Source organism: Zeus faber, assembly GCF_960531495.2.
Source record: "Zeus faber genome assembly, chromosome: 1".
NCBI lineage: Eukaryota > Metazoa > Chordata > Actinopteri > Zeiformes > Zeidae > Zeus > Zeus faber.
In genome coordinates, this window is record NC_137193.1 from 18,931,565 (window position 1) to 19,003,653 (window position 72,089).

At 41.7% G+C, this 72,089-nt stretch overlaps 3 protein-coding genes across 8 annotated transcripts in view; 2 read left to right on the forward strand and 1 right to left on the reverse strand.

Annotated features, from left to right (window-relative positions):
• Positions 1-896, forward strand: part of LOC307242054 (uncharacterized protein) — a 3,163-nt gene extending 2,267 nt beyond the window's left edge. For both annotated transcript variants that reach the window (XM_080016390.1, XM_080016391.1), the window contains one exon: positions 1-896. This exon is cut by the window's left edge and continues 1,108 nt beyond it. In XM_080016390.1, coding sequence (XP_079872516.1) covers positions 1-364 — 364 coding nt within the window. In that variant the 3' untranslated portion in view covers positions 365-896.
• Positions 897-5,910: 5,014 nt separating this feature from the next.
• On the forward strand, positions 5,911-8,503 carry tmem79a (transmembrane protein 79a; the record flags this gene model as incomplete). Its single annotated transcript, XM_080013110.1, has 4 exons — positions 5,911-6,523; positions 6,907-7,101; positions 7,464-7,686; positions 8,314-8,503. 4 exons carry the CDS (start codon positions 5,911-5,913, stop codon positions 8,501-8,503), a joined length of 1,221 nt encoding a protein of 406 aa, XP_079869236.1.
• A 1,758-nt stretch (positions 8,504-10,261) lies between these two features.
• Positions 10,262-39,137, reverse strand: LOC307234314 (myocyte-specific enhancer factor 2D homolog). 5 transcript variants are annotated; one of them, XM_080005979.1, is made up of 13 exons: positions 38,968-39,137; positions 31,274-31,569; positions 23,607-23,810; positions 23,046-23,183; positions 22,728-22,941; positions 21,578-21,634; positions 20,911-21,092; positions 20,274-20,303; positions 18,693-18,822; positions 17,360-17,507; positions 16,084-16,152; positions 14,447-14,497; positions 10,262-13,973 (listed from the first exon to the last, which is right to left on the reverse strand). In XM_080005979.1, exons 2-13 carry the CDS (start codon positions 31,325-31,327, stop codon positions 13,538-13,540), a joined length of 1,713 nt encoding a protein of 570 aa, XP_079862105.1. In that variant the 5' UTR covers positions 31,328-31,569; positions 38,968-39,137; the 3' UTR covers positions 10,262-13,537. The 5 variants fall into 5 exon arrangements, with proteins under 5 accessions (XP_079862105.1, XP_079862104.1, XP_079862107.1 ...); XM_080005978.1 differs by having other exon boundaries at positions 22,728-22,944; XM_080005981.1 differs by lacking the exon at positions 20,274-20,303.
• Positions 39,138-72,089: the final 32,952 nt, after the last annotated feature.

The following is a 72,089-nucleotide window of genomic DNA, read 5'->3' on the forward strand; positions in this document are numbered from 1 at the left end:
CCACAGAAGCAGAGGCCGCCCCCGAAAGTCTGAGTCAAAGAAAGGGGCTCACTTGCTGAAGGGTGTACCAGTGTCACAGAGCAGACCCCCTAGAAAGGCTGGGCGTCCCCCGGGTGGAGACGCCGCCCCACGAAAAAGGGGACGCCCAAAAAGTTCTCCGACTCAGATGGAGGTCACTCTCCCAACAAAGCATCACCTGGAAGGAGAAGACGCAGAGACGCAAGATGAGGACATTTACGAAGAGGAATCAGAGAAGCAAGATGAGGACATTCACGAAGGGGAAGGTGTGGATTCTGAAGAAATGGTCAATTATCAGGATGGAGCCTTTGTGCCGCTTGATGACATTTCTGGGGGAATAAATTAAAGTTGTTTCAGTAATAATGGTTGGTCAGTAGGCCCACAAGGCATGGCATGGAGTCAGGTTCAACCATAGAAGTTGCAGTAACATGAAATACATCAGGTTGGTTGCTGTAAAAAAACACATAGAAAACAATAGAGTTAATGAAAGAGGCATATTTTTAACGTTTTGTCACTTGCTGAGGGTAGATATGCTGCAGTTCTTAGTTGTTTTTTCCTGACTAACTCGATAATATTGTTTAAATGTGCTTTTATGTGCTTTTTATGTGTTAAATTCCATCACTGAAACTGGCATTGCATTTATTTTGGAATCATCTGTACTTACTGTCATCCTAACAATGCCAATGTAAAATAATAGTAATAGATACTAGGGATACCGAACAAGCATGCTTACATTATTGCCAATTCCTTCAGTTTCAATTCAGTTATTTCAACTGTAATGCAGTTTAGTGTTGAGTCATGTCAGCTGTCTTCGGGTCAGGGTTTTTGGAGTGGGTCAAATCGAATACATAGATAGGTAAAAAATAAAAGACATTAAAAAGTGGTTGTACGTGTTGAGACGTCATTGTTGGGTGTGTGTGTGTGTGTGGGGGGGGGGGGGGTGTAACATAATATGATCAATGTCATTCATTGTCGTCTTTATTTTGCCTTAATTGCCAAAGCTTTGAATGTACTTTTGAAAACCATTCCTCTGGTTGATGACGTACCATACATGCAGATCGATTTCTCACCTTATTGCATTCCTTGGCAGAACCAAGTGCCAACGTGAGTCTGCTTCACTCTGTTGACCCACAGTCACACATGGGCCTCGAGGCCGCCTCAATGTACTTTTTAGATTTGTCGTCTTTTAAATCTGAAGTACTCATTTCAGTTTCACTTGTTTCTGTGTAGCTGTGAAGATTCATTTTTTATAACTTGGACGGTCATGACTTTTAATTTTGATTGGTTTGATCTCACAAAACGAATTTACTTTCTTTTGAATGCCCTGCGTAATTTTTTTTTATTGAGTTCTACGCATAATTGGTGATAGATATATATTTTTTTGTATATGCTAATATGTAAATTCTGAAAACTAACAATTCATCTGTTGAACTGCTGTTTTTTGATCAGTTCCAAAAGAGAGGCACCATAATATACCACCGTTTTGCTCATTTGATGGAAGCAATGTTTAGCATTTTACCAACCTGCTGTTGTTTGCCTGGATATGAGGCCATCATTTTACCGTTGAAATCCAATTTGGCTTTGTGAAGTCAAACCACTTCAGGTTATGGAAGCATACGTGTTACTTTGTTTAAATAGTAATTAAAAAGATTCTACACTTACATTTTGATTTCCAACACTTTTAGCTACAATATGACAATTTAAACAATACTCATTTCAAGTTTCATATTGTGCTTGCAAGAGTTGGAGATGAAATTGCAGCTTTGGAATTCAAATGAAATTTCCCGATTTGAATTACCATTTGAGTAAAGCTACATCTAGGCTTCCATATCGGGTGGAATTACTTTGGTCTTGTGTATTTTGAACCAGGGAGCCAAGCGTTTGAGTATTATGCTCTTGAAATAAAATGTTAGTCTTGCTGTTTTATATTTCGTGGTGTGATGTGTTGCTTTTTAAAGTATTTTAATAAGTTAACTATACCTCATTGGGTTGTGCCGTTTATCAGAATGGGAATTGTCTTTATTGCCAAGTAATTTTACACGTACAAGGAATTTGTCTTGGTGTTCGGTGCATACATGAAACAAAGGTAAAGTAGAGCAATAGGAAAACTAAGTGGAATATGTAAAATAAGGCTGTTCTTGTTTTTTAAATAAAGCTGTACAGTTTGTGCTGGAATGTGCAAATGTTCAGTATAAAGTAACAGTCTGCAATGTTCACGGATAATAGTCCTAATGTGTGTTAATGTAACGCATTGATAAACGCATTCAATCGAAGGCGTACAGGTCCATGTCGTGTCTATGGGATGGGGGGGGTCCCGGGCCTTGTTGATGAGGCCAGTTGCAGACGGGAAGAAACTGTTGTAGCGAGAGGTTCTGACCTTGTTGGACCGCAGCCTCCTGCCAGACGGAAGTGTTTGAAACTTTGTGTCCAGGGCGGGTGGGGTCAGTCACAATCTTATCTACTGCAGCCAATCACCTTCTCAGCAGAGCGAATGACAGGCCGCAGTCTGCCCTTTTCCTCGGCGGTTGCAGCGTGTGGGTACCAGATGCTGTTGGAGGAGGAGAGGATGGACTCAATGGTGGAGGTGTAGCAGTGCACCATCGTCGTCTCTGGCAGGTTGAACTTACTCAGCTGCCGAGGGAAGTACGTCCTCTGCTGGGGCTTTCTCTGCTGGCGCTTTCCATCAAGTGGGAGCTTAACATCAGCTCCCAGGAAATGTGTAATGCCGAGAGGGAGGGGAGACATTTCCATGTTGTGTGTTTTTGCAAATGCCTTTGACACAACATTTTGTTGGAGGCATTCAGTTCCTTCAGGTCCCTGTACAAGACTAGTTCCATCTTATTTGGAGTGAGTTCAGTTTTGGTTTATTACAGGTGTTTATGCAACGTTGCGGCAGCATGTCTCACCTTTGGCTTTTACTATCGCACCTGAAGTGATGATTGAGGTATTTCAGGAGTGGGCTGGTGATGGAGAGCAAGGGTGCACGATGGCTTTCAAAAATTGAAGCTATGTGAAGTGCCTCCGGTGGCTGTTGCCAGAACAACTTTTAACCCTGTCCACGTCCATGCCGCTGAACGGAGGACAGGCCAAACTAAAAATTCTAAATACAAATTACAACTGCGAACCGAGTTCACTCCGTTAATAACGCGTCGTCTTTATTTCAGAAAAGGAATTCTTTATCCACCTGGTATCAAAAGGGGGTCGTTGTCAGGACCGAGGGGGGGCGGGTTCATTGTGCGTTACCGTGGAAACACCCGGCCTCCCGTCTGTACTGCGCAGGCTCTGTTTCCGATGAAAAGACTTGCAAAAGAAGGGAGAGGGCCACCTGATATATTGCCCCCAAGCCAATATGAACGGGGTTTATACACCCGCAAATGTAGCAGGTGTTGATGTGTGGCCGCTTCTTATCCCAACAAGTGATCCCACACCGGATGCTGTATATTATTGTGTGTAACCAGCTTAACATTGACACATGAACGTCCTCTGGTCGTCGCTGGGTCGCCGAGACCCCGCCAGCTCTGCGGGGCGCGGTGGTTTTCGTCACCACCGCGCCCCCCCCGTCCCCTCGTCCCCTCGTCCCCCCGTCCCCTCGTCCCCCCTTTTCCCCTCGTCCCCTCGTCCCCCCTTTTCCCCTCGTCCCCCCTTTTCCCCTTTTCCCCTCGTCCCCTCGTCCCCTCGCGGAACTGAGGCTGGGAAGCGCTTCCGCCTTGGCGCGCGATCTGGTCGCGTGGACCCTCCGCCGACGCTCCGCCCACAGCAGCCCGGTCACGTGGCCACAGAGCGACGCACCTGGACGCTCGGGACGAGAGGCGCCGCCGCTTGGACGGACCCGGTTCCCCGAGAGCCCCCCTCCGCTGAGAGAGAGTCGTTCGGTCCCCCCCCGACTCTCCGTCCGTCCGCTCGCTCGCTTCGCGGAGGACTTTACGGCGAACGAGGGGCCAGAGTCCGAGGCGGCCGCCGGCTCTGGGTTCTCACAGCGAATCGTTTCCTTCTGTCAAAGTTCCTCGTTTTGGCGGAAGGAAGCAGAGCGTGGATCCCAAACACCGTTTAAGCCCAGTTCTCCCACAAGGTTCTTTTTTTTTTTTTTTAGCAGAGAAATACGACATGTGAATCCATTGCCTATTCCATATACATAAGCATATTCCCTCTATCCCATTTGATTTCATTTTATTTTTATTGTTTTTCATTTTATTCTCTATATTTTTATTTTATTCTATAAGTATTCGACTTACTGTATTACGTTTTTTAGTTGGGCTATTAGAAAAAAATTTCCTGGGACATATTGTGTGTTATCACCGGGTGCGTTGCATTACATTTCACTGCATATATGTATGAAAGTATGTACATGTATGTGACGAATAAAAATCTTCAATCTTGAATCAGAAACGATTGATTTGAGCTGGGAGGTGGAAGTGTAATTAAGTCACATTCAATATGAATTGCGCCGAGTCGTTTTGAATCGCCCGAACGGTTTTGAACCCGCTACGAACGGATCGTCCTGGAGTCTGGCGTCACACCTGGACTCACCTGAAAATCACCGGACGCAGGAGCCTCCCGACGCCCGAGCTGCCGTGGACATTCGTTTTAAACTCGTTTTGTTTTTTTTATCGGATCCGCCGGTTGGAGAACGCCGGCGGTGGCGGGTAAGTACCGTCTCCCTGCAGTTATAGAAGTAAAAAAAAAAAGGACCGAAAGTTTGACCGTCGGTAAACAACTCGGACTCGGCGTGTTTCCTCACTGCGGCTCGTTCAACAGGTTTTATTCCGGAGCTGCATTCCTGACCTCCCGCACCCCAGCGCGCCCGGGCCCGCGGAGTAGACGTCCCAACTCCCTAAATACAACAGCACGCTACAGTAAATGCTTCGCGTGTTGGTGTCGCCATAGGTGTATCGAAGGTGTGCGTGGCCGCGTTTACGTACGGCGCGGCGGCGGCTGCGTGATACTGTGTTAGCGTGGGGTGCAGCAGGTGGCTGAGCTTATCTAATTACAAAGCTAATGTCGCGTTGTCTCGCGTTCGCCGTTGAACTTCTGTTCGCACGGTTCCGGCCATGGGGAGGCAAAGTCCATGTTATTCAGTTTAAAGATAAGAATTCCTCATGTGCTGCTATTGCTGCGCTGTTTCTCCCCCCCCCCACACACTCGTTAACTGCGATGTCGGTTTGGTAGAAGCTGTGGTTTTGTTATATGTCCGCCCTACATTGAAATTGCTACAACAATCTTAAACTCTGACAGTTTTTTTTTTTTTTTTGGTGAAACGCAAAGCACTTCTGCACTTGGACTGAATGGGGGGGGGATCTCTGTAAGAGTAGTATCGCCGGCAAAGTTGTTTGTCTGAATAGTTTTTTTGGGGGGGGGGGGGGGAGCTGGAATCGAACGTGGCCGAAACTGACAATTCTCAAATCCTAGATTTATTTATTTATTCTCTCATCCCATCTTTCAGAAAGTATGAAAATATAGCAACGGCATATGGGGGTAAAATCTCCTCGAAATACTCCCCAAATGTAACTTTGTAGGTATAACTCACGGCCAGTGTTCATCTCGTGGTATAGTCAACACTCAAACACACTCAACAAATCAAGATCACCGGACCGATCGCATCATTTTTAAAACGGGGTCCGCAGATATTGAAGTGTAGCGAGTCAAAGGACAACATAGCGTCGGTAATAAAACCTGAAACACGCCCGTATGAGTAATGAACTTTCCTTTCCTTTCCTTTCCTTTTGTCTTAGCATTAACTTTTTGAACATTTGCTGTTTTTTGTTTTTTTTTCCCAGAACGAACAGGCTCCCGTGTGACCGTCCTCTAAATCAGAAACAATGAACCTGGGTCGCAGAAGAATAACTTACTGACGAAAAGAGAAAATCATTATAATAATACAATTATATTGTAGCTATGCCTGAAAAACGTCCCTCGACCACAGAATTGAAGGAAGCAGCAGTTCCTTCCAGTGCTATAACCAATGACCCCACAGCTGGACCTGGAATGCCGGGACGAGGTGAGGACAACACGAGTGGCGAACGGGAGCGACGGGAAGATGGGGGAGAATACATGGATGGGGACGAGGAGGGACCTGGATCGGCTCTGCTGGAGCCCAGTACTCTGCCGTGGCCTGGAGACAAGGGTGGGGGTGGGGGAGCTGAAGATGAGGAGGAGAAACTGGTGAACAGAAGTCCAGTCGTCCTGGAGGACACATGGAGGAAGGACAAATGGAGGGAGAGCATGCCAGAGGGGGAGAGGTGGAGGGAGGATGAGCCAGTGAATGGGGGGTCGTTGGCAGATGATGATGATGTAAAGAAGGGAGACTGCGGCTCGGTCAGTTGGCTCACAGAGAAACCAGGCTTGGTTTTTACACCCAAAGTCAACATCCGGAATCCATTGCTCAAGGACGTTTCCAGGGAGAGTCCACACCACGCAGAGAGGATCCCTGACAAGGAACCAGAGCCGGAACCTGCCTGGGGCCCACAGTACGAGTCCAAGTGGACCGAGGAGGATGACCAGTACATATGTGAGTATCAAACATAGAATACTGGGAAACAAAATGACTCTGTGCTGCCACTGTGTCCAAAATATTTGATCATGTCAAACCAGTTATACTACGGTCTTTGTTTAATCAGGATTCATAGTCACCTTGCTGCCATTTTTGTTGAAATATCGTAATCTAAATACACTGGAATGAAAATATTACATTGGGGTCATTCGTTCTACTTAAAAAATAAATAAATAAAAAACACGCTTCTCTCACAATCTCTCAATTTCTTTGAAGCCTTTTATTTTTGGCTGATCCATTATAAGGAGGTAAACATCGTATATCTATCATTTCACTAATCCATACCAGAAAATATACAATTCTATTTGTAAATAGAAATGTACTTTTCCTTGTTCCTTCAGATGTGTGTGAGAACGTGTGCAGTGAGAAGCTGAAGGTGGCTTTGGGGATAGCTGCTGCTCTTCTCCTCTTCCCCTTCCTGCTCTGGGGCGGCTACTCCCTCCTGCCCTTTGATGCTCCGCTGCTCGAGGGCGCCCCGCTCAGGGTGGTCTACACACTGCACTGCGCATTCTTTGCCATTGTGCCCATCTTGCTTGGTAAGTGGCTGAAATTGACAATGATAATTTATTGTAATTGAAATTTGTTCTAAGCCTACCCCAGTCTTTAACAATATGATTGAATTTGTATCAATAGGATTATTCTTTGTGGTGATAATGTTAATAAAAACCTTGTATTTTTATTGCGTCTTTCCGACACAACATTCGACTCAGTGCTTTTTCTTAATAGAACACAATCAAATAGTAACAATATTAGCAAACGAACAAAATGCATTTAAGAGGTAAATGTTATATTCAATTTCAGATTTGCTCTTGAACTACTCCAATGCAATTTTCAAATAATTCGCAAAATAATCCCCACAATTCCACCCGTCCCTCTCTCCCCACCTCCTCCCTGTCAGGCGTGGTGGTGCAGGGTGTGGCCAGGCTGCGTTTCGGGCAGCTGAGTCCGCTCTACCAGGGCAAACTGGAGAGCAGGGAGGTGGCGGTGCACTGGCACTATGTCAACGACTCCCTGCTCCTCTTCCTCCTCTTCTTCCTGCAGCTGACGGTTACGGCCACGTACATCGACCAGGATCTGCTGAAGCTCGTCCCCCTGCTCAGCATCGTCTTCTCCTTAGGACGGTGCGTGTTCACAAGCTCACACAGCTCTGTTTTTGTCTTTCTGCTGATCTGTCGGGACAATTTACTTTTGCATCCGGTCCCAGTTTGTAGTTATAATGTGTTTCTACATACAGACAGCTCTGAGATTCACTTAAAATTGCTCTTTTTATTTTTGTCATGAGTTTGTCATTTGCTCATCACCCCAGGCAAGGTGTACAGAAAGTGGAGGCGAACTTAGTGAGCTATAAATAGGAGTGACGAGCTCGAATGCCGCCATTTGGATAGAAGAGTAGAGTCCAACAGGTGGATGCAGGAGAGGTGGAGAGGGTGCAGCAAAGCAGGTTGAGCAGGAGGGAATAGCTACTGAAATCAGCCGGCACACAAGGGCGTGGAAGTGTCGGGGGGGGGGAGAAGTAACTTTGCCCAGGGGTTCTCCTGGTGTTCCAGTTGGAGGGACTGGATCATGGCTGACGTGGACGTTTTGTTCCACTGTCAAACTCTTTGCTCATTTGGACCATTACAACAAATTGAACTTTAGGAGTGTGTGTGTGGGATGCCACATATTCCTAATCTTGTTCAACAGTTCAGTGTAATTCTGTAACGCAGTGTTACAGTATTAGAGTGACTGGTGTGTTTTTCTGTGCTCAGGCTCATCTACTGGGTGTGTTTGTCTCTGGGCAGTAGCCTGAGGGGACTGGGCTTCGGCCTCTCCTTCTTCCCCATACTGGTAATGCTGGGAGCCAACCTGTACTACGTCTGCTCGTCCGTGGGACAAGGAGCCGTCTTTGACGTGGAGCCGCCCACCACGCCACCGCCCATGCCCAGGTGGTTTGGCTGAGGAGCTTAAACTAACATCTAATTTAATCTGTGATGCAGCCCTTCGACATTGTACGGCTCTGTCTCTGTCTCTCTGTCTGTCTGTCTGTCTGTCTCTGTCTGTCTCTCTCTCTCCCCCCCCCCCCCCCCTCAACTAAGTCAGTCCATTGACAGACATCCGGCGGCCACAGGCTGTTCTGCAGGTTTGTCCTGGAAATCCAGTCTTCCAGAGCTTGCAGATGCCAATATGGGAAAAATGTTTTACACAAACCCTCTGCTCTGTATTGAAAACAGTAAAGCTGGAGATGTGACCTGGTCAAATATTCTTATTATGGTTCATGGTCTTGTGGACACTGAAAGGTTTGTTTACACCTTTCTGTATTTTGCTCTGACAATAAGAGGATGAGTTGCAGCAGGGTTCAGGAACGCTGCTGCAAAAGTAAAGGAAGAAATGTGATGTTTACCAGGAAGCTGGATCGAAGGTTCACATGAAACCAAAGGTGACTCATGAACTGGAAGAGTTTGCCAACGACTGCTCGTCCTGAGCTAAGATATTTTGTAGTAATGTTTTGATATTGAATGCCATAAAGAGGATTTTATTGTAATGAAATGCTGATATTGCACATGTTAATTTGAAACATTCCATTCTTCTTTGAAGACTTGACACCCTACAATGGTTTGTAATAATCAGGAGCTCTTATTCTTTTCATTTTTTTTACTTGTACAACAGCCTTAATTGCTGTGCTGCCTCTAAATATTCTCTGGTGTTTCTTGAAGGATCAATCAAGTATGTTAATGTGGGAAGTCATTTCTATGAGTTTGACCCTTTACAGACTTAATAAAACCAGATTACCACAATCTGCAGCAGTTACTGGATTTGTTTCTTGCCACTGTGTAGCATAAATGTTCCATTTAATCCAATTAACCCCCAAATTGAACAAAATAAGTAGGAATATGAATCCACTCCAAACATAAAAGACAGGATGGCAAATAATTCAAATGTCAAGCTGTGTTCCTAATGCAATGTACTGTAAATGCAACTTATTTCTTTATCTGAATTTGCCAAAAGTTCAGAATGATATACAGTCAGGAGGTCCCAACAATTAGAAAAAAAAAACAGACAGGGACATGGTGGACGAGGAGACACTTGTAGTGATAAAACGTTCTGCTCTTTTGAGAGATTCAGATCTTCACGTGACTGGAATTCGGACAGGCCGCGGTGCTGGCGACTCACAAATTAATTGTATTTTATTTCCGTGCCGACAAGGCAACAGGCCAAATATACATATGTCGTCTGAATTCATGGCATCGAATAGATCAAACATGTAAAAAAGCAAAAGTATCAAACTTGTTATGCAGACCTACAAGGATCATAATTATAAAACCTTGTCTGATAAATGTCATGATTATACCATTCAATATGGGGGATTTCTGCTAAATGGGGCGTTATGAAATGTTATTGCTTAATTGCTGTAGGAAAGCCCTTGTTAGCGTTGCTGCTGTTTCCTGCCACGTCACACCCTTTATTTGCATTTGGTTGAATTCAGTCAGGCATGGACTACATTTTAAAAATCTGTGGGAATTCCATTCCAAGGGAAAAAAATATATATAAAGAAGTTGACTGTTGAATGAACCTAGATCTTTGTCTAAAACATGGAGTTCCACATGTGTAGTTTGGCTAAATAAATTGTGATTTGTGTTCAGACGAAGAGAGAATTGATTCAGCCCACACCTCACTTTGTGATTTCATGGTGTAAAATAAAACACAGATTTAAATCCATTTCACTCAGTTTGTCTATTTAATATATAAAATACGGTAAAACATACGCAAAAAGGATAAGGTTTCAAGGGACTTGGATACTTTGGTACAACAAACACTTTTTTGTAAAAGCGGTATAGAATTTTAATAACATCAGTGCATACTTTGTATATGAAAATATACACAAATTGTATATCATTCTCAAAAAACAACAAAAAGAAATATTCCTTTACAACAAACCCAAAGCAGACTAGCTCAACACAATATATTAGCTATCAATTTCATCTTTAGTATTTCATATGCTACATTTTTCTGAGCTGTTTCTAGCTCACTTGTGATGCATGTTTATCATTACATTATGTAATATAACGTGGTGTTACTTTTATCCCATGCATGCACCTTTTTCAAATTTCTTGAATTATAAATTTGTCCGTTTCCCCCTTTTTATAAATATATTCTGTATCTTAATTAAAATTGCAGCATTTAAATGGTATTTCCTTCATTGCATTTGATAATACCACAATAACTGATCGTGCAATTTTCAGCAAGTTGTTTCAAAAAAGGAAACCAGTACTTTGTGTATGATAAAGTAGGTAAAAAAAAAAAAAAATAAGTTGGCTATCCTACACAAAATAGCGATAAAATAAAAGCTCCATAATATTATTAGAATAATAGACAATGGAACTGGTCACCAGCACAAATTAACAATCCAAAAATAGTGAGATTTTTAAAAACATTGAACACAACAAGAAACAGGGGTGCAGGTTTTCATTTCTCATATAGATTGTCTTGAGACTAAATTGCTAGATTGGACAGAGAACCTTCTGTACATAGTCCCGCAGGAAGCAGGACGCTGAAGCCAATTTGTTGTGGTGTCACATATTTTAGCCGATCACCGGCTCCGACGAAGGAAACGTGTTCAGATGGAAGTGCATTTTGTCAAGATGAAATGAATTTAATCCCACTTAGATGGGTGCGTGAAGAGTCCGCTTTCATCCGCTCCGTCTGCAGGAACACCTGCTTACGCTACCGATCGGCCGAGGATCCAAACGTTCTCTGACGTCAGCATCGGTGGAAACTCAGATTTTGTCAAATGGACTGAATGGAAAAACTGAAATCCTCCCGCTGTGTGACGATATGAGTAACGATAAAAACGGCCCGATTACAGAGAACGAAACTGCGACAAGCCGTGGTTTGGATCTACTGCCGTGCCGTGATTTTTATCTCTGCTACATTTTAAACTGAACTGGACCATTTTAGGGCTTTTCTTACACTGCAAACCATGCCAACACCAGCGTCTATTCTGGCTTCTTCCTTTACACGGACGGAAAGCGCTCACTTTGAATATTTCCACTACACCACACAACCAACAATATGTACAATATTATGAACTCGTGTGTGTGTGTGTGCGTGTTTCTGCATTTACACAAACATCTACATCCACAGTTGCAGTCAAAACAAATGTGTGGGACACGATACAAGACTCGGCAGAGTGAAGTTCATGCTGTTTCTGGGGGAGTCCAAGTGTCTGATACAAAAATGTTTTCAAATGTTGTCATGATCATAATTTCACATGGCTGCAAAGTTCTGTTTTGTTTCCTACACTTCTATCTTTAAACGGGAGATGCCAGCCTCGCACCACATTTCCATCAAATTCACGGCGGCCGTAAAGAAAATGGGAGTTTTAACTTCAGGGCGTGGCAGCAGAATATGATGACACCACAACGAAGGCCTCTGTGAGTGGCCGACAAAGTGCACACACCACCACGAGCGTCAAAGAGGTTTTTACTGAAACGACGCTGGATTCACTGGCCCGACCTGCTGTGGCGTGACCCCTGCCACACAGAGCCAACACATGGGAAAGTCACACTCATATATGCAAACAGATCCACTGAGAATCAACACATTGCTTGTTTTAGGGATATCTAGCAAAATCTATGCAAATATATTCATATGTACATACACATCGTCCAAGCTGAAAAGCTATTTCACTTTTTGCTGCCAACTGAAGCTGTAGAAATATAGAAAACATGTTTTCCTTCCTCTTTTCGAAACACAGCAAAGAGCCAAGGAGAGCTAGAGAGAGCTAAAGAGGACATCAAAGCTTTTTTTTTTTTTGTTTTGTTTTTTGTTTTTGTCGTATAAGGAGTGATTTTTATAGTCATTAAATTCCTACTTCTTGACAACTAACAGACCTTCAAAACAGATTTAAAATACCAACAGAACAAGAACACTTGGACTGAGAGGAGCAAACACTTCCCTACCGAGCGATCGGCGCACGCCGGGCGTCGACCTGGATGGACTCTACTGGTGGCGCGCCGAGGGACGGGTTGGACGTCTGGAGGCACGACCCTCCCAGAGTGTTGAGCTGAGAGGAGCGGAGTAGGACGAGGAGGGCGGTGCGAAGAGAGCTTCCTTTACAGTTGTGTATCGTGGTTTTAAGTCATCGCTGTGAGAGTGACAGAGTGATATTCTTCAGTGTCCCCGCACTGCACGAGAGGCATTTGGCATTTCAAAAAAGGTTGATATTGGCACTCTGGCGAGATACTCGACTCCCGGGCCGGGAGCACAGGTTGGTCATAAAGTGCCACCCGAGGGCGGGGCTTGGAGCAGGAGTGCTAAATGTGGCAGCGGAGGGATCCGTTCGGGGAAAAACATCTTTACCGAGCGGCCCTTGCTCAGGCGTCGCTCTCGGCCGAACCGAGCAAAGTAACTTCCAGAAGTGCATTTTGAAAAGGGAACGATGGAAGAAGAGCAAATGACAACGAATATTGAAGTGCAGGGCTTTGATAATAAATATGGCGGACGCTCCCCCTCGGTATGTGTCAGCGATATCGCTGTGAGCTCTGCAGCGGAGCGGGCCGTGGATCCACGAGGGAGATTCCACGTCCGGGGATCTGAGGACGCAGTTTTCAAATGGAACAAACTGGTTTCCAATCAATGTAAGAGAAGAAATTGGTTTCCCAACTGGTTCCCCAGTTTGCGGGAAGTCTTTAAAGTAAGTCTCAGTTCCACTGAGGCGGTTTGCAGTTTGAAGTGATTTTACCGTCCCTATGTTCAATGCCCTTCCTCCCCTCCGTCGAACCCGCTCCCCCACGGGTTCAGAGCCTGGTACGTCTGGGTGGAGCCACGGAGGGGATCGGTGTGATGCTAGTGTCACATGGCAGTGAGGAACCAGAACAGGATGTGAGGGTACGTGGGGCTGTGTGTCATGAGGGTTAGGTGTGGTGGGGTACGGGTGGGGTGGGATGGGGGGGATGGGGTGGTTGGGGGGGTCAAACCATAACCGTGGGGCCTCTATGTGACCCAGGCGTCCAGCCTCATGCGTTTCACGTTCCCTCCTTCCTGCTCCGGCTCGCTCTGCACCCTCAGGAGCTCAGCCGAGGGGCTGAAGTCGGGCGGGAGGGACCGGCCGCCGGAGTTCCCAGTGGCGCCCGATGCCCCGCCCCCTCCTCCCGCCGCTCCAGAGTCGTCGCGGTCACTGCCTTCGTAGGAGCTGGCGTTGCTGCTGATGCTGTCGGCCGGGGAGCGGCCGGTTGGAGGCTCCAGGCACAGCAGGGAGCCTGGGTAATGCGGCGGCGCCGTCAGGATGGCCCCGCCCGAGGGGGTGGAGGAGGGCGGAGGGCACGGGGTGCTGCGGTCCCGACCCGGCGACACGGGCTCCGACTTGATGCTCACGTTGGAGTTTGTGTTGACCGCCAGCATCGCTCCTTGAGGTATGTGGGTGATGGGCCTGGAGATGACCAGTGAGCGGGAGGGAAAAGACCAGGCAGAAATTTGAGGATGGAGGAGAGAAAAAGGAGTTATGAGTAATTAATCATCACTTAAAAATGCATTTAAACCAAACAAAAAAACTCCACATCACATGGCAGAGCACCAACAAGGAAAAGCCACATGACCCGGTTCAACAACCCAATCCATTCCAAGCAGTTTCCAAGCACAGGTCCTGCAACAACCCAAAACTCCTCAAAGAAATCCATGAAAACAGCCCAGAGAGCATGAAATGGTTTGAATGACAGTGTGGTTTGCTATGACGCGTAAAACAAACAAAAAAAAAAAAAAAGAAGGTATATCCTAGGTTAGGGAACATGGTGGAAACCGGAACTTTGTCTCTTTCCTGTTTGACTGCAGATACAAGTGGACATGCTGAGGAAAGGCAGCCAAAAGCACACAGACACACGGGAAACAGCGAGTGTGATACAGTACCGGCCCAACCACTCATCTCTACCCAACAGCAGGTTGGACGGAGAGCCAACGCTGTGGGGAGGAAAAGATAAGGTTGGAGCCCAAAACAAAAGAAAGGTGAATTCAAAAGGCATGTGTGGAAAAGGGGGATAAAAACATCATTGCCAGCAAAGTCCTTCGCAACAATGTTTTTATTTTTCCCCAAAAGTAACTTTGGTCAAATCAGACACATATACAATAATCTGCACAGTAAGATAAACAATGCTGAGAGCAGGTGAAGAACTAAATACCAAGGAACTACAATTATATAATACAATATAATCTGAATTCCGCAGTTTTGCTTTATGTCGCAGCCATGGGGTAAAAGGAAACAGAATGGTAGATTTTAAATATCCGAACGTAAACATCTTTTCAAATAAAGCACATGCAAATGTTTCCCTGTTCTTAATTAGAGCTGTAATTTCTGCCCAGTGTGATAAAATCCAGTCTGTGCGTTTGTTTACGTGGGTGTGTTGTTACGCTTGCATATGACGAGTTCCTGTGAGAAACATGCTAAGAGGCGCGCCGATGTCTTTGTGTAGAAACTTGAGAGGGAGCAGACACACCCCTCCCCAAGGTCGAAACTTCACGTTAAACGCTCAATGTATGAGCAGGTGAGGAGATCTGGCACCAAGAGCTGGAAAGACGGAACTAGAGCAAACCATAACCCTAACACCAGAACGCCACAGAAAAGGAGAAGCTCAACGACTGACTTGCAGATAAGGTTTGTTGGTAGAAACATCTGTGCGATCCCTCCTCAAAGTGACATATAAACAGACTGGATTCTTGTTCTGTATATTCTGGGTTGGTAAATGGTGACGATGGCCTCTGCTGCACACCTTAACATTCCTCCACGTATGGTGGAGTGCACCGACGTGCCTGACACCCGCACATGTACGTGGAATCCCGAATGCAGAAGGGTGTTGAAGGCTTTAGAAACTCTGAAGGTAAATCAAAGGCAAAACTTACAAGCAACGAAAGGAAATATTGGCGCACCCCAAAGACTTTGAGTACAAAGACTTTGCGAACTCAAAAAGGTTTTTGGGTTTGCCTGAACCGGTCACTCCCCTTGTCCGGCGCTGTGCTGTGACTGGCTGTTCAACAGCGTGGATGCAAAAAGCAAGAGTAGCCCTCAAGAGACTTTGCAGGTGTAGAAGGGCCTGTCATATTAAGAAACCAATCAATTTATTAATATGACCAAAAATAGAATAACTGATCAATATATGAATAAATAAATATCGGGCCAAAAAATAGGAATATTTTAATATATGCATAAACAATAACGTATTTTCAACAAAAGGCCCACATCTTTGGCCCACGGCCAAATAGAAAAAAGGAAAATAATAAGTGAGAGAGGTGGCGCACAATGACTTTTCGGTTTTTTGGTGCTCACAAGCACTGGTGTTGTGCGGAGAACAAAGTCGATTTCTTTGCTTGCAAGTGCTGTCGATGTGCAGCAAGATTATTTTTTTCACTTGTGAGTTTTGCCAGTGATTTGCCTTCATTCTGCCGCCCAAACCCTAACACCCTGAGAGGGAATACCCTGTAGCAGAAGGTGGACTCTGGATCCTGTTCACACAAGCTTTTGACATCACACACACACGCTATTGGCTGTTCACCTCAGATTGGCAGCCAGACTGGATACCTGGCTGGACAGCTCACTGTTCTGTTTGTCCACACCCCACATGCTGTGGACAAGAGGAAAGAACACACTTCAAGAGTCTGGTGTTCACACTCCCGTAGCACTCAGGGACAGCCGCTTCTCGCTCACACACTCGGCTCCGCCGGAGAGTGTGTGAGCTCGGTCTGGGTACTCTCACTGGGAGTCTCGCCTTTTTGAGATGAAGATGGTGTACGTTGAGCTGCGGGCATATGCTTGTGTACACACCCTTGTGTGCAAATGTGTGCAATTAATAAGCTCTGAGAGGACCTGGACAGGAACAAATACTCTTCATCTCCGTTTATATCCCAAAGATACTCTTTCATTAAAGAGGTGACAGCTGACACTTTGTGCTCCCTCGTTGCGTGTTTACATTGTATTTTTGTACTTTTTCCCAACTTGTTCTGTCAACTTCTGCTGCTGAAACATCTTCATTCCAGGTGTTATCGTGTCTTATGACATACAAAATAACAGCAGTAGAAGTCACTACTAGTTATATTTGAAGTTATATTTGAATGGTGTGATGTTTTTTATGATGTAGTTATTATTCCACATCCAAGACATTTACACTCGCTCAGCAAAATGTGCGACTTGGCATCCGGGGTTGTCGTGTGTAAGCAAGAAAATACAACAAGCAATCAAATCCTTTCATTTAAGGGGAATTAGATCGTATTGTTGTGAAAGGTTAAGATGAGAAGAAAGAAATAACTACGCAGAAATTTGTGGGGGGTTTTTTGTAAAGAAATGTAACGCAACAGAGGCTGTTCCTAGTCCTACTGCGCTGGACAATTTATACAGTAGGATTCAATACTGGGGGTCAAAGAATCTGTCAAATTCTAATGATACTTATACCTGGTTTCACCTGAAAACCCTTTCACTGCCACGGCTAAATCAAATATCTGCAGGAGCAGGAACCATCGGCTAAATACTGTTAAAGGTGGAGTTATGGAGAAACTGAGAAGGTGGAGATGCTGGTGAGAGACTAATTTACTGGTTAGGGAATGTGAATTGCTGGAATAAAAATAGAGTCATGGTATGAGACGCGATGCACACTGACTCGGGGGAGGGTCAGCGGTTCAGCCCAGAAAGCCGTTCAGTGGCATAAACGCTGTCGTTCCAAATGTTGAAAGTTTTTCCTGGGTACAGGCGACCATGGATGACTGGGGGCATTAAAATAAAACAAAAACAAAAAAATAAAACGCTCCCTGCCCAGAGAATTAACACAGTGAACTCACACCAAGTTGCTGAGTGACGCCAGTTGCTGCTGCTGTTGCTGCTGGGAGACCTGCTGCTGCTGCCATGTGGTCACATTGGTCGGCAACAGGCCGCCAGGTGAGGCCAGGGCATGTAAAGCTGTGATGTCAGCGCTCGTCAGCTGGTATTCTGAGAGACCAAAATGGAATGCGGAGTTAAATCCATGATGAAATGTTGATGACACAATGACGAGACATTGCAGTCATTTCAAAGAGTACGCAAATGACAGCTAATAGGAACGCCTCCACTCCATTGTATAACTCAAGCTCAAAAATGTATCCAAGTATTCACTGATATTACAATACCTAATAATAATACAATTACACAAAACAAAAAACAAGGGATCTAATTCTGTGCATGCATCTCCAATAATAAATACATATAAATTAAATGAATACTTTAATACAATTAAATTATATTGTTTCAATTTCTGGCTTTGATTTGATTAACAATTTGCTTGGAAGTTATGCAACCATTTTCTAGGGCTGCCCCCTGAAAGTGGAAGAGTCTAATAATCTGTCAGACTGAGATTCTTCAGGTTGAGCAATGTTTTGTTTTTTTTGTTATTGTTTTTGTCAGTTAGTGTACATTACAATAACAGGATAAGGCAGATAAAAGCTTACAAAATGCAGATTGATAACATTTCAATGAGGAATTATAAATAAGGGGAATCATAAAAATATTTTTATATTTGTGAATCATCCACGTGCCCTGATTGCTGTGCCCCATTCTTCCAAATAAAACAACTTAAAACACACTGTTTTTAGTTGTTTTAATTTGAGGAAGAGGGACTGAACCAGCCCCGCCCTCCTTGCGCATATCTCCATTCCGGTGGAGAGAGAGAGAGAGAGAGAGAGAGAGAGAGAGAGCGAGGAGAGATGTCTGTGCTGATAATAGCTAAAATGCTTCTTAGAGGAATATTTTAATCTTATTGCAAGTAAGAAATGGATTATATAGGCTAAATAAATAGAAAATATTTTTTCTTCATTTCTCCAATATCGTTAACAGTACTGGTAACATACAAGTTTATCAATACTACTGTCTTTAATAGTTTAGCCCCAGATCCGTTTAATACCGGGCGCTACCTAACCCTAGGTACAAGCAACTGCTCGTGCCCTGTTCCTCCATGCTCCCCCCGCAATATTTGCATTGAACAGCCAAATCCGATTAGACTGACAACATTCGATATAGAATTTAATAATAAACCATCTCATCAACATCAAAATTAATCCATATTGAATTCAATTGTGACCCTGTACATTGAAAATTGAATGGAATTGTGAGATCCTGAGATCCAATGTCCTCTCAGGTCACCTGTGTTGTAGGCTGTGGGCATGGCGGAGAAGGGCAGCCCCTGTGCCAGGAGGCTCGGCGTGGCCACGGACACCACGGGCGTGGTGAGGGTCTGAGTCACTTGGGCCCCGGCTGCCAGCCGCTGGGCGTTCTGCCAGAGAGGCACAGCAAGAAAAACAGCATCACAAAGTGGAATATTAAACTGAACAAGAGGGAAAGCTCTCCTTGTCTCAGTGAGTTGAATTTCTGGTCATGCTTGGGGTTGTAAAGTGCAAATGTTTTGAGTAGACAATGACACACCTGTTGAAATAGATCTGAGAAATTAAGTGGATACAGTGCAAGTGTTGATGTAGAAATCCTTTTGTGACATGCATTCGTAAAAACAACCACATATTTTCTGCCTATTTTAGAAGCATATAACATTAAGGGCAATTTACTGTATGTCCTTCACCACTTATAACTACCAAGATATGATATAAATTAAAGTGATTATATTTCTTTATCCTGGTTGCACAGAATATATAGTGCCTTTATTTAAATGTAATTTACACTTAATAGTATATTTATGACTGAATGTCAAAGGTGCCTGTAAAGGTTTATAACAGCAAGACGTCCTTCAAGTTCAAAATAAAACATCAACATCCACCCTCCCCCACATCACCTCCCTGCGGTTCCACCACCCTCTATCAAATATCACTGTTCCAGTATAGAGTGGAGGTGCTAGGGTGTTTAAACCATCAGGGAGGAAGGCTAAGTATCTTAGAAAGGGCGAAATATCGACAAACCACCTATCTATGTTAATTTTCACCTAAAAGATGAATTAAAAAGACCCTTATGAATCAGTCGAACTTCTTCCATAAGCTCTCAGAATCCCATGTCAGTCATGAATACTATTGCTAGAAGTCTTTCTTAAGGAAACATGGGTATTCACACTGACAACAAAAACAAATGTGTAGTGGAAAGCATACTAAGCACACTACCCTTATGCGGCAAATGCGTCCCACATTCTGACTGTAATTCCTAATTAACAACTAATAGGATTAGTTGAAGAGCAAGATCAGAGCAGAAATAGTACCAAAAAGATGAAACACATACAGCAAAATGCCTTTAATGTAATGATATCTATTTTTCTTTTTAAACACTTCTTATTAGGTGAAAGCTAGAATCAGTGTGGTGATGTTGGTGAACAAGTGACATGCTCTGCACCATTCCACATGAAAAGGCTTTCCATGCTTTCAAATAATGCCAAATACAAGTTCCAAATTCAAGACAACAAGACATTTGGGCACAGTGTAATTAGCCAGTGGTGCAGAGTCCTGCCAAAACTTAGAGTGGGTTTGTAGACAGACAGCTCTATTTCCTTCACTGAGATCATACACTTATGATCCTAGGACTTTCAATGACATGCTAGGACCATACAACCATGAGTCTTGAACCACATGCAGTCAGGCAATGACCTGCAGACCATCCCAAAATATGTCAGTGGACTAATGGAGCCAATGTTTCTCAGGCACTCATGAGGGGGCGTTGACACCATGCTCACGTGTGTGGTTGTGTTTGATGGCTACAGAGTCATGCGAGAGTCAACATTGAGAAATTCACCTCGTTTACCAATTCCAGCTCATCCTCTGTCTGCAAAGGCCAGTAATGAAGATGGTTACAACTCTGAACCAGGTATATATGATACTCTAATACTACATAAAGGCATGGATAAATTACTAAAAAAATCGGGGGATAAGGTCACTTCAGGTATAACTCTGCCTGTATCCTGTCAGAAATCGTTTGACAAGTTCCATCTGATCAGCATGTGATTGTCAGCTGATCGTTGAAGATTGCCCCCTAAGGCCCGATTCGAATAAAGGAAGGAAAAGCGAAAGAAAACTGAAGCCACTTCAGAATCGAAACACTGACAGGCTTCCTTTATTCCGATGCTTGGTCTTTCATTTTGTCATTGTTTTTCTTTTACCTTACTAATAGGCCACTGGTGGGATATTTTCTGGAGGACAGAACGTTATTTTCTCCCTCCGAGTTTCTTTAAACTTGCTCTAGGATGATTAAAAAATAAATAAATAAGCAAGTCTTGACTACTTTATTTGCCTAGTTATTCTAGTGCAACTCTAATGGTGAGGTTGCAAGTTTTAACCCTAACCATAACCCTAACCCTAGCCCTAACCCTAACCCTAACCCTGTTGAATAAAAGTATATAAAATATATATAAAAGAATCCTGTTTGGGCTCACCATCTGCATGAGGCTCTTCCCACCCTGTGAGGTGATGACCCGTAGGTCTGGCTTGCGGCTGTTGACCATCTGGGGGCTGGGGGGTGGCGGTGGAGACTTGGCTGGAACTACTTTCCCTAGACTGTTGCCGTTGGAGACTGTGAGGAGGCCTGGGGAGGCCCTGGCACTGGTGTATCCATTTGCTGGAGGAACATGGGGTAGAAAAAAAAAAAAAACAAGGAAGTGAGCATAAAAGAAAAATCACTCACAAATTCAAATTGATGACTAAGGATGGAGTGGAAAATATTCGGCTTCTTATATGTAATCACATTTGGGAAAAAGAGGAAGTTTAGAATTTACTACAGCTGAGACATTGAACACAAGAGGCTTTAATATAGAACTTTCTCTTTCTATGGACTATGTAATATTTTTAATGAAAAAAATAATGCATTACTTAATGAAGTTGCATATTGACAATATTCTTGTCCATATTTGGAAATTGCAATTGCCATGACTTTAAAAGCACTTTAAATATGTTAGTTTGAATTGAGTAGAATGTATAACCACAATATGATAATTATCAATAATTACTATTGAAAAGTGTTAGTATAGCTAGTATGCCTGGAATATACTATATAGCATTCCAGGCATCATTTATGTACCTTTAAACAACTAGAATAGTACTTACGGACTGGACTTGGGCATCCTCCATTTGAATTATTGAGATCGCCCCCTAGAAGAGCTCCTGGTAAATAGTTGAAAAGTTACAATACAAAAAGCAGAATTATTTGACAGTGCAGTCAAAATACAAGTGCACTTGTTAAGAGCAATTTAAGGCTTATGGGCATTCGCCAGGCTAAACAACAGTAAAAGCCATCAAAAGTTTGTAAGGCATTTCTGAAAGAAATGAACACTTTTTAAGTAATCAAGCATTGGTAATTGATACAACACTGCATTCACGGTTCAAAAAATAATAATAAACACATATTTTACTCATTACACTGAGCTAAAGTAGTGAAACCGGGCTGGTAGTAAAAACATGGGTGACGATAACGTTTATTTATAGTTAGTTATTATATGATATCTGTAGTATATAATTATTTTATATATTTATAATATCCATTGATTTTATAATTAGCAATAATTTCATCGGCTGCTAGTTTTCCTGCAGTCCACAGACAGTAGTTTGACTGTAGCCTGTTTTTTTGTATTCTAAATTGCTTCCATTATTACAAACTGCATCATGAGAAAGCAATTAGATAATTAACCAGCTCATTGGGCACAAATTCTAAGCCTATTAAAATTAAATTAAGCAATGGATTTTAAGTAGAATTTCTTATGTAATGCTAATTTGGTTATGGTTACCACCTGACAGGCCTTTATATTGTGTCAAAGTCACTTGACATTTAGATATAGGTCACGGGGGAATTTTTTTTTCCCTCTGAATAATTACATTAGAAATTAATCTTCAAGCTCTGGTCAAAACGAGAGCTTCCACACTGTCCAATCTTGGCAAACCAATAAGATATTTTTAGGTGCTCATTTGACACCGTCCACAGACGCATAAGCACTTGCAATGTAAACTACGAAATGGCTTTTTATGATGGAAATGATCAAAACTTATGTCAGTGGGAGGATTAAACAGTTAAATTATGTTTTGAGGATTAAGCCTAAACTGACCAGAGTTTTTTCTTTAATTACCAGAAGAGATTGGTTATAGACCGGGTAGCTATCACAGACATCCAGGAGGAAACTAGTCAATGCTTCATTATCGTTTGGGACTGAGGAAACTGTCGTTTCAACCTATGCCAAAGAATGTGATTTTCTCCTTTGGTCACCTGCACTGGCTGGTCGCTGCGGCAACCCAGGAGACACCGTATTTCTCTGAAGCGCCGGTTGTTGTGGCGACAGAAGGTGGGTCTCAGAAAGCGACGATGACGTCACGTAGGAGGTGGTTACCAGGGCGTTGCCGGGGTTACTAAACTGTAGAGTGCTCTGATTGGATGCCTGGACTGTGACTGGCATGGAGAATGAAGGGGGCGGTGCCGTAGACTGCTAAAAAGTGGGAGAGCGAGACAGAAGGAAAAATGACCAATTTTAGACTTGATGCGCTATTAGCCCTTTATTTGCTCAAGTGAGAGTTATGAGACACTTACTCCATAGCGTTTGAAGAGAATGTCGAGGTCTTCGGTCGTCTTGCGATACTTCTCGTCGTTCAAGGGACTTTGGTCGATAGAGTCTTCCCCGTCAGGCTCTGGGCTGTCACAGCCATTAAAACCTTTCTTTCTGAGTGTCTGGGAGGACAAGAACAGAAGAATAGGAGATAAATTCGAGACTCAGTTTCATCGACAAATACTGTTTCATTTACCAGTGCTATGCATTGTTCAGTTGGTGTACGGAACACATCTGTTAACAGCTAAATGACATGTTGTGTAGAAAAAATATATATAAATAAACAACAAACAATAAATATGATTTCATGCACCATTTAGACGAAGCATACACCAGATTTCATTCGACTAGACAATAATCTATGAAGACAGGGAATACAGTATAATTTGAATGAAGTGTGACACCTTAATGGTTTTCTGGTCAGACAAAGGCAAGGCAAGAGCCACTGAGGCTGGCTTGAGACTTTGCGAGACAACTGGCCAACGGCAGAGCAAACCAGGACATTGAGTCGTACTCTCTTGGCTGTGAAAAACCCATCCATTTACCTCGATGATGTCTGCATTGGTTCGGCTCTCGTGAGGCTCATTATACTCTGTGTATTTGAGTAGGACCTTGTCCATGTCTGTGCTGGCATACTGAAACAGCTTGTTTGAGTGGTTGAAGATGATGAGGGCGATCTCGCAGTCACACAACACACTCAGCTCGTACGCCTTCTTCATCAAGCCAAACTTCCGCTTGGTGAACGTCACCTGGGATGCAAAAAACAGTCGGAATGCAAGTGATGGGAATCAAAGAGCTGTTACAGAGCCAGAAAAAGAGAGAGAAATGAAAATGTCCAAGAGTAGTTTTCAAATCAAATAAAACCTCATATGTGACAGCGCCTGGTGAAAGGTGGACCAAGTCTGCAAACTCCAAGTCCCGCAAATCAACCCGAAAGTCATTATTATTATTATTTTTTTTTTATGTGTTTTTCATTGTTTGTTTTTTTTCATATCACGAAAGTTTGAATCTTGAAGTTGCTCAATATAACAAACAACAGTTATTGAATCACAAAATACTAAATACTATAAAATAGTTTGTCACCAAAGTAAGCTTGTTTTAGTCTTGTCTGCGGCGCATTGTGTGGGCGTGGTGATCATTTGCATCTTCTGTTTCACTGGCTGTCGTTACAGAGTTTCAGTTAAAACCCCTCCCATAAACAAAACACATGCTCGTTTCTGTTCACCTATGATGAACAAAGGCTTCACAGAACAAAACACACAATTCATAGCACTTTCGTCTGCTACAACACTTCCTGCTTTGCAGCTTTGTAAATAGATCTTTGACAATAGAAACTGTGATGAAATGTATGTTGGCCGGGAGGACAGCACCATTTGCATTCTGGGAAATGTTGTCTGGTGACAGGTTTGAAACCTGAAAGAGGTGGTGCCACTTTCTTAAAACTATTATAAAAAAATAAAGGCTGGGAATGTTTAGAAGTTACAGAATAATAGAGGGGTCATGCTACTATAGTGAGCATGAACTTAATAAATTAACTCAAACTTAAAGGATGAACTAGAATTATGCATTTTCCAATATTTTTTATAAATGAATGATTTAAATATTAACGAAAAATAAATAAATAACATACTGTGACCCACTGACAATGAGGTAGGACAGTGGGGAGTGGTTGGGGGTGGAGTTAACTAGCTATTGTTCCCAGCTATTACCTGCCTTTTTAAGTGTGAAAAACTTCAGGGTCTTTGAGGAGCATTTTCTCTGCTACAGGAGTTTAGGCACAACATTCAAATAAGAATATCTTCAAGTATTTTCAGATTTCAATGTATGACATTATTTGAAAACTTAAAATCAGCACTTTCATGATCTGTAAAAAACTGAAAAATGACCTTGGTGTACTTCAGACCCAGAACACTTATCAAACTTTACTTTATCATCAGAATTGTGCATCACATCATGACAATGTCGTAATTGAATCATGCCACAATAGCACTTAAAGACCATTAATTCTAATACCAAATATCTGCACGGCCCAACTGCTGATTAAATAATTGTGCAAATGTTTTGCCCCTTTCTAAGGAAGGATAGCTCTGAGGAGGACAGCTAACAATTTCTTCCTGAGCTTCTGCCACTGAAAAATATACCTCACATTGTCTGACGAGAGCTCCCATTCCCTGTTTTCACAAAGCGCTTGCATCCTCAGATCCAATAACATTTTAATGAGATTATCTCACACTAGTACTAGTCTCCTGAGATGCACATGCAAAACCAGCAGCAGTAATACATGAAGCCCTCATTATCTAGAGTCCATGGTGTACAACAAAACTGTATGCAAACACCTCCCCCCTCCCACACAGTCTAGACCAATCAAATAGAAAGTGAAAATAACGCATGAGGAAGTTCATGTGGTCTAACCCCACTAGAACAAGTATACTGCATTCTTAGATGTGTTTGATGTCACTACTAAACGGATAGAATGTACTTCTGAACATTGTTTACTATACTGTATATTCCTGGTCATGATAGAAATTACAATGATATTGGTTGTTTCAAAGGAAATGGATAGTGTTTGATAATAATAACTAATATAATAACTAGATAAGTTTTGTTGGTAATAAGGGAGAGAACAATAATTTGATGGCTGTTACTCAAACAAATCCCTTTAGCTCATAGCAGTTATTACTACAATAAAATAAATCTCATCAAAAGCCCTAGAATGGACACTATTAATCCCACTGCGGAATGTATTTCCATATTATTTCAGAATTCCACTCATCAGTGTATTCTATGATTGCAAAATCTATTATACATGTACGTATATCTGTCAGGGGCAGCACCAGGCATTGTTCTGGCTACTTGTACTGGCTCATTAGCCCATAATTATTGTATATGTGGCTTTACAAGCCAAACATAGGCCCATAAGTATTTCCTGTTTGAAAGGTGTCTATGACTGTTGAAAGATAACAGTGAACACTGTTGACTTACTTAAAGTATGAAACATATCTGAACTTCTAGGAGCTTGTCCACAATGAAGATGACTGACATATGAAGTTCTTTACAACAAGGCTACCAGACACACACATGCAGAAATGCTTACACACACACACACATCCTGGGGGGGGGGATCAGTGGCCTGCAGCTTCCATGGAAGGACTGACTGATCTAGAGCAGCTGTCCTGAGGGTTGTGTGACTGATCTGATTGGCTTCATGTTTCTTTCTATTCTATGCAGCTCCCAGGCTTCAAACACACACTTGTCCCATGTAGGCCTGCAAAGGACTCCCGAGTCCTATAAAAGATTGTGCTGTTCAGTCCCTGCTCGTCCTTCAGTTTGGACCCAGTTCAAGCACAAGTGTACAGGAGTTAACAGGTGTCACTAGAAGCGTGCACATATCCGTTTTATTTAATGATGAAAAACTGTTGGTTATCTTAGAATAGGACCACTTGCCTTACCTTGCCTTACAAAAGCTATTTTTCTTAAGAACACTCTCGTCTCTAGAGCAACTTCTCCTCAGCGCGCAACTCATAAATTCCTTAGAAAATGCATTAAAGCAGGCTTGTTACAGAGAAAATGCTAAACAGCTCACTAGTTAGGAGATTTTTAATATTCAGGCAGGTCGTGTTGTCCTTTATTTTATTATTTTTATTTTTTTTAAAGGGGACCTATTATGAAAAACTCACTTTCTCATGGGTTTTTTTCTTGTGCACATACATTTCGGTCTGTGATGGGCCTACTAACACACAAACGGTGAAATAAGACAACGCAGTCAGTGTTTTGTGAGCGGTCAGTTCAGAAAATATGTTCTGAAACAACCCGTCCACATTTACAGCCCAAGCCTACGTCACGTTAGGCTTCAGTAGAATTAGAACCCCCTCCCATCTGAGTAACTCCAACCGCAGCTTGAGCGCCACTGGGAAGTGCTCGTTGGGCTGCATACTGTGCACAGACCTGCACACATCTTTTAAAGATGTGTGCAGGTCAAACATTTAAGAATTATACTAACGGTCCGTGAAGAAACTGCAGACGAAGGAAATGTAAGAATTCCAAAAATGTTTTGCTGGGTTTCTTAAAAAATAAATAAATAAATAAATAAATAAATAAATAAATAAATAAATAATAATAATAAGTATGCGGTTGATAGATTGTAGGCTGCACTATCCGTTATGCATTTCTCGAAACCAAACCAATACAATTTGTTTGTTTTATTGTTGATCTATTTATTTTAGTTTCTGATATTAACATGAAACAAAAAATGCATGTGGTGACTTTGGTGGACTGATGAGGTGAAATCTGTGAAAGTTTACAGACTGAATACATCAGAACCCGGAGTAGAGCTCAAAACCTATTGGCTCACAGAACCTGGAACTTGTGCTGAAAACCCATTGGCTCAGAACTAGGAGCCTCAGGAGGCTGCACCCACAAAAAACAGCCCGTTTTGGAACAGAGAATGGATTAGAATGGCTCGAATGCATAATCTGAGTGGTAGTTTCAGCAAAAAATTTCAAAAACATGTTTTGGGGACCTCAGAGACCTACATTAACTTGTTGATAATGAGCGCACCCCTTTAATAAGGCCAATATGTATGTGTGTGTGTGTGTGTATATATATATATATATATATATATATATATATATATATATATATATATATATATATATATATATATATATATAGGTCATTTCTTTAATACAGGTACTCCTCACTTAAAGACCTACCTGTTTAACGACCTTTCGGACTTACGACCAGCTCTCTCATCAGTCTGTATTGTACGCTGCATACAATACCGCAGCGTCTCAGTGTCAAGCATCTCATTGAGCATCACCCTATATACCCCATATACACTATATATACACCATATACACTATTGACACTATATATACATCTCATCTCATCACCGTTCTCAGGCTCGTTCCCTCAGTCTGTCAGTATTCACTACACTAGCGTTCGTAATGGCCATGCCCTCTTACCGTGAAATAACACAGGTCCTCCCTTATCAACCAATTTGCTCAACGACCTGGTCCTAGGAACAAAACTCGTGCCAGTGTCCAGTTATGATGGCAACACTAGAAGCAATGTATTCAGTTTTAAGGACCAACTGTATTTTCTCCTGTTTAAGTGAACTTGGATGTTCTTTTTCTACCATTGCTGAATTCATTATCCAAGAAGCACACTCTCTGCAAGCTGGGCTGCTTTAAGCTGGATTTCCATGAAGAATGTGGTTACATCTTTTGTACACCCACATTTTACTGACACAGATATGAAATTTAGGTTTAAAAGTTCTGATGGAGAAGGCCAGTTGGAAGATATGGTTGTTTTCTTCGCCGAGGCCCTATTTACATGTTTTGATAGCTGTATTACTGACAATAAGAATTATGTATATTTATTTGGTAAAAAAAATAAAGCCTGATAAATGTCTATCGAAAAAACATGAGGCTCTTGGTACATTCAAACATATTTAAATTGCAACTAAAAGTGTATAAATGAAATGTGGACCAGTATAAACAATTTAGCCATGCTCTGGAAAAAGGCAGAGCTCTAATATTGTATTAACAGGAAAGAGACAGGTGGCCGAGAGGGGAGTGAGCTTGAGCGGTGCCAGAGAGGGAATGAGCAGCACAACTCCCTGCTACTTCACCGATCAAAACATAAATCAAAATATTAATGTCAGCGTACACCCAGCTCACATTTAGTGTTATGTTCAAATGTTTACCAGTATTTATGCAGCTACTGAACAGAGCCAGCATGCTCATGCCCAGGTAAATATCATTCCAACAAATCTTCTAATTACTTAAAGTTGAGACACCACTGGTCTCAGCTCTTCATTTTCATGGTTTTTTTTGAGAAATAGATGAGTTCCTTGACAACAGCATTTTGAGATTCATGGGGAGTCAGGGGCAAAAAGCAGAAAGCAGTGTTGCTGTCAGAGGCATCACAAGCAGTAGTTGTAATAACCCAAGGGGAACATCTGAATAACTATTTCATCAGATCAGAAAAGGCACAAATGAGGGCCAGGTAATTATATTAATGTGTAATGAAAGACCTTGCAAATGTACTTCAAAGAAAGTTGTTATGTTTATTCAAATGTTATAAATGTCCATAAATTTACACCCAGATGGTACAGACTAGTCTTCTGCACGTGTGTTCTATCAATTATGAGACACGATTTAATCAAAAGAAAAGTTGTGAATTCTTGAAACTGTATTTAAACATATACTGTACTGCATGTGCTTTACTGTATATAAATAATTTTCATCAGCCATCAGCAAGGCTTGCAGGAATGGCACGCGCTGTTTCAATTAGTTAAATATGTCACATAAACATATGAGCACAGTAGCAGTAGTTCGGCTGCTTACACTGTAGGCAATTCTCTGCCTACAGCCTAGAAGCATGAGGCTACGTCTGTAATATTTCTATAGTGGGTCCATACAAGTAATGTTTATAAAGTTTGTTACTTGCTAGTGTTGTCACATTGGCAAACCAAGCAAAGAAAGAGAAACTGTCGCAGCGGTTTGGGTCACAATCTCATGCCTTATTTAAACCCTGAATGATAAAAGTGAAAATACATTTTAAAATTAAGTGAGAAAATCAGGTGTCAAATATTTTATTGGCTCAATTCAGAATTTGTCAAGTAGGGGAACCCCCTTTGTAAACATCTCAATCATAACTTAATACTTGTGCTGGAGGGGTTTAAGTAACTGCACAAGTTAAGTAATGGGGCAGGTATTGGAATCCATGGGTCAACATTGCAACACTGATGGTATGACTAATGAGCCAGATCATGTGAAGATCAAGCTGTGAGCCCATGCCAGCTAGGTAAAGCAAGAACAAATCTGCTTTACACATCAGAATACACTGATTTATTGTTCATAGTGATAGGCATTTTTGTGCTAGTGGAACGTATTGCAAACCTAAATAAATTGGTGTCGTCTACATCACTATTCAGTAACTCTATTGAATACTATTGAGCCAATGTACCTGGTCCAACAAATCCAATGAAATAAAATGTCCTCAAAATCAACTAACTTCCACAGCTTCCCATGTATCAAGACAGAAAAATCTCCAAATTACTATTCACATTTAACATTGTAAAGCATCTATCTACTCAGGGCTGGGTATGGGGGTTGCTCCACGGCCCTCTCGCTTCTCTGGGGGCCCGGGGGTCTACTGTGGCCGCAGGCCAGGGTGCTCGGGGCTTTCCTGCAGCTATAGGGTGTCTACAAGGCTGCGGAGTTCGGGGGGCTTTGGGGCCCTTTCCGCTGCTTGAAGGCGCCATGGCATAATACCGACCTTCTACACCAGTACTAATGGGGATAAGTCATGTACCCTCACCAGTGGACGCGCACACACACACACACACACACACACACACACACACACACACACACACACACACACACACACACACACACACACACACACACACACACACACACACACACACACACACACACACACACACCTGCTTCGAGTGCACCTAGCACCCTCCTGGTTGCATTCCTCTCCTTTCCTCCCTCATTTACTGCCATAACAATGACAGGATGAGGCCACGTGACCAGTTATAGTTCCAGTTTTCCTGGACCTAATTAACTGTTTTTCAATACATGTTGTCGTCCAATGTTTATGTTTTTGTGTAAATGTTGTTTGGTTCTATGTTTATTTGTCTCACCCGTGGTGATTCTCCCCCTCTTGGAGTAGTGATCAGTTGTTTATAGACCCAAACATGATAAATAGTTCTCAGAAAGAGGGAGGTTGGTGGTGGCTCTCCATAACCAAAACTGTGCTCTTGTCTTCCTACAGGTCATCCACAGGACAGAGTTATTGCAGCAGTTCTTGATGGTTAAATAATGAATAGAGTTGCATTGCAGGTTGAGAACTTGAACTCCACTTGCAGACTAACTCTGTCCTAGATGCAATGGCATAGAAAAACTCTGTGTTGTATGCTCAGCATGCTGACAGCACAGGTTAAACAAATAAATAAATAAAAAATAAAAAAAGTAAAGCATCTATTTGCTGGTGGCAGATAATTTAATAGAAAGGTATGAAAATCCAGGAGTGTCATTGGATGGATTTTTCAATGGGTTTGGTTATCAAGTTCTACTTTCTTGTCTTTCCAGTCAATGTTCTCACATGGGAATTTCTCACATAGAGAGAAGAATATGACCGAGGGAGTAATTTTCCTTACAAGGCCGCGGCTTGGACTGAATTGAAATCTTACCTGCTTGTTCCTCTCATCAGTGATCCGTTGAATCTGAATCTTTTTCCTCCCCATGATGCTTTGCAACGTTAGAGATGGATGTCCAGTCAGTCAAGTAGAGAAATGCCTCTCAGAAGGCGAGAGCGGCCTACAACCTCTTACTCGTGCATAAAAAAGACACTCATGCATGCCAGGATAGAGACACACATTTGGATTTGTGGAGTGGGGGGAATTTAGTTCATTGTTTGCTCAGCAAGGCCAAAGGTGGCCAGTTGCCCCACTGTTGCCGTGGTGAGAAGGACGGCACTCTTCTTCTCCTATGTGCAAGAGACAGAAACACAGAGATACAGAGAGAGGTTACTTCTACCTTGTTTACATCCATAATCCAACTCACAAACAATGAAATATGAGTCACTTCTTTTTGGAAAATCAAATGGTAAAGGACCCTGAAAGTTCAATCTTTGCAACATAAGTAACACCCGCCTGAGGCCCCAAACCAGGGAAACCTTAAGACTTAAAACAGTGATTCATCGACAAGTACATTAAGAACATGCTTCCGCCCACGCATTATGCAGCAGCCCCTTTGGGCCAGTCAGCGACAACAAGCTCAACATTAACAGGACGCATTGAAATTATGTTTTCGATGGGAGGTCCAGGGACACTCAAAATCTGCTTCCATATGGAAACTGGAACTCAAGGGATTCTATGCTGTCCTGAACAATGTTATCTGTTACGAGGGCTGAGCGATATGGACAAATTTATCATCAAGATAGGAAATGTACACATTTAAGTAAGTAAGTAAATATACACAATATTGACAAACATTGTGATGCTCATGAATTCAAAATCCCTTAATAAAAAATCTAACTGAAGTCCATCACATCAGACTACGTGGTGATGTCAAACACGTACACTGTGGTTAAAGAAAAGACAAATAGCAAGGAATTTCCACATCTTGTGAAAAGTCACATCTCCTAATCATGATTCATTTGCAACTGCAAAATTGTGCATCATGATTTGACAATGTCTAAACTGTCACGATTATCTGACACCATTGGAAGATGATAATATCAAATTATTGCCCAACCCTCAGTAATTCATACATGGGCTTGTATACCATGGCATTCTAACCAAAATACTTCTCAGCAGAAACATTAAGATATATTTTATATAAGTAGGTCTGTGCGAATATAAAATAAATGAATAAATAAATAAACAAATAAAGAAAAACAAACAAACAAACAAACAAACAAACAAACAAATAAATAAATAGTTACTTTCCTTAATTGTAGCCTGTTTTAGAAATAGACAGAAAACTAAACTTTTCCATGCAGCTTTTAGTTTTTTTTATTGTTCATTATTTTATTCATTTTTATTACTATTGTTCTTTTATTTTTTTCCTTTGTTATACAAAAAGTATAACAAAGGTAAAAATACAACTATTTTAGTCAGCATTGACTTTATTCTTCTTGTATAATATTGTCATTTTATCAATTTCTTTTTTGTTTTGTTGCAAAGGACATTGAGAATTGGGCAATAGAAAATAAGGTTTGACAAGACTTGATAACATTGTCTGGTTTTAGTGAGTATTAACTTTGAAAAGAGCGTGCTACATTTAATGATGTTGGTGTGGACTATGTATGATAAACAGGATCAATGGGAATTGAAATGAATTATTCCCATTGAAATTAATTATTCCCATCAATTTAGAGATGAACTGTGGCAGGTGAAAACCTCACAATGGCACAGCAAGACCAACAATCCCTCCCATATTGTTTTATCTATAGAGCTTGGTTCAGGGTTGATAAGAAAGGCTTCCCACTGAACCAACCACTTTGTACCGTCCATTGATTTCCCTATAAACCACTCGGCAGGTTTTGGGACTACAGGGACCTGACCTCTGGAATTCAGCTCAGAGAAAATATTAGAAGAAATGGACCGTCTCATAGGTAAAATCCTATTAAATGACAGAACACTTTGTCTTTGAAATGAGTGTGATCTAATTTACATTCAACAATAATTATTGATTGTTGGTTTTACTGCTATTCTGTAGCATCAGGGCACCCAGGCTTTGACTAGGAAGTAAATGGATAATTTACTTATTTTAATTTTCAACACAATACATTTGTAGTAACTGTCGGTTTAAATATCTCACTTGTTTTTTTCACTTACCATTGACCATGGCCTTTCACAATGCTTTTTTTTCTGAATGTAGTTACCTTTGTGATATATTCACATTCATCAGGTCTAACACAATACAAGCTCAATACATATCTCTCTTGTGAAAAGGTGAACAGAGATTTTAGAATTATATTATTAGAGATTTTTGAAATATTTTTATATTCATTTCAAAAACTATGAATGGTAATGTCAGCAAGCATAAAAAAAATGCTCCTGCCTCAACATGAATTCAACCCTGTAGCCATTATGTCCCCCCGCCTTCCTTGACCCTCTGAGCTCTTGTTCCTCTGTGGAATCTTTGACAGGTGGAAAATATGCAAACCCATTTCAGTGGCTAGTGGAGCGATATTCAGTCTTCTGAAATTCAAGCACCAAATTCAGCTCTTCGGAATATGGATGACTGTGCGTGTGTGTAATATATAACCATGTTAATCAAGGGTTAGAATATGTCCCAGCAGATTCAATGAAAATGGGAAACTCAACAACCGGAGTTCACTACAGTGCCATGTATCAGCCTGCTACCATGACTGGGAGGTTTCCCCTCACTTCACCTTTAAAATGGCATGGGTCCAGAATGGCAAGAGTTAACATTTATATGAAATCTTGATTATTTGGGATGGCAATTTCAAAAAGATGCTTATACAGGCATTTTTTCTGCCAATGCGGTACATTGCCATTAACACTTTGAGGCAAGTGACAATAATACAAGTGACAATAATTCTCACCCCAGCAATGATTTCCATTGAGAAACAACAAGGCATACGCTCAGAATAACTCTCAATCCAGATAGGTCCAGAATGGATCATACTCTTTCACACCAATTCCGAGCGTAGGTGCTACATTTGTGCATTACATGGATTGCTGTTTTTGGGCCTACTACCATCTTGTTCACAGCAGTCTTGGGCATTGCTTGGGCAAGCTACATCATAGATTGTTCAGCCATTAGCACCAACTGAAAGACATTAATATCAATTACCAAACCATAAATTGTAACCAAAAAAAAAATGAAATCCCCCTACCAGAGGTCATGAGGATTTTAAATGCTTTCTTACTACCGAATTGCCCAACTTTGACACTGTCGGGCTACAATATTACATTATTATCTTTGATTTCCTTTAAATTGACCAGAATGGGTCAACACTGCAAAGGCTTTCGCCAAGCCTTACTCTCCCAACTGTCCTCTGCATGGCTGCCCCCTCATTATGGTAATTGACAAGTAAATCCCTCCTCTTCTCCCTCAAGGCGCTGATGGCTCAATTAGGAGCTGGCTGGAGGGCTGATTGGAGGCCTGGGTAATGAGGTTGCGGCAGGCCTCACACTGAGCTCTGTATTCAGCTGAACCCAGCTCACTCTGTGATATTAAGGAACCAAGAGGTAGACAAATGCACTTTTTCAATAAACCCAAAGAAATTTTGGACCATCAAAGACATACTGAAGCACAATAAATACATTTAAACCACACTAAGTTTGCCGTATTATCTTTGGCAGATAAACTCAACCTGATACAAATGAACCATACTTAAACTATTCAAAAATATTGCAGCTATGGTTGAGCGATCAATCAATGTTTTTGTAATGCAATGGAGCTCAGGGTAGGCAAATGAGGCATCTGTCCCTTTTTGAGAAGTGTAATTAGTGGCAGTGACCTTTAGCAGATTATGCATTGGCCAATGAAATGTGCCAAGCCCCGAAGATGAATAGAGGGTGCCTGGCAGCCAGTTGGGCTTGCCAATCCAGAGACAATCCAGACAAGGACCCTGGATCTTCATGATAACTTCCATCAAAACTTTCATTACTGACACCGATACCTTGACATATATACTGGCTGGTCAACAAATCTGGTTTATTTTAATGCCAGAATTACTGTTAGGTCATATACTGCTTTAAAAAAAAAGTGTGTTCTCAACCTTTGGAAAAATCTCTGAACAAAAAATAAACAAAATAAAGACATGTACAGCCCTACGGTTTTATTTTCAGTTCCTTAATACTGAAAGAATCCACAAGTTGAAATTTGGGATTTCACGTCACAGAATTTGTTGACACCAGATGTGAATAGCGTAAAAGTATCAGATTCCTCAACCCTAGAACTACGTCTCAACTTTAATAAGTTTGAAGTCAAAATGCATCCTTGTGAAAAAAATCCCCTAACAATAGTTGTGATGTGTTCATGCATCTCACGACAACTGGCTCACCAACTGTTTGTTTACGTCAATCATCACTTCCTTCAATTTAATACAGCTTCAATATGACCATGTTGAATACACTATGCCACAGCCTTTTGACCACTAACAAACATGAAAACTATAAGATTTTATAGTAAAATAACCAATCCAACCACCAAACAGATTTTTTTTTTTTTTTTTTTTTTTTAATTTGACATTTAATTTGCGTTTATCAAATGAGCGTTGCCTGGCTCTGCCAGGTTATCCACGGCAATCCAGGTTATTCTCATTTGTAGTTCCACGTTGGTGGAACGAGCTGCCAAAAATGACCAGAGCAGGGACCTCCCTCTCTGTCTTTTAGAAGCACTTGAAGACCCAGCTCTTCAGAGAGTACCTCCTCTCCTAACTTACAATTACTTAGCACTACCTAGCAGTATTTATTGATACACTTGTGTCTCTGTCGCAATGTAGCTTGAATGTTATTCTCCCTTGTAAGTTGCTTTGGATAAAAGCGTCTGCTAAATGACTAAATGTAAAATGTAAATGTAAATTTAAGGTGTTTGGGTGATGCTCTTACTGTATACAGAAAAAATATACAATAAGGTAACACAAGTGTTAACCGTCCTAATCAAGGGGAATTCCACAATACATTTCTGTGGTTTCAACAGGCTGTGAACCTACAATGACACGAAAAGTGTATTTTAATGCATTTGTAAGAGGTGTTCCAGTGTGCCACATTTTAATAACTGTTGTATGGTTAATAATATAATTAATATTATGATGAATTTGGTTTTTGCCATAACAGAATTCCCTACATAACATAGATACAGTTTAAAAGAAACAAATAGGTTAATATATATTATGATAGCAAATATATCACACTGGCAAACAGTGTGAATATCAAAAACATCAGGCTTGTGATTTCTCAATTCATTTTCCTCTTGACATCACCAGACCAATTCGCAAATGTGTATTAGTCTGGAACCTCTAAATTCATTTTCAATTTCCAAGGGACGTTACCAATGGGGGGCAGACCAACATGTCTCTGGACTCAATTGGATAGACCTACAACCAATCAGAGCAACGAAACATGTGACATAACGGAAAACTGGCGACCAGCGGGGCCAGTTGGTAAATTAAACCTTTACCAAATCCTGTGGGGGAATACAGCAAACACATCTTTCTTATCAACAAAAGCTTTAAGTGCAGTTGTTTGTTCTTCTTTTAGAGAAAATATACCGTTCAGTTTGTTTAATACTGTCGCGATAGTGGATCCAACAGATCGTTACACATCAGCAGAAACCATCTTGGTAAGGTGCCTCAAGGGCACTCCTCTGTATCATCATAGTATCAAACCCGGCCCACACTGGATAAATCGTTGTGATTGGCCCGACCTGGGCAAGGTCGGGTGGAAATCTGTTTGAACAGGAGGGGGACCAGAAGTATCTGCCAGAGAAAATGAAACATGAGCTGCAGATTCGTCTTGTTCCCAGGCTAGGCAGCTGTGCCATTAGAATAAAATTACATCTCAGTTTGCGATAGGCACTTCAACATACACATAGAGAAAAGATATAGCATCAAACTTTAAAGCTACTTTAGAAGCAACAAAATTTCAGCATTTCTTTTAAAAATGTATTTAAAATCATCACTACCAATTAAGTTATTCTAAATACTGCATGTTCAAAATGCCGTTGTTCTACTTACAGAATTGTCTTATTGTGTTCCTGTCCTCACCTGTGTGTTATCATGTGGAGTGGAAACATGAAGCTGAACTTGTAGAACATACAGTATATATTCACTTTACATACAATTGTCCACGAAATCTAACATAGTAAACTTGTTTCTTGGGTGGGGGGGAGGTGTAAAATCCATGGCCAGTGACACATTCGGAGTGATAAAGTTCCCAGTCAATTAAATGAGCCGTCCGTGAATGATAGACGGACTACTGTCACTGCATATGAAGAGTGGCGCTGTTCGAGCTAGCGATGTTGACATGACTCCATCGGCATTGGGGGTTTGCCATGGTTTAACGCTTCATAAAACTGGCCTACTTCTACTACAGTGGCTTTGGTATCCTTCCTTGGGAAAACACAGAAAAATCACATATGCCAATTCATATGTATTAAATAGAAATCAAAGGTTACGCAGATTCGATTTATATTTGGGCTTTGGCCTATCAACGGCAGCACAATTGGCACCTGATGTTGACAAACATGGGTCTGAGCCAACATCTGCTGTAGCCACAGAAAATATGGCAGCAGTTGAACAGACTCATGTTCCAGGCTGGAAAAAATTTATATACATATATATTTCAACCATATTTGCAAAACAGCATCTTGCATTACTATAAAAGCAGTGCAAAGAAAGAAATAGGAAATTAAATTGAAATTGAATGAAATTACTCAACAGGGGGCCCGGGGACCCCTAGTGGGGTCCTTCAAGGTGTTGCCGGGGTCACCTGCAAAAATATTATACTTCACCATTAATTCATTTACAAGTCTTAAGCACCGTTAGAGAATGTACAATAACAACTGATTTGATCTTACTCCCTCTGATATTTCCCCAACTATAATAGTATCAGGGTTTGGACTGAATCATATCTTACAATTAAAACCCTCTCAGATTGAAGGAAAAAGGTTGAGAATCGGCGATAAAAAAAACAGTGTGATGATTTCACCTCTTATAGTAAAGAGTCAAGGACAGAGAAGTGCTCTCCGATGAGCAGCTCGGAACAAAAGGCCTGTTATCTGTGCAGTTCAATCTATTGGCAACTGAATGACTTTAAGCGACACACTAAGAGGCATCAGGAGTGTCAGCTCAAAGTTTGGTGGCTTGCTTTTTTAACGGTTATGAGCCCGACCCCTATTGCAGAGTTGCAGCATCCAAAATATTATGGTTAACGAAGCCAAGGGGACTAACGGAGGAAAGTAGGCCCCCACTGACAGCGCACAGATAAGCAATCTATTTGACAGGTCGGGAGAGCTAATGAGCAAACGAACGACCTGTCTCGCTAATTTCACGCAATCAACACGCGTTGAATTTTCTTTTTTTCTTTTTGATTTTTTTTCACAACAAAAAAAAAAAAACACAAAACAAAACAAAAAGCAGAGCAGACCCGCACAGCAGAGAGGAGGCTCACAGGCCGTTTCACCGTTCCCTAACCAATCCGAGCGACAGCCATTACCCCGACTGCACTCTTCGTGGGTCGACGCAGCTCCATCATAATATTTACACCGCTCTACAAAGAATATTCGATGTGTATCCGACAAACAGGACGCAAAGTTTGTGGGTTTTGTGTAAATAATAAAAAGCGAGCGGCTCTGTTCCCGTGCGAGAAAAAGACGCAGGAAGGAAATGTATCGTTCTACTTACCCTCAAAGACTGCTGTCAAACCTCAATTCAGAGGCAACGCATCTAGTATAAATCTAATAATTACTAATCAAGCCCCGGAAAACGTCTCTATTCACATTTAACGACAGCGTTATATTCCATTTAAAGGTAAGAAGTAACTATACTGTCCAACCCAAGCGGGTACAGTATTACCAGTGTGCGATCGACGTCATTTGACATCAGCCCGTGATCGACCCGTCAGGCATCCAATCAAACTCCGCCTTTTCGGGGGCTCGGCCAATCGGCGGACGGAGTGGCGAGGAATGGGCGGGTCCGCGGAGAGGACACGACGGGGAGGTGACGGCCATGTTCTCTGCGATTCTGTACGTATCCCTCCGCGCTAGTATTTACCTTTTGCATGATTTTGCATGTGGGGGAAAATGTCACTGTGGCTGTGACCGAACCTCCTTCCGCAAGGAGACCCGCTACGTCTTCGCTGCCCAAATTAGACAGAGGAAAACAACATACTGTACAAAATATACAATATATACTGTACACTGCCTAAATGTTTAATTACGTTCGTTCCCAGGATGGTGTTTTCCATTGTAATTAATGAGGATACGCTTACAAGAGAACCATTTATCCCTGTGAAGTGTGTCCTCAACCCCCACTGAAAGTAGTGCATCTGGCCAATTACGGAGCAATTACAGAGTCACAAAATGGCACAAAAGGGATGTGGGATCCTTGAGGTCTGGTGCTGTTAGTCATTTTGGGATTGGGGGAAATCTCCCAATCCCCCAATATACCCCCAATATATATATATATATATATATATATATATATATATATATATATATAAGGACCATTTCGATTTCTCTTTCAATGGGCCCTTGTTTCTGTTTTAAGGATTTGTTGGGTGCCGAACACCATTTCAGATTGAAATGATGACAAATAGCAAAATTTGACTAAACTTCCTGTTAAGAACAATACTGCGCTGAGACGTCCCAAAAATGACACTAAGCTTAAAAAAAAAAATAATAATAAAAATTAAAAAAATTGGATAGTGCAGGGTTAATAGTCAACTTAGTATCCGACTATTTCTTTACTTATTGTAGAAGCGTAATCTCACCATATACCTCAGCCTCCCCGTCCATAACAGGTTTATGGTTCCAATTAAGTCCAATTCACATTGAGTCAGTTCTAAACCTGCTATGAGCATTAACATTTAACAAGTTGATGCTTAGTTAAGTATAAATATTGACCATCAACTGTTTGTTTATTTAGATGTGTTGATGTTTGTGGCTCTTAAGCTGAGCGGTTCAATGTTCTATTAAACCTTGATGAAAGTGACCCTTCTTATGTAAGAAAACATTCATTGTTATTGTTTGTTTGTACACGTGATTATTCCAAGTGTATGTATAACATGTGTATATAACATCTATGTTTAACATGTGTTTTCATCATATATGTATAACATTTGTATTCCACATGGATGTATAACATATGTATTCCATGTGTATGTAAAACATGTGTATTCCAAGTGGATGTATAACATTTGTATTCCATGCGCATGTATAACATGTGTATGCATAACATGTGTATTCCACAGGTATGTATAACATTTGTATTCCACGTGTATGTAAAACATGAGTATTCCACGTGTATGTATAACATGTGTATTCCACGTGTTTATATTACATGTGCATTCCACATGTATGTAGAACATTTTTATTACATGTGTTTGCATAACACGTGTATTCAATATGTATACTTAACATATGTGTTCCACATTTATGTAAAACATGTGTATTCCACCTGTATGTAAAACATGTGTATTCCACGTCTATGTCTAATGTGTGCATTCCACATGGATGTAAAACGTGTATTCCATGTGCATGACTAACATGTATTCCATGTGTATGTATAACATGTGTATTCCACTTGCATGTAAAACATGTGTATCCAGGTGTATGTATAACGTGTGTATTCCATGTGTATGTATAACATGTGTATTTCATGTGTATGTATAACATTTGTATTCCATGTGTATACATAACATGTGTATTCCAAGTATATGTATAACATGTGTATTTCACATTTATCTATAACATTTGTTTTCCACGTTTACGTAAAACATGTGTATTCCAGGTGTATGTATAACGTGTGTATTCCACATGTATGTATAACATGTGTATTCAATGTATAAGTATAACATTTTTACCCGTGTGTATGTAAAACATGTGTATTCCGCTTGTATGTATAACATGTGCGTTCCAAGTGTATATATAACATGTGTATTCCCCATGTACGTAAAACATGTATATTCCACGTGTATGTATAACATGTGTATTCCACATGTATGTATAACATTTATATTCCACGTGTATAAATAACATGTGTATTCCATGTGTATGCATAACATTTGTATTCAAAGTGTATGTATAACATGTGTATTCCAGGTGTATGTAAAACATGTGTAATCCATGTGTGTGTATAACGTGTGTATTCCACGTGTATGTATAACATGCGTATTCCCCATGTATGCATAACATGTGTGTGGCAGTTCTTCCTACCACACGCCACCCAAGTGGCGTTTCCAGGGCCCTCCAGTACAGAGACACAGAAGACAATGGGTTGTAGATGCTCAGTTTAGTGTCAAGAGGATGCTAGGTGGAATTAGCCAGGAGCAGATAGAACATGTTATGACAGGGTTCCTATCCTAAGTGTGTGTGTTGATGGTGGTTTTAACCTGCTGCTCTTTAGCCCAACCAATGAGCAACTGGTATGCAGCCACCCCGACCCAATCACTCATATCCAGGTCAGCTGTGGCTGCTCAAACCATCCCATCCAAACACCACACCACAATGTGTATTCCACGTGTATGTATAACATGTGTATTCCGCGTGTATCTATAACATTTGTATTCCACTTGTATGTAAAACATGTGTATTCGATGTGTATGTATAACGTGTGTTTTCACAATGATGTATACATTTGTATTCTACATGTATGTATAAAATTTGCATTCTGTGTGTATGTAAAACATGTATATTCCACGTGTATGTATAACATGTGTATTTCGCGTGTATATATAACATCTGTATTCCACATATATGTATAACATGTGTTTTCACAATGATGTATAACATTTGTTTTCCCACGTGCATATATAACATGTGTATTCCAAGTGTATGTATAACATTTGTATTCCACATGTATGTATAACATGTCTATTCCATGTGTATGTATAACATTTGTATTTCACGTGTATGTAAAACATGTATATTCCATGTGTATGTATAATGTGTGTAGTCCACATGTACTTAAAACATTTGTATTCTGTGTGTATGTATAACAGGTATATTCCACGTCTATGTATAACATGTGTATTCACCTAGCAGTTTAAATGATGAAAAGATTCAACGCTTCTCATTCCTGAAAATCCATGCAACCCTTAGGATGTTCTCTTTTGTTACCTTAAAAAACATTTCACTTTGCTACCAGCTGCGTACTGTAATTCCATACATAAGCAAACTGAAACCTCTTCAATGGAATTGGCTCCAGTGGAACTCAATCAGAACATGGTATTGGGAACTGGATTTATCAATTGATCAATGCGAATGGAAAGACTGACAACATCAAAGGATGATTTCACATCTGCTAAGTGGATCCCACCAAAGCCTGCAGTATGAAATGTTGGAACAATACGTCGGGAACGACAACACTGATAGTGAAGTAAGGTGTGGTGGTCCCTCGTGAGAGGTAACAAATTTAAATTGCTGTTACTGACATATGTTCCTTTGGGATATGGACTGGGCCAAAGGGTTTCAAAAAGAATTTCAGAGCAATCAGGGAAAGGAGGCCCAGAATGTCGGAGCGAGCTTCGAGACGTGCTGGTTTGGGTTTTCACTCAAGCTTTTGTTAAGTTGGGATTTCTCCCCATACTGCCTGACTCAAGTGGGCTGCAGACCAGGGCCGCATGAGGTGTCAGTGTCGTTTAAACAGGATTTGCTTCTACTTGCATCATTTCACTGGATTCTTGCAATGGGATGTACATACTAATCCACCAGATATGTTTCAGCGACAGCCTTCTGCACAGAAAGTCAATTTAAAATCTAAAAAGTCAAAACCCATGAATTAGATTAATCGTAATCTAATTATAGCCCTAAAAAAGGTACTACAAGAGAAGACTTGAAGGAAATTGTTGTGCTAACAGCTGATCGAGGAGCAACACAGTTGGAAAGGTCTTAGAAAGTCTCTCTGTAGGCCCATTGGTTTTTAACCACGCCCCCCAGATGAGGGGCGTGGTGGGTCTCCGCCTTGCTTTTTGGTGCCGCGGAACGCTGTCTCGCCTTCCCATGCTGTCCCCTCTCTGGCCCCTGTAATCTCCCAGGGTGGCGCCGCTGTTGGCCCACAGACAGCTGCTCAAACGCCTGGGCATTGGTGCTGGCGATGCAGACGACCCAACTACATACGGCAGGACTGCCCCATGATGGAGGTCGAACGGGTGGTTCGGGTTGCTGGTCCATCGGACCCCTCCCCCCGGTCGGGGAGGGACCTACAACATACTCGTAAGAGTACAAGGGGGTAGACTTCAGGCTTTGTTGGACTCTGGCTGTTCTCAGACGATGGTCAAGCAACACCTCGTTCAACCTGAGGCTTTGTTGGCGGCATCACAGCTGGAGATTCAGTTTATGACTGAGGATATTCACACGTATCTGGTGGTTCGGCTTGAAATTCGTTACCAGGGAAAAAAGCATAAGGTGACAGCTGAGGTTAGCTTCTGCCTGTTGCACTCCCTGATTTTGGGTACGGATTGGCCAGGGTTTAATGAAGGAGGCTGGGGGAGTGTGCTCATAGTCGGTAGCGGAGATGTGAGTGTTGCGTGGGGTCCCAACTGCAGAAGACTCTCCTCCACGGTTGATTTTCCGCTGGACGATACCCATCGTGGGACCTTTGAGGGGGTTATTCAAATCGATGCCGTATTGATGGGCCCAGACGTCGCGCTCACTCACTCGTATTTTCTGTTGATAAGGGACAAGTTACATTGAGTGAGCTGTGACACTCAGTCAGGAGAGGAAACAACCCAGTTGTTGGTCCCGAAAAACCGCCGGGAAATGCTCTTCCAGGTGGCTCACCCCTGATGGCGGGGCACCTCGGACATGATAAAACTCTGCAGCGGATGATGGCATGCTACTATTGGCCGGGCATTTGGGCAAATGTGTGCAAATGGTGTGGCGTGTGTCCCGTGTGACAATTAGTCAACCCTCCGGCTACACCAACTGCGCCGTTGAGGCTCCTTCCGTTAGTTGAGGCGACATTTGAAAGAGGAGAGAGGGTGTTATTGTTGCTCCCTACGTCCAGCTCTAAATTGCTCGCCAAGTGGCAAGGGCCCTTCGTGGTCAAATGGCGGGTTGGTGGAGGTTGATTATGAGGTTGCACGGTCAGACAGGGGTGATGCAAATCTATCACCTGAACCTCCTGAAGCAGTGGAAGGAGGCAGTGTCCATGTGTCTGGCCACCACGGTGATCAAGGGGGATGAGTTGGGGCCGGAGGTTCCGCTGCCGATTCCACCCCAGCCCTTTCCAGTAACCATATCTTGCCAGGCCAGAGCACGGATGTGGCCGCGCTACAACGCCAGTTTTCTGACGTCTTCTCCCCCCTGCCAGGCCACATGTCCCTCATACTCCACCATGTGGAGACGACCCCATTGGTGAAAGTACGCTCCAGGCCGTATTGCCTTCCCAAACATAAAGGCAAAGGCGTGCAGGCAGAATTGAAGGCTATGCTGGACATGGCCGTAATAGAGGAGTCTACAAGTGACTGATGTAGTCCCATGCTGGTAGGTAAGCCAGATGGGTCAGTCCACTTCTGTGTAAACTACCGAAAGGTAAACGCAGTGTCGAAGTTCAATGCATATCCCATACCCCGGGTCGACGAATGCCATTAGGCACGGCTCGCTTTTTCACAACACTTGTTTTAACCAAGGGCTACTGCCAGATTCCCCTGTACCTTGTACCTTTGGCTACCTATTGGTGGCACTGTGGCGCAGTGCATTGCACTGCTGCCTCACAGCAAAAAGGTCCTGGGTTCGATTCCCGCCTGGGGCGCTGTTGGCACCGTGCTCCGGCGGGTTATCTTCCAAAAACAGGAGCCTTTCTGTGTGGAGTTTGCATGTTCTCCCCGTGCTCACATGGGGTTTCCTCCACCTCACGTCAGTAAGGACCCCCACCAAAAACATGCACCCATCATCGTCTGACCAGCGATGGACACTTATCACCTGGTCCCCGGGCGCGTCCATGTATGCTGCCCACTGCTCCTGGCTGTGCCCCCGGAGGAAGGACAAGCCAGGATGGGTCAAAAGCAGAGGAGCCATTTCACCGGCCACCATCAAGCATGTGCATGTGTGTGTGTGTGCAAGCATGTGTTGTGGAGTGTCGTGTGACAATTAAAGACTGTTTCTTTCTTCTTCTTTCTACCCAGAGTCCAAGGAGAAACCGGCTTTCTCCACTCCGCAGGTGTTGTACCAATTTGTGATGCTTCCGTTTGGGTTGTTCAGGGCCCCAGCTATCTTTCAGAGACTCATGAACTGTGTTCTGCATCCGCACGCAACATATGCCAGTGCCTACTTAGATTATGTTATTATTCACCCCAAGAAGTGTGCGGTTGGGTGGAGGGAGGTACGGTATCTGGGGTACCACTTGGCTGGAGGACTGGTCCAGCCCCAGATAGATAAAACGGCGGCGATGGCAAACAGTCCGAGACCCAAGACTAAGAAGGAGGTAAAGCGGCAAGGTTGGCAAGTTACTACAGAAGGTTTGTAGCCGATTTTACAGCAGTAACCAGCCCTTTATCTGATTTGACTTGAAAGGGTGTGCCAGATCTGGTCCAGTGGACAGAGGTGTGCCCACAGGCCTTTGAGATGGGGAAATCAGCTCTCTGGGGGAAGCCAGTGCTAGGTACGTCTAACTCTTCTCTCCCTTTCTGCTTGCAGACTGACACATCGAACAGAGGGATGGGGGGCAGTGTTTTTCCAGCAGGTAGGGGGGGTGGTTGACCGACTGGTGCTGTACATCAGCAGGAAGCTATTAGAGCGAGAGTCCAAGTACAGGACCGTGGAGGAGTGTCTGGCCATCAAGTGGGCAGTCTGTGCCCTCCGATACTACCTCCTGGGGCACCCTTTCACCCTCTGTTCGGACCACCCCCCGCTGCAGTGGCTCGAGTTGGTACCTGGCTCTTCAGCCCTTTAAGTTCAAGGTAATCCATAGGCCGGGCGCCCAGATGGTGGCGGTCGACTTCCTCTCGACTTCCTCTCCCGCTCCGGGGGGTGTCGGGCGGTGGGGGTATGTGGCAGAAGAGGGGACGTGGTTAAGCCATGTCTGCAAGGGACATAGCTGGCTTGGCTCTGTGGCGGTGCAGCTTTACCGGGTCTCCCCGATCAGCCTCTTTAGTGCTGATTAGTCGGACCTGGCTGGGAGAGTCTTCATATATGTTGTTTTGTCTTGCAGTGGGAAGCTGAGGCACGCGGTGCAGAAACATCTGTGGTCCGGAGCACGACCACAACAAACAAACTCTGTTAATCCCTTTTGGTTTATAGTCATGTTTTTCCAGCAAGCTTTTGTGTTAACGCTGTAAATAAAATCCTCACCATGTCGGTGCTTCACTGCCCCAACGACTCCGTCTCATTCCCTAAACCCGTACTTGTGGGTAGAGACTCCCACAGTTTTCTATAGAGTTTATAAAATTGATAAAAGCCCTCATCATATCTTTTTCAATACGGGGGAATCGGATTTAATTGGAGCTCGTATCAGTAGGCCTTTTCAATTACCCAGCTTTAAAAGTTTGCCATTAAAATAGCCAGCTTCCTCATTGTGCTGTCTGGATTTCTTATACCACAGTGAGACTTGTTGAGAAGACAGAAACCCACCGCTCCTTCACCTAGCCTGACATGTTTTCTGTCTTTTCTGCTTCAGGAATCTTAATTAGCAGAATTTAAAACATGACACTTGAGAAATTAATGATTAGACTTGAGAAGAGGTGAGCTGATCCCAAGGATAATCAAGGTTCCCCCCGCTGAGTGAGCCCCCCGCACAGAGGCCAAAAAACGGTTGAATGTGAAAGATCTAGAGCAAATGTCCTTTCTGAGTAACATCTGACCAAATCTTGTGTGTTTTTTTAAAATAGAATAATTCTGGGTTAGGGTTAGGGTTAGGGTTAGGGTTAGGGTTAGGGTTAGGGTTAGGGTTAGGGTTAGGGTTAGGGTTAGGGTTAGGGTTAGGGTTAGGGTTGTGTGCTTGACATTCCTATGTGTGTGAACAGCATCACCAATAGTAGCCCCCTTGTGCCGCATTATTGACATGGACGCGGAGTCAGAATAACTTCCTGTCACCGTCCAGTAAGATTGGTGATTGGGATCTCAAACTAGGTCATCCATGTGAATCATACAGAATAAAGTCATGCATAATAAATATATGGGGGATGGGGTGTCCAGTCCCAGCAGGCACACCTGTGCCTTCCCCTCAGTCTAACTAACAGGGACTACAACCCTGCTGCACAGGGTGCCTTTACAATCTGAAGTTGTAAATGTGTGACTATTAGTTTTGTTGTTGTTGTTGTTGTTGTTGTTGTTGTTGTTGTTGTTGTTGTTGTTGTTGTTGTTGTTGTTGTTTCAATAGAATATACAAGAAGATACGAGGATATACCTATACAGATTCAGTGTCAAGAAACTCCATGTTCCATCACAATGATCTCAAGTTGGTTGTATAAGTAGTTTAACAAAGATACTGGATAAATGTTTTTTTGTTCGTTTATTGTTGTTGTTTTTTTTTTTTTGTTTTTTTTAATGTCAGAAACAACACGTTTCTTTAAGGTAGCAAAAATACACAGATATACACAGCAGATTGTACTCATTAAAGCTCTGCCAGATAATAAATTATTTGTAAAAATCAACTGTTTTTCTGTATGGTTGTGAAAATAATAATAATAATAATAATAATAATAATATATACACAGTATAATAAAATGAAAAATCTGAGCCAAACAGCCTGATGCAGCAGAATGCACATTTTGGGTGTGTTGCTTAGGACTGTACTATTGCCTGGCGATTGGAGGTCATATTAAAAAAAAACAGCTTAATTCAACACTGCCTGAAAGCATAGTGAACTGGTTGAAAATTTCAGTTAGTAATCAATACAACACAAAACAATAACTATTCATTTTATTTCACTGCCTGATCTGAGAAAAAATAGAGCTACCTTTAAACTACGGATATTTTATATAATCATAATACCATGTTATGATTATATAGAATACTCCAAGTATAAATTATACATGTGTAGGAAGGCTCTCGGGAAGCCGAATTTTGTTGCACATTCTAAAAATCTATTTTACATTTCTTATTTATCAAAAGTATAAGAAGCATACTAATAGCCTACGACAATCCATCGTGGGGAGGTGGCATTGCTGTGTTATTGATTAAGAATCAATAACACATCGATCTATTTATCTTTCAAACTGCGCTTCCCTCGGCTTCCAGATGGGAGCAGTAGCGTCGCCGTATTCCTGAGATGAACGCCGCGCTGCAATACGCACCGTCACCGCATGGTGGCAGCCCAACACTGGAGAAAAGGAGATGAACGCGTTGGGTAGCAACTGCTGATCTGCGCAAGTCCACCTGTGGGAGGAATATCTGAAGTTTATCAATGTTGTGTCTGCCGCACTTTCCATGACATGGATGGATAAGAATGTTTATTTTCAGTTCAGCAGCGGAAGTAGATTTTTGGCTATATATATATATTTTTTTGCATATATTTTTGCTTCTTGTGCTTATGTTTTTTTTTTTTTTCCGATTTGGATTAGATTATTATGTTTTGTTAGTCCACCTACTTTGTTTTGCACATTCTTCGGAGTTTCATGTTGGACATTTTATCATTTCACTGCGCCGTGATGCGTGAGACCAATAACGTGTCTGGGATGTGTAAAATCTATCCGGCTATCGAAATATTGTCTTATTTGTAGTTTCCTTCACACAATGCGCACCCTATGATAAAACGGCCATGATTTTAGGTGCTTAGGTTACTTCATTTATTGGTCTCTAATTTGCAAAGTCATATAATGTCGTATAACAATGCGGGTTTATTTCATGGTTTAGAGCTTAGATCCCGTAGCCAGTCAGTCTTCCAATGGGGCTCTAAATTCCATAATAAACGTTTGGGAAGCCCCTGGATTAGGCTGCCTGGAATATTTCCCACATTCAGGCATTCATTCATAAGAGTGGAAATCTAAGAAATCTCTTAATAGATTAATTTCACTATAGACTTAAACGAGCCCTATAGATTTAAACGAGCATTTTTGCCCTTGAATCATTTGGGTAGACTAATGCAGGTCAAACCTTCATTTTAAACAGAATTGTTGAAATTGTGTGATCTCATCTTTTCTAATAGAAAAATGTCAAGAAGGTTATAATAATATTTATAACAACATATTGAATTCCGCTCGAGGATGAATAAAAAGTGTTGTCTAACACCATCTTGTCTTAATCTTGTTTTATAAAACGTGTTGTTGGGATTTTCTTAAATCCTTTGTCAAAAGTTGAGAGAATTACAAAAAGTAGTTGTCTGTTCTGCTTATTACAGAAAAAATAATAATAAAACGATTTGAGTCGACGAAGTGTTTGGGATTTTTTTTAATAACATTTTTTCGTGGAAAAAAAACAAAACAAAACCATAAAAAGCTGCAAACTCGGGAAAAAATAGATTTAACACGTTTGCAAATATAATTTTCGTTTATTTCGTCCTTGTATGTGAAAATAAAACGTTTCTTTTGCTGTTTGTTTCGTTTGTTGATATGTTGCACATTTCCCACACCAAACAGGGACTTAAAGTGTCGATTCTAATTCTCATTGTTACAATTCATCAAATAAAACAAATAAAAGAATAGCGCTCTAACATAAATACATAGGCAACACGTTGTGCTACAGATATTTTGTGTAGGTCTGTTTTTGTTGGTTCTAGGTTCTATGTAAAATTAATACAACTGTAAATATATATATATATATATATATATATATATATATATATATATATATATATATATATATATATATATATACGTGTGTGTGTGTGTGTGTGTGGAAGTAGTAAGATAATATAAAATATGTAATGTAATGTGTTGTATGATGTTATATATGAATTGGCTTTGATGGAGTGTAGCACCATTTTGCATTGGCATTGGCCATTGGTTTGCGGAGAAGAACGGAGGCGCTATTTTATTTAATTCTATTACATTTTATTTGAACTGTTTTTGCACTGAACTGTTTGGCGTTTGCATTAAAATGCTGCATGTAAGATCCGACCTCAATGAAGACTTGAATAAGCATATTTCATTGACGAGACCAGACTCCAAGGGAACGCGCCTCTCATGGTTTTAAAGGCAGTCATCATGGATTAATTCATTCTCACGGTGCCACGTGGAAACAGGCATGCATATCTATCTATCTATCTATCTGTCTATCTACCTATCTATCTATCTATCTATCTATCTATCTATCTATCTATCTATCTATCTATCTATCTATCTATCTATCTATCTATCTATCTATCTATCTATCTATCTATCTATCTATCTATCTGTCTATCTACCTATCTATCTATCTATCTATCTATCTATCTATCTATCTATCTATCTATCTATCTATCTATCTATCTATCTATCTATCTATCTGTCTATCTATCTGTCTATCTATCTGTCTATCTATCTATCTATCTATCTATCTATCTATCTATCTATCTATCTATCTATCTATCTATCTATCTATCTATCTATCTATCTATCTATCTATCTATCTATCCATCTATCTGTCTGTCTGTCTGTCTGTCTGTCTGTCAGTCGGTTGGTCTGTCTATCTATATATGAAAACCGTTATTCTGCAGCCTTAATGGATCTTAATGTGTTTGAAAGAAGTTGGGCTGGAACATAGTGGGGGAGTGGGGAGACACCAGCCCATCTGCTTATATGAAATGCTTGGACTAAGTCCCTCCACATGGCAATAAAAGTGTGCTTCCCGCTCATCCAGGTGTCGATGGGACGATGGAAGGACAAAAAGAGGTTCCCTTTGTCTCAGAAACCTCAACGCCGTGGTCAAGGAGAAATGCCCTCCCTTCACACTTCTAAATATCAGGGTTCGACTGTCAGGTTGTACTTTGGTGAATAATGAATAATCTCCCTTTGCGTTTCTGTTCCAAATTATTATTATTTTTTTGCCTGCTCATGATAATAGTTTGAATTCACAGCTGATATGTATTTGCTGCACGTCGCTATCTAAAAAACACACCAATATTCCATATGACAGGAAGAGCTGGCACAAGAAAGGTGTCTTATCTACATGTGTTATATCTAGATCCAGCTCTTCCTCTACTGTGAAGTCTGCGTTCTGATCTGGTCTGAAACATTCACTTTGTAGGGCTACAGCCACATCAAATGTACAGGAGTCTATCTGGAGGTGGACTCAAACTCAAATAGACAGAAAATGGTTGATTTACCTCCGGGATGGACTTTATTTGATAATCACAGAGTCAACTGATGGCTATAGTGCCCTCGGTTGGGTAAACCATTGTTGTATAATAACATTGTGTATGATATGATTTAAATAATGCTTGTTTGTTATATAATGCATATAATGCAGCCCCGTCAACCTGGAGGGGGGATTCATTCATTCATTCTTTGTGACCCCCCCCCCCCCAAAGTGTTTTTCAGTTTATTTTCCATGCCCGGGATTGGAGGTTAAGACTAAGACTGGGTAGTCGTTGATTTCTGTGTGAAATGTGAAGCTTTAAAAGCCCTCTGAGTGGAGTAAACTTGGCTTGTTACACCACAGTGCATATTCTATCACAGCATCCAACAGCAATCATCCAATACATCCCACAAATGTCTCATGAAGTGCCCTGTGTGTATTTGAAATTCTCATGCTCTTACATGATTGTATGATCTTTATAGGTCCCATTGAAAATTGTTAAGTCAGATATTCAATGTTTTATGCATGTACAGCAGGCTGGTGTCACATACTTGCTCATTTATTAAGTTTTCATATCAAAACGCTAAACCAATAAACCACATTTTATTAAATCAGGTTATGGGGATTCCTTGATGATGAGCCAGTGTGGAGAGTTAAAATACAGATTTATGATTTGGAGCCCACTAGGCCTATAATTATATTATTTATAGTGTATTATATACACTATACTAAACGTGATTCTTATGCATGATCTAATTATGGGACCTCTCTTATATTCCTGTTGACTGGAAATGGGAGCTTGGGATGCATTGTATCATTCAGTGGTATGTTTTTCCAAACTTTGCATTATTATCCTCTCTATGTCTCTGTGTTAACCTTGTGATGATGAACAGGGCTTTTCTGGTTGTCCCACCGGGTTCCAGGAGATAATCGAACGCATTGTGAGACGCCCTGAACCCGTTCAGTCCCACGAGTCCCGGGATCACCATGGCAACCAAGCATCCTCAAACTGATTCAAACACAACCAAAGTATAGTACGATATATCTCAAAACACCTTGGAGTTAGGGACCAAGATCAGCACTAGACTGAGTTAACTTCACACAGATGATGAATAGGTGTCTTGTCTGCATCGGTCCATTCGTGGAGCAAACCACTCAAAGAAGGATTTCTTTCTTGTCTGATTATCATGATAATTAGCCTCTCAAAAAACTCTGAATCCAGTCTAGCCTGGCTTCAGCTGCAGACAGCGCTAAGCACATTGTCCAAGATACTTTAAAGAGCGGACATCATAAGAAATAAGGTGACTAACATCAGCACATTGACTACAATCTGAACCAGAATCTGTTTAATGGGCCAAGTTATATTTTCACAGACAAGAGATGTCTATGACTACAACTGTTTGGTGTCATACTGTGTATTTAGTAATATATTAGTTAGTAATTGTAACATAGGTGGTCAGTTGTGTGACACACGAATTGGATAAAAAAAAAGAATGCTTAACAGAATATACAAAATGTGCACCAGATAGATTGATCAATTACAATATATATCTATATATATATAATAATTATTAAATTGTATATATATGTGTATATGTGGGATGTATGTGTGTGTGTGTGTGTGTGTGTGTGTGTGTGTGTGTGTGTGTGTGTGTGTGTGTGTGTGTGTGTGTGTGTGTGTGTGTGTGTGTGAGTAGAAAATAAATATCAAAATAGATATGAATATTAATATTAATATAGTTGAGTATTTCTGTTGGGGGGGGGTTATTATAGATATATATAGTATGGACACGGCAGATAACGGAAGTTATTATATATATATATATATATATATATATATATATATATATATATATATATATATATATATATATTCCCATTTACACCCTTATATTCCCTTATACACCCAGTGTGCAGGCCCTATAGTCTCAATTTATTTGCTTGGCCGTGAGAGTGGAAGACTGACGACGGAGACAGACAGACGGAGATCCACGCGCCCCTGCTTGGGTGGGTGTGGGGTGCGTGGGACTTTGTGATAGGTCGAGGTTGCAGGATTACTTTGGGCTGCCTTGCATAACATAAAAAAAACAAAAAAAAAAACAAAAAAAAACAACAATAATAATAATCAGAGAGGGCGGGGACGCCGTCACCTCCCTCACTCGCCGGGGGCGGAGCTTGGACGCGCTATATGAGGTCCTGGAACCCACGAGAAACCAAACGTCCAGTATCCCGCACGCGCGACGCGCCAGGAGAAGGGGATCTCGAGAGCCTCCGCCTCCTCCTCCTCCGCCTCCTCCGCCTCCTCCTCCTCCTCCTCCTCCTCCTCCTCCTCCACCTTCCTCTACCTTCCTCCTCCCGTGCACGTGGACGACAGGAGGAGCACGCGGGGCACCGGGTTGGGATTGAGCGTGGAGGATGTTGCCGGGGAAGCGCGCGCGTCCGGGCGGAGACGGAGTTCGTGAGCTGATCGCGGCCATGGAAGCCCCCCCGCCCACCCGCGCCCCCGCCCCCCGCGCCTGATGGAGACGGGTGAGGATGCGCTGTTTGGATTTCAAATTGTTGCGGTGGTGCGCAGGCACACGGGCATGGGAGTGGGTGGTTCAGGGTGGTCGGGATGGTCGGGGGTGGTTCCGGGTGGTCGCGGGTGGTTACGGGTGGTCGGGGGTGGTTCAGGGTGGCCAGGGCTCCTCCGTCGTGAGGATCCAGAGTGATCCTTATTATTACGCTGCGGTTTTGAATGGACACGCTCAGGGTTTTTTTTTACCCCGCGTTCGTTTCGATCGGGCGTCGGGGATTAGAGGTTGAAGGCGGCAGGAAGCGTCTGGATACCGAAGGACGAGTCGGAAATCTTTTTTAGTTGGACTGTATGGGTGACCCCCGCCCTCTCTCTAGAGATGGCTACCAGCAAGTGAAACATGTTGAAGCATGATAACCGAAGGTAGACTGAAATTCAGACAGAAATGTGATGACAGTCCCCTTAAATATGAATATAAATGGGCAGAGGTAACCTCAGGTGTGCATGGAGAAACGCAGTGCATTCCCTTGGACGACAGGCCACTTTGATCGCGTCTCTGCATTCCATAAACATATACATATAAATAAAAAGAAACGACTTAAAATAAACGTTGCCGGTAGTATATACAATATATAGAAAGAGATGTACCGCTGTCTCTGCCGCTCTCTTTCACACACACACACACACACACACACACACACACACACACACACACACACACACACACACACACACACACACACCTGTAATTAAGGAACTTGGACCCACTCAAGTGCTTTTCTTTGCCCTGTTTGTCTATGATAAAAAAATAAACGATGTTTATCCAATTCTATAGAGGCAATGAAAACAATCAATTGAATTGCAGTCCTTGGATCAATTTAAAAAATGATTTTAATTTGATGATTTGTTTAATTTGTTAACATTTTCATCTGAATGTCTTAATTGCAAGGTGAGAACGCATAAGATAAATTGAAGCCATTTTTTTTTTTTTTTTTTTTACGGTAAAGTTGATCCAATGGCATCCACCTGCTGAGAACAATAAGAGCTCTGCAGCTGCAGCGTGGGATTACCTCGTGAAAGTGGAATTACAACCTCACTTTCCTCTCTGCTCGTGTGCATCATCATCACAGCATTTGCAGCATTAGTTTACACAACCGTTGGGAATGCTGAACAGTGGCGTGTTTGTGGTTTGTGGGTGATTATCTGGCTCCCAACTCACCCATTTCCAGTGGTGGCTTGGGTTGGATTACTGCACATTGTTGGATTGGGGCCTAGTCCAGTAAATCTGATTTGGAAATAGGCTGAACTCTTTCAAGTGTTGGATAATAATACCACATGGATTTTCCTCTCCCATACTTTCCCTAGGCAATACTGGCCCACAGCAGTGGCCCCGTGATCCGAATTTGCAATTAGAATTAGGCTTTACAATTAGAAGATAGGTTATGTGATATTGTTATTATATTCTATATTGTTGTACTGTTATGTGAGATGTGTCCACATCCATAATTCTGCACATCTCCCCATCACCAGTCCAATGACAAAATAACAGTATAGTATAAAAATGTTGTAACTGAAACTGATGGAAACATTAAACTAGTCGTCCTGCTTAAATTACGCCTTCTCTTTAATGAAATAGTACAACCAACAGAAAGTCCAACTTAGATGAAACTGAAGGGATTAGAGATTTAAATTCGCTCATTTGCTGTATGTGTTTGTTTTAATTATTTCTCGGATTTGTTTGGTCAAAATGTGACTGAGCAGCCACAATTTATTTGTTTCCCTTAAAATAAAAACATCTTGACAACATCATAATAGAGAAAGGCCACTGGCTCTCTTGGTCAATTGATTTTTATTGAAATTTAGTGTTTCCAACATACAATAAAATATTTATCTTGTAACAGAAAAAGTAATAAAGACCTGTAGTTTGCTCTCAGTGGCCTAATAAAAACATTAAAATGGTCCAATAAAGCTATAATAATAATTTTAATAACAATAATAGTAAAAATAGTAGTAATAATTATAATAATAATAGTTGCAATAATAATATAAATAATAATAATAATAATAATAATAATAATAAATATATACCCCCCCCCCCCCTCTCTCTCTCTTTCATAAACATGAACGTCCACACCCCCCCCCCCCCACACACACACACACATTCACGAACACACACACACACACACTCACACACACACACACACACACACACACACATACAGGGGGGGTACCAAGCAGCACGCTGTGTGGAACTAATTGATCACGCTTGGGAATCTCTCTTAAATCCTTTAAATCCTTTTGTCGACACTCAAACGCTAATATTTTGCATCGTGTAGAACAGATTTCATAGTTGTGATAACTTAATGAACTTAATTTTTCAACGCCACGTATCGGTGGGTGGGGGACTGCTTCTAAAATTTAGAATAAAACGACAGAGTATGGAGTAAAACCTGGAATTTAGGGCATGTAGTCTTTTTCTCCGTTGTTACGTAACTGACATTTGAGTCTCACAGAATCAAAATGACAAATTTTGATATAGTTAATTCATAATAGGACGACACGACAGAAAATAATAATATTAAATATATATTTCATGTCCTATTTATCTAATAGGCATCCCTGTTTTTTCAATATTATTATTATTATAATTATAATTATAATAATAATAATAATAATAATAATAATAATAATAATAATAATTATTATTATTATTATTATTATTATTATTATTATTATTATTATTATTATTATTATTATTAATATTGATAATAATAACAATAATAATTATAATTATAATTATAATAAGTGGTTGTTATATTAAATAAAATCTCTAAGAACACAGTAGTGATTAACAAATAACAGATAACTACTGTAGGCCATAATATAATGTTATTATTTTATTTTATAGCCACCATTGTGTTTAGAACCAAATTTAATTGTATTTATTTCCAAATAAAACATTTTCATTCAAAAGTACATTCAGTGATTGATTGAGATTTAGTTATACAAGTTCAACAAAAAGTAATTTACAATTCACAGGCTATACTAGATATAATACAATATTATATAAAATAATATGATATAATATAAACCTCATCACAATTTAAAAAAAAGACACACAAAAACACGGGGATTTTGTTGGCATCGAGCAAAAAACAGACTCCAACTGAACGACCAAACGGATTTTCTATTAGTGCGTTTGACATAAATACCAGTAGCGTAGTAGTAGTAGTTATAGTCAGAGATATAGCTATAGTTATAGTATAGTTATGGTAGTACTACTATAATAAACACTGTGGAGACGATATTTTACTGAAGGAAGATTCGTTTTTATTGCAATTATTATTTTTTGCTGAACAGAATTCCGAAAATAAGAGTGAAGTTTATTTTTTACATAAGCATATTTGAATATTTTAAACCATTTTCAGGTTATGAAATAAATAAACATTCTCTGTAGATTGGCAGATGATTATATCCACGCGCGTGTGTGCGCGCGCGCGCTTGTAATTAGACGTCACACCTCGATGAAAATTCATTACTTGTGAGGCAGAAATCCGCATGACGTCATCCCAGTTTTCCCAAAGCTATTTTCGCGCATGACAATGAGTATTTCTTAAAAAAATGAAAATTAAAATATGCAAGCATCACAATTTATGTTGTAAAAAATGTGTATGATTTTAAATGAATCAAAAAAATAGGAAGGACCATATGCAATTATTTGCTTATTTTAAACGACACAAAATTCATTGAAATAAATCCAAAAAACCCCAAAAGATCACAATTTCACGTGGAATAATTTGCTGTAGTCAAAACAGGAATCATTTTCTTACAAGTGCAACAGAAAACATTACAGTTCAAAGAGAAAAAGGATATAATTAATGAGATGACCGACTGAAGTGTAAAAATATCACTCTATAATGGAGTCACTGCTTTTTGGTGAATATAATGAACAATGAAGACCGAATTTAAACAGTCTTTTAAGGGAAAACTGCTAAATACTTAGTGTATTGTTAGAAATCATATATTTCAAATAAGCTCCAGAAGAAATGATAAGAAGGAAGAACATAATGTGCATGCTGCAGTATTGTGCAGTACCACAGTGCTACTGTAGTCTTGATACTAACACTTTAATTGGTTGGCAGTGCTGCTTAAAGAGAGGATGCCTCACACTTTTTTTGGAGCTATTTCACGGACTGTCCACCTTCATATTACATTGTCTGTGACTGTGTACACTTACACCTCGGGAGCAATTGATGCCCCTATAAAGAGGGCTGCTGTTCTTATTCATTCCTTTGGTAATTGCTTTGAATGTTTGCATCTATATAGAAAAACAAACCCAGTATGTAATTGTAGAACATCGTTTGTGTGTGTGTGTGTGTGTGTGTGTGTGTGTGTGTGTGTGTGTGTGTGTGTGTGTGTGTGTGTGTGTGTGTGTGTGTGTGTGTGTGCGTGCGTGCGTGCGTGCGTGCATGTGTGTGTGTCAGCCTTAAGGCCCAGCTCAGTCTGTGTTTTACCTCTCTGAGCCTTGTTTGACACCGCATCAAGTCACCTGAGAGACCCATTCATCTGCACCATGCAACAATTCCCGCGTCTTCATCCGAACGATTATTTGCGACGCCCTTTCTCGCTCTGTGATTATTTCAAATTCCGTGCAGTAGATTAACGATCGTTCGTCTTCTCTCCCTCCCCGTTGGTTAATTGCCGTTTCCTGTCACTCTGTGTCCACGCAGGAGTGTCCACAGTGGGGGTGGCAGCGGGCCGTGGAAGCGGGCCTGAGGGGTTGTCTGTTATCTTTGGTTATCTAGCTGTATGAGTGGCGTACATTCTTCATAAAGCTAGATAACCGAAAGTAACAAGAATCCCATTACACGCATGCCAAGCCGGCGTTCTCTTCAGAAGGAAATACAAAGAAAAAAGGAGGGCCACAAAACCCAACAAAGAAGAGTTCACCCGGATTCTGCGCCGATGATATTGAAGGTATTAATATTGTTTCCTGTCCGTGTGTGTGATTTATTGTTTATTCAAATCCCCCATTCTTTTCTATGAAGGCAGCCGCTATTCTTCGTGGAGTCCACATAGAAACAGTACCAAAAAAATACATACAAATAAATATAAAAACCAAATAGATAACAATAGATATACAATTGATATCAACATCAAATAAATGCATGCAACCAGAACACACATAAAAAAAATAAATAATAATAATAATAATAAAAAAATAAAGACATTTCAGCTTAAGGTCCTCAACTTTAGACAGATCAGCACACCTTCAGTTTGGCCAAAATAGATATTTAGTTCAAAATATATGTATATGAGAAGTCTCTCTTTGTCTGAAACATTTAAGTAAGTCCAGACATTGTTTTTATTCTTGGAATTGAACAGCATATGGCACCAATCGCTTCAATGAGGTAGCGGTAGAATTACAAAAGCAAAAGTACAAGACGTCGCTTTTCTTTGAGCTGAACACACATCTTCCCCATCAGAACGCCAAGGAAGCATGGTCATTCAAATTGAAGCAATTATCTTTAAATTGGCGGGAAAACAAAACAAATAGACACAAAAACACGATCCACTCCCCAAACAACACGCACAGTGCAGTTTAAGATTGAGCTCATTTTAACATGGCTAAAAAGCTGTTTTCCTTTATCTTAAGCAGGGTTTCTTTGTTTTTGTTTTTTTTTAAACTTTGATGAAATTTGGAAAATGGTATGAACATACCAAACACACACATCGCTTTCGTTGAAAAGCAACAGTGATTGGCCTTTTCTCTTTGTAGTGTACAGTATGTTGCAGTATGCACATTTTGCTTGTGGGGCAACTAGAGTTTGGTGGAAATCTGCTGTGTTCATTGCTCGTCGTGTTGTTGCTGGAGCTGTTGTCAGATGGAAGTGTGAGACCCGAGGAAAGCGGGAGAAAGGGAACGCGCGCCAGCCTCCTCAATGTGCCACGCAACGTCACTAAAATGATTCCCCTTGAACTTGCCATCCATGAGCATTGGGGCTGCACGCGTTCATCTGGAAGCAGGTTCAGTTTCGGGTGCAGGGGTGTGACAACAGACTCCCAGTAACAGTAATGCGAGCCACATTTTAAACGTCATTCTGGTTTTCACACGCACAGCGAAAATAAACATAAACTATGCGTATGTGTGTGTGTGTGTGTGTGTGTGTGTGTGTCTTTCCATCTGCGACAGGAAGCGCTCAGATAAAGGAGCTTCATTTGCATGCGGTGCATTGAAGGCCCGAGGCAGCAGGTCCTACTTAACTATCATCCACATGAGAGGGAAAAAATGAATCACCACCTTTTCAAGAGGTGATTAGGGGCACGAGGCCGTCGTTTGGAGCATCTCCACTTGGACTGCTACTCCATCCGGCGTGGCGGGGAGCACGTCCGAGCAAACACGGTGCCACTGGCGGTTGCCACTGTGACTTTAAAAGGTCGCTGCAGTAGATTTACGCGCAGCGCCTTCACCCCGCCGGTGGCTCAATAATCCCTAAAAAATTAAAATGATCTTCTAGAAATGGGGTTGAAACGTGCGTCTCTTCAGTTTGTGCTGTTTTAGCTGTACGGCATATTTCACATAGAACAACTTAAAATACCCATGCGAGCGTGCGGGGGAAGGAGCCTTTCTAACCATCTAAATTCTGCTTCCCAATCAGAGATTTCTGTTTTTTTGCAGTTTTTCCTCCTGCCAATACCAGAGGCTAAAAAAAAAAATCTCCCAAATCTGGGGGGATTTTAGAGAGCTACACGAAATATTTGTATTCTAACGTCGTTGGGCATTAGCCCTATTTTTAGCAGACGTGTTCACACTCACCCTGTGGCTCTGGCATGTGACACTGTACTACTTTCTTTCTGTACTTTCTGTGCACACACACACGCACACACACACACACACACACACATGCACGCACGCACGCACGCACACACACACACACACACACACACACACACACACACATACACACACACACACAAAAACAGATTCCCCCCACATTCTTTTTCTTCACTGCTTCCTCTCATTGATTTAATTTTATTCTTTTCGTTTTTTCCCAGCCTAGGTTCTCAGATGGTTGGTTCTGATTTGTATACATTTGCATAATGAATGTCATTTGCATGCTCAGGGGCAGACCATACCATGAGAACGGCTGTGTTGGTTGTTTGTGTGTGTGTGTGTATGTGTGTGTGTGTGTGTGTGTGTGTGTGTGTGTGTGTGTGTGTGTGTGTGTGTGGAGTGGGGGGTGGGGGGGTATCTATTAAGAATATGCAAATGACACAAATTACACAAAAAGATCATTATAGCATGTGTGGGTTTGGGTCCATTCTGGTCATGCCTGACTTTTCCTCGTGCGGCAGAAAGTGCGTGCTGCAGGTTCGGCAGCAACGTGACGATCTCTCGCTCGTCCCTCTGCTTCTGTTTCCCCCGCCGTGGTTCCCAGCCGGCGATGAAGCTGCTGCAAGGGTGAAGAGATCCTCAATCCCATAATTCTCCTCGCCGCCAAACCCTCCCTTGCCAGTACTTCTTCTTCTTCTTCTTCTTCTTCTTCTTCTGCTTCTGCTTCTTCTTCTTCTTCTTCTCCTTCTTCTTCTTAGTCTTCTTCTTCTTCTTCTTCTTCTTCCAGCCACAGTCCTGCCACCATCTTAGGTGTCAGGCTGGCACAAAATGGCAGCTGAAACGGGAGCGACGGGGGAAGAGCGTGCCACCCCCACCCCTACTTCATCCAGGCTGATTCCCGCGCCATTGGTTGCCTCTAGACAGTGTTAATTACCGCCAGTGTGTTAATTGTGCGGCTCGTCCCAGGAGACGCGCGGGGCGTGATGTGATAGGAGGGAAACCGCGAAGCCCGTAGCTGTGGCTGCAGCCGCGGCTGTGATCACCGAGCCCGTTCATCCCCCATGTATCAAGGACAATACGTACATCGCTGGCCTCGGCTGGAAGTTCGCTCGCGATGCTTCTCTCTGTTCTCTCTGTGCCGGGCTTTGCATTTGGGGCAGGAAATTATTATTTACGCGTCGGGCGTACAGTATGCTCGCTATGCACCATAGACGTACACCGAACGTCTTTAAATTCACAGTGAACGGTGAACCCCAAGAGCGGAGCCGAGCTGGCTGCAGAATGGTAATCCCATGGCTAATTAAGAGCGGCCTTTTTTATTCTGTTTCCAATTGAAGCAGCCGCCCTGCGCTTCGGGATTAACTAAATGTAAAAAAAAAAAAAAGAAAGAAAAATCATCGATTTTGGCGCGTTTTGCGTTTGCGCGCCGCGTTGGTGGACCCCGCCACTTCACTAGCGCCGTTTCAGCAGAACTCACTCCACTCCACCCCAGCAAACCTGGGTGTGTGTGTGACAGAGGGGGGAAGAGGGGAAACGAGGGAATGGGTGTGAAAACGATGTTTTGGGTGGTGGTGAGGTGGTGGTGGCGGCGGCGGCGGGGGGGTGAGGTGGTGGCGGGCAGAGGGGGTGGGTGTGGGTGTAGGGGTGGGGTGGGGGTGTGTGCTGGGCGCTCAGACAGACAAGGACTGGGAGCCTGCGACAGTGAGGTCTCAATAGTGAGAGGCCTCCTTTGTCCTTCTGTGTGAGGTTTATTTTGGGGGGGGGGGGTATTAAGAAGGGAGCGGGAGGTTGGGGGGGGGGGGGGGGTTGGGGGGCTCTCTATCCTGGGCCCTCAGACAAGCGGTACATTGTCCTTCCCAATGTGTGGCGGCACTTGTGGCGTAACGCCATTATTTAGGCCAGTGGAGGGAGCGGGGGCCCGGAGAGCAGCTTAACCAAAATGCCAATTAGAGGCAGATCGTCCTGATTAATGGACAGGGGAGATTGGTAAACAATGCTGACCATTGTTAACGTAACCCCCCCCCCCCACCCCTGCACCCCAAACACCCCCAACACTCCCTACCCCCCTTTCTTTCACAGAGGCTGCCACCCACCCAACACACACACCGACACACACACACACACACACACACACACACACACACACACACACACACACACACACACACACACACACACACACACACACACGGACGTGCACTTTGTTTGCGTTGTCCCGCGCTGGAGCCTTTGATTAACATGGCACTCTGGTCTCCCCATCTGCTGTTAGATGTTTTAATTCAGACCTATTTGCTCTTTTTTAAAGCAAGTTTTTAGTTTTCAATGCCTACGTTTTGGGCTGCGTAGGCCGTGCCGCGGAAAAGTTTCGATTTTAAAAGAAGAATTCTGTCACTTTGTTTTTTTAAATTGATTAATCTAACATGCAGTGTTTTTGTTTTAATGGCAATATAAATATATATTTTTTGTTAATTATGAGTGGAAAATATAAATCAATGTGTGATGGTATAAAACTGAGGTTGGGGCGGTTTGGGTGGAGGAACTGGAACGCAGCGTTGGGCTTATATGTTAATGGCTCTGTATCTCAGTGCGCCTGACTTCATTGATGTTGTTTTTGTTAGCATATGCACCGAATAATTAGCTCACCCTGTACTCCAATCAGGGGCATTCCAATGCTGCGTTGCCATGGCAACCCCATCACCAACCCCCTCACCATCCCCTCTTCCCTCCCTCCCTCCCTCCCCAGCCGCCACTATTCGCAAACAGGACAGAGAAAAATAAAGCGTGGGAAAACACTCAACGGCTCAGACAATGATAGGGGGCGAGCGGACCGAGCTGCATAGATAGGGAAGGAGGGACGGACAGTAGAGGTAAAACAAGAGGAGAGAGGAGGGGAGAGTAGGAGAGAGGAGGAGAGAGGAGGGGAGAGGAGGAGAGAGGAGGGGAGAGGAGGGGAGGTGCAGTTGTGCCGGGGAGAGCAGCTTGTGTCTAGACTGGAGACTGTAGACACGGCTGTTTAGGAGTTTTGTCTGGAGTCTTGGGGCTGGGGGGGGCTGGCATATTGTGCCTACTCTGTCTGGGCAGATTTTTGGATGTGTGTGTGTGTGTGTGTGTGTGTGTGTGTGTGTGTGTGTGTGTGTGTGTGTGTGTGTGTGTGTGTGTGTGTGTGTGTGTGTGTGAGAGCTACCTCTGTTATTGTAAGAGCTACTGGCAATAAATGAGGCGTTTACAATTTATAATGTAAAGCTTGGCACCGTAAATCCAAAATAACTTGATGGTTCTAGAGTTGAAGGGTGGTTGTAATTAATGCGGTGAGAAGCTGATAATATTACCTTGTATAATAATATTATATAATCCTGCCAATGTTTGGATCGAAACATCATCGTTAATTAAGTTGCCGAAGTCACTTTAGACATATACTGTATACCCACCGCATATTCACAAGTAAGCAACAAGAAATTATGTAGGCAATTATGAGCGCCATTATAATAAAAATCATTGTTTGGAAATGTGATGCAGGATCAGTGTGTTGGAACTACATTGAAAACAAACAAAAGGACTGGCCCACATCTTCTCTTCTTTTTGTTTTCTTTTCGAGCAGCTCTAGGACAGCGTGGAGCGATGAAATCCTTCACCTCCGCGTAATCACGTGGCAAGGAGCGACGTGCCGCGTGGCTCGCCCCAAATGCCAACGCTGACTGACCGCCAGGGAGGACGGATTAGGATGGAGGAGGAGCACCCTACCCCCCCCAAACCCCAGACCACGCTGCTGTGGACCCGGAGTCCAAGTGCAAACACCAGGATGAAATGTTGGATTCTGCCGAAACAGCCAGGCCCGGCAGGCCGAAACCCGGATGGAGCTGACATCAGATGGAGCCGCTGATCTGAACGGGAAGTGGTCGATGGGCTCAGGGCTTTTAGCGACGGGACCGGAACCTTCTGCCTGAAGAGATGGACAGGGAGGGATGAGTGAAGCGAAATGGACAAAATGGATGATGAAAGGTCATATCTGGGACAAGGACTGCAACGGGGATTCCTGTGTATGTGTGTGTGCATGTGTGTGTGTGTGTGTGTGTGTGTGTGTGTGTGTGTGTGTGTGTGTGTGTGTGTGTGTGTGTGTGTGTGTGTGTGTGTGGTACACTGTGTTCTCAGGCACGGCTTTGCACAGCTGTTCGGGAAACATCTGCACTACATTGCATGTAGGTCAGAGCTTAGATGCAACTCACAAACACACACACACACACACACACACACACACACACACCCACACACACATTTATGTATATATTTTTATTATTTTACATTATTACACATTTTATTTGTTTCTATTTTTGTTTCTGAATCTATTTTTAATTTTATTATCATGGTTATATGTTTGGAGTTGGAAATATGAAATAATTAGGTAAACAGTCATTTGCATGATGTATTGATAACTGTTTGTAATGAGTATTTCTTTGTGTAGAATTGTACATAACAGGATTTTATTTTAAAATATTGTATGTGAATCATTTCGCCTATGTTTTTTTTTTTTTGCTCAAAAGCATAGTCTAGTTTTAAATTTGAATTCGCTGAGATGTAAAACTTTGTTCTATATTTCCAGACAATCGGTGAGACTGCATAGCTTGAAATAATGGAGTGGGCAACCCTGGTTCACAAGTCTTTTAGGCACCGTGTTTCAGAATCTTCAAACAACAATCAGTTTGAATCCATTTTCTGTAAAAAGAAATTCAATAATATTCACAGACCTGATATTTCTAGCTCAATCATTGTGATGGGGACGGCACTTCTGACTTCGGTTGAGGATTTTAAGAAACATTTGATCAGTTATGAAGTCAGCTCAAAGCTTGGGATATTTCATTGCATTTTGGATAATGCACAAACAAAAACAGTTGCTTTAGATTAGAACAGTTATTTTAGATTATGTCCAGATTTTCTTATTGATAATGACCTTTGTAACATTAGATATTATACAGTTTTCCAGTATGGTTTTCAGTTTTTAGTCTATGCAAAAATAATGAGTGTATACATGTTTGTACACTCACTCAGGAAAAAATGCTATCTTGCAGTTTTTTTGCACAGTATTCAGTTTCAGGTACCTCTGAAACAACTTATTTTATATATATATATATATATATAAAAAAAATAATATATATATATATATATATATATATATATATATATATACTATGCAAGTGTGTTTGTTATAATGTACTTCTTACGTTACCGTGTTTATAGTACTTTGATGTATGATCAAATGCGTAAAATCTTTGTCTGCAGGGAAATAGATTGTGAGTTATGATCTTAAAATGTATTAGGAACTGTATTGTATGAACAACCCATGTGCACTAGAAGAGCATGTATGCAATGTTACTGAATCCTTCGCGCTTGGACTTGGAGTATGAAGTTTGCACTATTAGATATTTTATGATACTGGAATCGTCCATTAGATTGCCTATTTCATTGGTGTCAAATCACAAATACATCAATTACAATTAAATCTATTACATTGGAATGAATGTTTTAACATACTTCTGATGCTGTCCTGAAACTTAACATGAACGTCATTTATCGTACTTATGTTTATATTGTCATTTCTACCAACAATCACAAAACATGTTCAAAAACACCATCAACAGAACCCAAATGTGAGGGTGTTGGGTCGTTTTTCAAAAGGAGAGATTTAGTGAAGTATGGAAAATAGATTTTAATCTGTTTCGAATGTTACCTCAGGGTGAGATTCTGCGGCTGTCTTTTCCATAGTTTTACTCTAATGTTGAACAAAGTGACTTGAGGAGCCGTGTGAGCGACATTTCCACACTAACCCTGGTACTCAACGTCCGTACCATTCAACTGTGTACAATGCAGTGTGAGCAAACGGGATTAATAAAAAGTTGAAATGTTTACACTGAGACAACTGTCTGTGGATCCTGATTCTTATTTTTTTCCTGATGTGTTTTCATGAAAGCCTAAATTGATGTCATGCCATATTGGCCTTGGCATATGTCTCAGACAAGTTGGAAAAATAAATGCATCTCAGAATCAGAATGAGTTTATTCCGTCCGGTAAATTCACGTGTACGAGGAATTTGTCATGGTGATAATTGCGTTTCTACGACGATTTGCATTTTAAAACACTTAAGCTTTTAAAAAAAAAACCAACAGAATATAAGGTAAAAATAAAATAAAAAATGCCAAATATACACAAGTAGCCAAGGAGTTTATATTGGGGAATACGTACGCAGTCTTCATGAAGAGGATGTTTTCAGGATCATTGAATCTATTCAGAGTCTATTCAAATCTAGTTTCCTGAGGATTAGACTGCTTGATTTCATGACATTATCATTCACTGACATATATTAAATTTCAATGCAAACTGCTAAACTCAGTTACACTCTACTAATCCCTCAATGTGAAGTTCTTTAAGGTTTTAAGGATGAAAGTGACAGCCCTGAAAATGCTCATCTGGACGTCTGTCTCCTCCCATGATCTGTACCGTTCCAGTGTGATTTTTTATGTTTATAAACACAGTTTTGCCGAAAACCCTTTGAACGTCCTCCGCCCGCTCGCCGTGCACGGCTTCAGCATGTGCGCTGCCAGTTCCAAGGCCTCCTTTACAGAGAGCGTGCTCAAATTAGATCACAGCAACGCGTGGAACTATTCAAATGCCATTTTTTTGCCTTAGAATTTGGCCGGGGGGGGGGGCATTTCCATGATGCTGAGACGTTGGCTCAGAACATTGGATTCATATTGGGTTAGGGTATCGAATGAATACATTCTCAGAAGGAATATGCTTCCCGTTAACATCTTCCAATCCTTGAAATGTTTTAAACTCTGCTTTTTTTTCCCTGTTCAGGGGCTCGGTCGACTGAGCTCTGTTGCTCTTTGCTCCACGATTTTTGACACGTTTACTCCGGGGAGGTTCGCTCAGATCCAACACACTGTCCACTGAGCGCCTGAAGCACAAGAATTCAGCATTAAGTGCCTTGCTCGACAGCTCCGGCGTAGGAATTGTTAGATGGGAGAATAAGAACTTGACTATACAGGTGTTAAGGTCGCAAGGATTGATACCTATGACGGTAGGTACTGTATCCTCTGTGTGTGTGTGTGTATGTGTGTGTGTGTGTGTGTGTGTGTGTGTGTGTGTGTGTGTGTGTGAGAGAGAGAGAGTGAGAGAGAGAGAGATAATGCTTGACATACAACAAAATAGGAAGACAAAGTAATATTTATTTAGTAAATCTTTATTTGTGCAGCACTTTTTAGAACGTACTGTCACAAAGTGTTTTCCAGGTATGCTACAGGTAGCATTAAAGAAATTAAACCAGAGGGAATACAAGATGAAATAAAACAGAATTGAATCAAATTAAATTAAAGAAGACAAGGCAGAGTGCATATACTACCAGTGAATATGCTTCCTCCTGAAAACGGCCATATTTTGAGCAGTATTTATTAATGGGACCTTATGGACCAGAAATAAAATTAAATAGTCCAATTAGGATTCAAATATCACGCACTGGCATCATAGTTCCAAACTTCCAAAGAAACCCATAGAAAGGGCAGCTGTCCCTGACATAAAAGCCTATCTCTAACACTGTCACATGCACATAATGAGCTAAATCTTGTTTCGAAGAAGTCCGAGAGTCTGCCGGAGCCGTGAACATTCCACCGTTCCACGTGGGAACCATATGCTCATACGCGCGATGCACACAATGGCTGAACAATGTTTACACGCGTGGCACAACTCGAGAGGAAGGACCCCATCTGGCCGAGGCGTGGGCCCGGGACGCGGCGGCCCGGACGGGGTTTTCAGGGATGCGCGGGCCACAGGGAGCAGCTGCTGCCGGGCTCCGCTGTGGCTTTCATGATGGTTTCTACATTTGTTGCGTGTAGTTTGATTTAAGAGATGTAACAGGGGGGAGCGGTCCGAGAACTAGATGCCGCTCTAATCCATATCGACAGTCGAGGTGTGAAAGTGAGGTCTGGAAGCTCTTATATCATATCAAATATCATATCATTTCTGTGGAGAGACTCCGGCTCACTGTCTTAACCTATAAACTAAATATTTAATATATAAGAAAAAAATATATAAATAAATATATTTTTATATATATAAGTTTAAAAAAAGCAATATTCCGGTCCTAGGAACTTCATTGGGCTAAACCAATTGTAGGAAACAGTAAACTTTGTAGGAAACAATTCTGTTTCCTCTCACACCGCGGCGTTTCCATCGTTCCTGTTCCCAAGGATACTGAAAGCAGACGACCAAAGGGGCTTTGTAACATGGAGCCGTCAGAGGCAGTATTTAAACCAATCAATATCCCAAACTTGTACCACCCATCAAGGTTGTCTTTCAAGAAACTGAAACGTCTCTGTTTAAAAACCGTATTGTCAGACAGGGATTACTTGCATCTTCAGGACCATTTACAAGCTACACTTTCCTGGCAGATTGAGTGACAACTCCACAGACCAATGAGATTATGTCCATCACTTTTGACAATGCCATCAAAGACGTTGATTCAGGCTTTCTCGTGTAACGGCATTCAGATCAGAGTATTGCTCAGACAAATGGAATACAAGATACCATCATCCTTAGTTACGCATCATAGATAAATTGATATTTACTTTTGATTCGCATTCGGCCATTATTCTACCACATTTCTATAGGCTACGTTCACAGGGGATAGTGCAGTAGGATATAACTATATCTGTGTGGTCTCAAATATGTACATATGGACCTTGTATACGCACATTGACCACTGCATGGATATCCAGGTCAGGACTGGCAGGAGCTGGAAGAACATCCCCTCGGATTAGTGCCAAATAAAAAAGACTAAAGTGGTCCAGTAGTGGTCCAAAATATGTTTTGACAGGTCTCCATATGTGTAGATTTACTCTTGTCAAATTGTACTCTCACTGATAATAATTTAAGAAGAACCTGCCAAATGAATGAAGACAAATATTTCAAACAATGGCCATTCATGATTAATTTGTTGAATAAGTACATGTTTACACACATGTGACATACTTGTTCATATGTCTAATCAAAGTGCATAGCACTGCGAGTTTACCACAAGTGGAATCATTTGGCTTCCGATGAAACAAGCACGCATTAACAAAGAACGCATGAATGCATTTCGGGAATGTAGCATCTATGTGATGTAATGCAAAATGGAGGCATTTCTTGCACACAGATACACACACACACACACACACACACACACACACACACACACACACACACACACACACACACACACACACACACACACACATATCACACACACATAAAGAGCCCAAACCCCTAACCCTATACCTAACCCTAACCCCAGCCCTAACCCTAACACTGATTGGTTTGAATTCACCTTCCCCTTCCTTGTGTGATTCAAATTTGCATGAAGATAAATTAGTTAAATTATGAATTTATTCCCTAATTTTATAGCACTTCCAGATTTATTCATTTATTTGTTTGTTTGTTTGTTTATTTTATCTTTTTCATTTATTTATTGGGTTGCTGTGTGTAGCATGAATTTTTCCAATATGCTCCTTTATCACTAATATGCCTTCTATACATATATACATGGATGTGTGTGTGTGTGTGTGTGTGTGTGTGTGTGTGTGTGTGTGTGTGTGTGTGTGTGTGTGTGTGTGTGTGTGTGTGTGTGTGTGTGTGTGTGTGTGTGTGTGTGTATGTGTGTGTGTGTGTGTGTGTATGTGTGTGTGTGCGTGTGTGTGTGTATACCTGTGGGAAGGAAATGGGTGCTCTACTTACCTTGTTGCCACGTGGAGCTCTCTCAGAACACTGTCGGGATCCTCGGGAACTCCTCTCCCCCTGCCAACAGTGTCCTCCTGTGTTTGGCACAGCAAATTAACCCAAAATCTGTAAAATAAGAGAAAAGCAAAAATTTGAGAATAAATAAATAGTGTGCCAGTGAACCCAGAGTCACGTGACTATCAACAACTTACACAAAACCTAAAAACCTAATCCTAACCCTAGCCCTTATACATTTAGCCCTAAACCTAATCCTCACGCCAGAAGTGACATGCAGCGACAAAGTGGCCGGAAGTCAGTCATTTCCAAAGGGAGGTGGTGACGAGGAGAAAATTCAAGGAGATCAACTTTATCCAAATTAGCTGTGAGGCGGGGCAGCGACGATGCATTTCCACTGGTCCGGTCCAGACATGATTTAAAAAAATTGTGGAAGGGAGGTAGTTGGGGTCCCTGGTGAGGTTTATTACATGATGCACTGAATTAAAAATGTGAAAGTCCAAGTTCGATGTTCGAAGTACGTCCATGTTGTTTGTTTAAAAGCATTTTCATGTACAGTATCATGTCATATAGCACAAATCACATGGTCAGAACATACACACACACGCACAATATTTTTTGAGCAGTTAATCTGACAGGCATAAACGTATATAATTTAGACTACTATGTGTGCATTTACACACTCACATACATCCACAAAGAGAGAGACAGAAGGTTGCAATGTTTTGTTATTGTATTTTCTTCATCATTAGTTGAAGACTGCAAGAGAAAATGGAAGGGACACTTACAGAAGGGAGAGAAGGATAAAGAAGAGCAGGAGTGGTGGAGGAGCAGCGGGAAGACGCTTGTTTTTGTGGAGTAATGTTGCATATATCAATATATTAAATGTTATATTAAATTGTATCAATACATGTAAAAATAACCGTCACTTAAAAATAAAAATATTTGCAAACAACATCTAAATAAATGAATGCAGCTGTGTGCACTTTAATCTGTTTATACGCTGCTATGGCAACTGCTCAGCGACGAGTTGAACGGGAACGCCCACAAGCGACAGCGATCGCTTCTGGTATGGGCCTACAGCGGCGGCTCTTTGGGGATTGAGCGTGCAGAAGCGATAAAATCACGACAAAATCGCTCCTGGTGTAAGTGTACAGTAACCCTAAACCTAAACCTGAACCCAACCCTAATGCTGAACCGAATCCCAAACCCATGTGAACATCAGATTGGGTTTGCCATTTTTCAATCCAGGCCTCATTAAGATGTTGGTTCCCACAATTTATAACTGTTCATAGCATGACCTCGCTGAACACTATTGAGAAACTTACCACTCTGCTGCAGCTTCTCACTGTGCAAGGAGATTTAACGTTTTTGTTTGTTTTAATGGCTTTAAAAGTTTGCCCCATTGGACTGCAATGGTAAGAGTAATATAGTAAGAAAAAAAAAAAAACACCGCCTGGCTGTCAGAGCTTCCACTTCGGCGTGTGATGCAGAGCGGCCTCCAGACCGCAGGGACGTCGGGGGTCCCTCTGATCCTCATAGA

Bases quoted from the DNA above. Each gene is read 5' to 3' on its own strand.
- LOC307234314 (XM_080005978.1), bottom strand. From the start codon at position 31,327: ATGGGGAGGAAAAAGATTCAGATTCAACGGATCACTGATGAGAGGAAC. The intron at 16,153-17,359 runs GTGAGTTCACTG...TCTTGTCCACAG, and splicing joins GCGTCACTCAGCAACTTGGT to CATGTGGGGTGTGGACAAAC. The intron at 13,974-14,446 runs GTACTGTATCAC...GGTCATCTCCAG, and splicing joins AGAGATGAGTGGTTGGGCCG to GCCCATCACCCACATACCTC.